Genomic DNA, 72,089 nt, shown 5'->3' with positions numbered 1-72,089 from the left:
ATATATATATATATATATATATATATATATATATATATATATATATATATATATATATATATATATATATATATATATATATATATATATATATATATTGTTATATAGTGAATGATTTCAAACTTTGTCGGGTTGTCATTGTTGGATTTGAGGACGTCTAGTTATCGACCTAAGCTATGGCGACACATGACATTAAGGTGTGAAATTAACTTATGGTCTACTTAATATCTTTAAGTATTGTCAAATATTTGCATACTCCTTAAAAGTTAAAACAGATATGTGTACTTTATCTTGTGATACATTAGGGTACCCATAACAATGTTCATACCTGAAGCAATCAGGAGAAACCTTTGGCCAGACAAATATTCAGGTAAACATATATATTCTTGCTCAGGGCTCTACATTTGCGATAATCCCCGTCACATGTCTTTTTAACATACAAGCGAAAGATACAATACTAGTTTAGGACCCTACGAAAAGATGAAAAGCCGTGTACCATGCATTGTCAATATCTGCTCGCGACGGAGTTGTTGCACGTGCAACGGCAGAAAACGTATTCCTCGTGCATCACCGCAAGGACGCCTCACGCAATATGAATATAGTCTCCAAACAGTTGTGACTTATGTTTAAGATATTTTGCGTAAAGATATTGTTTTGTCAAAGTGTAAAAGTAGGTATGTGTTTTGAGTAGGGGAATATCCTCGTAAATTTCGGCTCCATCATTGTTAAGGAAAGGATAGTTACTCAGACATTCCCCTCTACATAATCGTAAATATTAATATACACATATAATAATAATGGAAATGTCCACCCATGAATGCATGCTCCCAGTGCTACATGTCAACACATTATAAGAAAACAAATGAGTTTTAGAAGCTTGTTAATGTTATCAGATATTGAGACTGATTGGTGACCAAAGGGAGTGAACTATTGTGCAATAGTATTACCTCCCTCATTAAGAAAACTTCATTGATATCAGCATAGTGTTTGTGTGACGTACATTTGCGATGCGACGTCATCGACAACAGACAAGGTCATTGTGTATTGTTCTAAACACAACCACATGATGTCAGATTGCCTTTTGTGGGCTTACAGAAAAACAATAATTTTCCAAGGAAGGCTGATGATTGACATCGTCTTGAACTTATGACTTCAACTGATTTACGTTATCAGGGTATGATCACTGAATGAGGCAAGGGATATGAAGACATTTTCCATTTTGTTGAAACCAACGAGGATAGTTGTAATTCTGACTCACCAAGAGTCATTATCGGAGCGAGGCTAAGATTCCAACTTCATCTGTCCCAGGCAACTAGTATATTTAACTATGTTTATTAAACTCACAGTTAAACACAATAAACGCCCACCATCTAGGAACGATTTATGCATATTATTCTTATAGTCTCGAACAAAACTATCTCTTGTCTCAAAACAGTCTTAATTGTACAAAGTACGAGCAGACTAATATTTGCTCAGGCTCTGTGACTGGTTGTCATGGTAACCACATTGCGTTGATATTTCCTCATACTTTCAGTCACTCGGTCGCGACATGGTTTTGTCTCATTATCCCACATGCAACACAGACATCACCTTTCTCACTCATATGTTATCAAGATTTTTCAACGTGTGTTGTATAAGTAGCAGATGTTATCATTGGCATGCGCATGTCCTGTCAACAACACCAGTAAACATTCAAGGCTACGTTTGCTTTTGTAGGGAGCATGAAGGGAGCATAGGCCCCAGACGCCCTATATTACACTAGGCGTGTTAATGTTTTCGGTTTCTTCATTAACATTCATTTTGCTTAGGGGGACATTGTTATTTCTGTGATCTTACTTGAAGGAAAGGCTGTACTAAATGGAAAGTGTTTAAGATTCCTTTCCATCTAGTTTAATGTTGAAAAAATATGATTAAGGACATGACGTTGTAGCCGAAGGCGAGGTGTGGATCAATATTTGACCTACACATATAAATACTCTATTGTAAAGGAATCACCCGTTCAATATACAGCTGCATTACACATTGCGTAATACCACAGCGCGTGCTTATGTACTACGGGAACAAGTTTCACTAGTTCACTAAAAAATATTGAAAACTCCCAACATACCTGGGCTTATTCAACGACATTGCGTTTAGAAATGATAGATCACTGAGGGGAGTTTATGCACACTCGATGACCCCAACAACCCTGTTACTAGGCTTACGTCACATTGTTTCGCCAGTGGATCTACATCATAAGGTATTGTGACGTGTTTGTAAACTTTGTGAAGCAGGGTCTCGTTCCACAAGGCGATCATAGAGCAACGACAGACGTAAATCTATGTTAAAGTATCGGAGTTACCATTAACCTAGCACTGCGATAGCTTTGTGAAACGGTCCCCTGAATTCTAAAGTTGGGCCGTTGTATGGTATTACATTAATACGTGGCAACGTTTGACGTATTTGAAGTATTATTCTGTTTAACTCAATTGGATTATGATGTGGATCGCGTGTCTGCCCATTCAAACACGACAGTGAAATGTTTAGAAAAAATAATAAAAGGCAAGTAATAAATAGAATACTAAACTCGCGCCCGTGTTTTCGCTCCCTAAACTTATGAAATTAGTGAATAGTTCTGGTATCTGAAGAGCAAATTGGTATTACACGGAAACTCCTTAAGTATTCTCTATATAATGCTACCCGAAAACGATTTCACGTCTGTATTTCTGTTTAGTCCTTAACTGTAAACCAAAGTAATGTTCATCCATCTTTTAAATGGTAAACTTGAGTTTATATTGAGTGTATGTGTATAATGGCCAATATAGATATAACTTATTGCACCAGGAATAGTATCTATCACTGTAAAACATTGCATATTGTGTTGATTAATCTCATATCTTGTTGCAATGTTAAAAAAAACATGGTTGAAGTTTTATTACAAAAGGAAATACAAACTATTTTTGTATACATTCTTAAATCACTGGGCTGCATGTTCTAATAGACACATGTATACAAAACATCAACTTCAAAAGACAAACCGAAGATTGACATAGTTCAAGTCAAATGTACGTTCTCTGAGTATGGTCCAGAACGAAGAAGTACTGTTTATCAAAGTTACTAACAACCCAATCTATCTTGTTTTATAATGCAACTGACATTAAAAACAATGATTTAATGAAAGGATCGCATCGCGGGAACATTAACTATGTTACCCTTTGCTTATGAAAGTAATTCTTAAAGATTTTTGCTTTGAACAGTGCCATGTTTTGTAAAAATCTATTGAAATTACTGCAGACCTTGTGTCCTCCTAGGCTGAAGCAACCTTTGATATCAGGTATCGGCGAGGAGATTAAACTAAGAATAACCAAGTAATTTCACGCCTTCAGCGCGTCACGATGGCTACAAACAAGTAAAATGTCTGAACAAGCGTCGAGAAGCTTTCAAATGTTCATTATACGGCTAGGCTGCTGTTACATCAAGGCAACAAAATAAAAGATGTAAAAGAAGCACGACAAGGACAGGAGAATGTCAGGCATTGGTATTTGTGATATTTCATAGTGCACATTTTGATATCGGTATCATAAAGTTCTACGCCAGTCGGGATGTTTGATTCACACGAAGGAACGTACAGCGGCGTCACCAAGTCAATGATTGGGGGAAATATGAAAACATATAAGGGTCAACATACACTTGACTACACCTACATCTACATCATAGCTTCTTCACCTCGTGGTACGCATCACAGTAGTGAAAATTGGAAGACGTCGATCTCACACGCCAACGGGTTGAAACGAGCCTGCCCGTGTGTGTTAGTTGAGATTCAGTCCGGACGCTTACATAAAAAAGGTAAAAAGTATGGATAATGACATATAGATGTTAATAGCAAGTATTAGAATAAAGATAAGTGATGACGACAAACTTCCGTTGCTAGAACGTGTATGTCTGTAAAACCTTACACCAAAAAACATCCTTCAGTTTACACGTACCGCGCGTGGTAGTGTTATACTCGTGCGAGGGTGTCATTTTTTATTTTGACACTTTCAAGGAAAGTTGAAAAATATCTGTGGACCATTATTTCTGTCAATCCTAATGATTCATCTTATCATACAGTTGTGATTAACTTCATTTCATTCATTGTTTGTGTATGAACTAGCAATGCGGCGTCTTGCACGGCACCGAGGCTATTGGTATACTGGTGATCAGCAGACTATGAAACAGGTACCAACAAACCCAATATGTTGACGATGGACTCCGTTCGGTGCGTCTAAACGCAACGATAAGAGTACAGGATTTATTGATTCGAAACAAGTCTCTACGAAATCGAGCTCAAACGGCGAATCAAATTGCTGCAAACTTTCAAGAGGCTACTGCACTACGAGTTGCGAGACGATTAGAAATTGAAACTGAGATAATCGTCGCTGGTCACGTGTCATGTTTCAGATGAGTCCCGATGCACTTTGCACTTCCTTGATAGACGTAGTCTTGTATGGTGACGTCGAAATGAACGTCAAGCCAATGTCAACCTGAGACCAAAAGACAGATTTGGTGGTGGATCGATTTGACTGAGAAAACCCCACTTTATATTGTGAAAAGAAGGGTCACTGGACAGTACTGTCGGGATGACACACTGACACGAATTGTTGTCCCGTTGGCTAAGCGTATGGGTCGAGGTTTTGTCTTTCAGGACGACAACGTCCGTGCTAACAATGCACAAATCGTCAATGCTGACTTCAACATCCATAGAATACCATGTGCAGCAATAAGCCCAAAGCTTTCCCCCAATGAGCATGTCTGGGACATGACAGGGAGACGTGTACATCAACGTCATAGGCCGATGACCAGGCTGGCTGAACTTGACCAGGCGCTGCAAGAGGAGTGGGACTCCCTCAAATCCCCATTCGGAAGCCCATTCGCAGTATGCCTCGTCGAGTGAATGAAGGTTTGACTAATCGTGGTGATATTACGCACAAGTGATTCAAAAACGTCAATTTAGAAATTTCCAATTTTACCCCTATCGTCCCTTACGATCTTTGGCGGTCATAATATTTACTGTCATACTTCAATACCGGCTGTAATGTGTTTACAAATCCTTTATTATTATTATTATCATACAACTATTACTAGAAACAAATAGCTCTTAGAATTTTGGACATTTTAACTTATTTCAGAGTGTCCATCACTTTTTTAACAGTGTATGTTTGAACATTGTCGTTGGCATTTCAAGGCTTGTCGAATGTGAGCAAAGCAAGCGATGTAGGTCTACATTTTGACCAATTTGGTGAAACCCACGAGCACTAGTTTGCTATGTATTATGATTATGTACAAATCGCTGTGATATAAATGGAATATTGCTGAATGCACATAAATATTAATAAACATTCAATCACTTACCCATTCAGTTAAGCAGCTTTGGCTCTTTCATAATAACGAACCCAGTGCTTTCACAGAGAATGGTAACGTACAATGTAATTTTCTTGAAGCATATAAAGACTTCATTGTGATAACAAATTTTTGAATCCTTGAAATCACACACCTGTATAGCGGTTGCAGTAAATGTAGCTGAACAATTAAAACATGTTGTTGACGGGTGTGCTCATGCGACATGTTTCTGTTTGCAATATGCATCTCCAGAGAAGTTAATGTGTTTCACACTGGCAAAGCCATATATCCGTAAAAGGGAATATTATAAGAACTCGCATGATGCACATTGGACGTTTGATCGATACGCCAACATTGTACGTTGTTTCGGAAAACTCAAGTGTCTGTCCAACAATTAAATGTCTCTCACACTCTTGAAGGGATGATGTTCCCAACACATATTTCACGCAACAGTTCTATCCCGAAGAATCCAGTGGGATGATTAGAAACTTGTTCCGTGGTTAGAGTACGAGGGTTGGCTGAAAACGTTTTGAGCCCTGACAATGATGGGCTACATTGATGGATTGGCTGGATTCCACTGGTATAGACAACCTTCCCCTGGTGGTGTAAAAAGTCCTCCACAGTATCATAATTTGGATGTGTTATTTGCATAACAATTCTTTTAAAGATGTTCAATAAAGTCATGCATTGCAGCCATGGAGACAACAGACTTGTGAATAGGCACTCCACACCTTTAGTGTTTTAGCCTTTATATTCTCACGCAGTTTAACTTAACAGATTAGAGTTATATTGGCCATTAATGGTCTGACCTTTTGGGAGGTAGTCCACAAGTAGGATTCCTTTGGATGGAACAAACTTTGTCTTTCTCGGAGGAGGAAACGTTATATGTTAGATGATGGTTGTTAGTCTCTGTCCGATAGTAGTGAATCAAAAGCTCATCAATGGTTACAAATACCTCAACAAAATCACCTGGGTCTGCTTCTGGGTGTCACGAGAGGTGATGAACCTGGGGTGTTTCTGATCAGGTGTTAGAAGCCTTGGAACCTAGCCTGCTGTCACCTTTGTCATGACCAGTTAATTCCTCAGAATGTTCTCTCTCATCGGAGATGCCTACTGTACTCGCTATGTGACGTGTAGTGTGTCGTCGATCATCCATAATCATATCCTGTATATTATATCAACATTTTCCTTAGTTGGGTCAGTATCATGCCCGAGGCTGTCTCTTCCCCTCTTGAACTCTGCTGCCCAGCTCTTAACAGTGCCAAAGGAGAAAGAATTGTCCCCTAAACTTGACACCATGTCCGCATGGATGTCTGCTGGAGTCAGACACCGCGTTCGCTACTTTGGTCCATTTACATCAACAGAGAATAACTAGTCACTTTTGTGCATACAGGAACATGCTGCCTGGTTGTGTCCCAATGTAGCCTGTAATCATGGAACATATTGTAATTCGGGCTCAGGAAGGTTTGTACGCCAATGAACTCATACACATTTGCGTGTTTATTGACATCACACATGTGAGGTAAGTTGGACGCTAATTTGCAACTATGCCTTCATCATACACATTCCAATTGTAGTCAGTTGATTTGCTTACTTTACAGAAGTTTTGTTACAAGTAGATCTCCAGAGGCTTTATCGAAAGGTGACAATATGTATTATGTTCACAAATAAAAATAAAATACTATGTTTACATACTGAAAGTTTATTTACATTTATCTGGTTACACGGAGATCTTCGGTAAAATAGGTGTTATCGATTGTTTAACTTCTTAAATGGAACATGGTATTGCTACGAGATCTTGTTTCTAACAAAATGCAATGTAATGATATGAATGCCATACGGAACTCTCAATAATATGCATAACTGCGCCCACGGAATCCAAAACGAGGCTGACATGACTGGCGATCGACCAGGATGTGCAAGTTAAAATGGCACGCTCTACGACTAACTTTCGATGACGTGTAGAAATGAATGTGTAGTTTTACTTTATACATTTTACTACTACTGTTAAGGCTCTGTTACCATTTATTTTTGCGTGGTCCAAACTCACAGCGGAAACCACCTATGAAAAGGTCACACCCGCAATCCAACCAGTCCAGAAAACGTTCAGCAGAAGTCCTCACAGAAGGGTAATTACAATATGGTTCTTTACAGAAGAGAGTAGAAACGATCAGTTTTTGTTTGGTTTTAATGAGAACAAGTTGGTATTAATATATTAGTATTTATTTCCCATAAAACTCCAAACATATTCCAAACAGAAATTATTTAAAACACACGTGGGTCCCAAAGTGTTACATAAAATAAGGGGCATCACTGCGTTCAGGGGCAGACACTAGCTGTGTCTAACAGTGAACCCTGGACGATGAAAGGATCTTTTGAAAAACATACGGCGTGAAGGAACATTCATGAAGGAATGTTAAGAATCCCGTATGGCGACACGTTAATAGTTATTTATGTGTATGTATCCTCACTTGGCACATTATCTCTTATGGACAAGGACTAAATATTGAGTGGTCTGTACGTAATCAATAACAGCAGACATGGGCACTTTATGAATAAGATATTACCTCACTGGCTCTGTATTGTATTGACAGACACTTTTGTCATGTAATTCAATGTCTATATTCATTCTCTGTGTATTGGATCCAGCGACTATAACTTATTTAAACAACAAAATGTCTCATTGGAAGAAAATGCATTTTGAATGCATTGACATATCTTCTTCAGACTAAACCTAAATTGTTTCATATAGAAATACAAGTCGAATAATCATAATTGCTATTTAGTTGATGTTTTTTGCTATTGGCATTCGCCCTTTCAGTTGGAGATACTTGATGACAGCCCGGTAGGCATGACTTGTGTCCAGTTTCTTGAAAAGAGAATGCCTAGTCACTTTGATGCCTGCAGAAATATTCTATTTGGTTGCGTAGTCAGTTCTAATACAGCATGCAACCATGGAAAGTATTGTACTTAATACATCCAAACTGTTAACGGTGTACCATGCATCCTTCGTAGTTAAGACTCGGAACTTTTTAGTCACCCCTGGTAGGCGTCATCTAAAGTTAGGGTTCGGTGGTAACAATGTGACACCCGATTGCTTGTGTGCCATCGTACCACAAATATTGATCACTCATCTGATGATATAACTGTAATATTGCCGGCAGAACCGTCAAATAACATTCAAGCGCAACTAAATTATCAAGCGAATAGAGCAAGTAGAATGTGCCGATCAAAGCACTTTAAATAAACAAGCATTGCACTTCATATACAATAATAATTTTGTTTGTTCTTTAACGCAGCAGTATGCCAGCTATTTGACGGCGCCTGTAAACACTCGATTCTGAACCAGACAATCTTGCGATTAATATTGTGAGCAATGGTCCATGCAGGCACCCAAAGACTCCGACTCTGACCACCGCATTCAATTGGACGCCTCTTATGACCAGCATAAGTGTTTGGGGATCTATTGTAACCCTAAATGCCCGGGGGTTAAAATTATTTAATTTACCTTGTCTTGTCAGAATAACTGTTTCTCCTCGCGTCACACACCCCACTCCAAACCCACTACTTAATGACCTAATAATCAAAGTATTTGGACGACAGCTTTTAATGAGAGAGACTAAATATGTGTTTTTCATTTCGTTTGTAAGCATGTGTGTCCAAGATGTCTGGTTGTGAAACAAGACACAGCTGAAGATCCATCTTATTCTGATAACAGACTCACTTGAAGAATCTCGTTGTGTCGTTTGTATCCTCATGGGAATAGATTTATATGTGTGATTACATTATATTTTCCAAACGTAATGTCCTTTCTGCTCCCTGGTCTATTGCTGATTAAGTCAAGTTAGATAAAGGAGACCAGTGAGACTGCCTCATCTGTTTCATATTTAGATTTATGTATAAGATTCAGAGTGACAATACACTCTCTGTATGACAAAAGGGATGACTTCAACTTTCCAAGAGTCAACTTTACCTTCATGTCGAGCAATATTCCAGCAGCACAAGCCTTTGGTGTTTACATTTGATAACTTATGAGGTACAGTCGAGTAAGCTCATTCTACCAACATTTCAAAGAGCGTCATACGACTTTGTTGTTCTGAAGTTGTTTGGTCAAGGCCAACATTCAAGGCCTCGTTAAAGCTTCCAAAGTTTTATGGTGGACATGTGGAGAACATTTGCAATTTTGACGCATCAGTGACTAAATGATGTCTGACGCAGTTCTTTATTTTGAAATGTAACACATGTTCCCTTGTTTTTTCAGGTGAACTACTGACTTGTCTTTGCATGTATTTTTGAAGGGTACCACTGGCGGGTCAGGATACGAACACCTGCTACCATCACTATTTGAAAGTAATTCATGAACAAATGATCATGATATAGTCGGAATCGCACAATGGACTTTTAACAAAGATTTCTTATGAAATAAGAAAGGGTCTTGTCGCTATTATTGCCATAAGTAATCCTGATAATTGTCTTGCCAGTTTGCTTTTCTTCAGGGCATTATCGATATAGAGCATTGCGAACATTGTTCTGTGTACTGAAAATGAACTCAATGCGTTAAATACAGAACACAACTGTGAAAGGTGTTAGCATATACATTGCATGAAAGTTACGAAAGGACTGCAGAACCTTTTGACATTCCGGGTTGTACGGACAAACATTGGTGATATTCTATTTCACATTATACCAATGGCTGTTTGAAATAAGATGAAGTGAAGTGATTATGACTTCTGCTCTATAATACACCTCATGACAAGGTTTAAATTTGTATAATATGACCCACGGGACATGGAATGCAGTCTTTAGAAAGAAGTAAATGCTTGTTTTCAGTTTTTCATAGTAATTTGCATACACATACACGACGTTTGAGTAACTGTTTGGAATTATGGGTTTAACCTTCAGTTGTGGCACGTACTACATCAGCTGCCACGTGTGTTTGTATGAATGGATGGAAGAATGAACTGGTTAGAAGATTAGCTTTCTTCATTGAAAGCAAAAATAATTCTTGAATGACGTCATTCTCATTGTAATGCACGACCACATGTGAAGAACGATTCTAGCATAGAAGGCGTAGTTATACTTGTATCCATCTGCTAGGCCTGCTCGTATGCGTTGACCATTAAGCAAGTGTAGGGAATCTTCGATGCCTATCGAGTTATGAACTGTTTTGACCGCCGGCCCAACATTATATAAAAACGTATGTTTTCAAGGACATATATTTCTGTTCTCTGATATCACGTCGCCTGCTCGAAGAGAGGCGCCCTTTCGAAGAAACTGAAGGTTGTGTCCCTTGAATACGTCACGTAACGTAACCAACTGATCTCAATTTGATATTCAATGGAATTGGGGATTTACCAGAACAAGATAACATAAAACAATTCCAGTTATGTTCATATACATAATTATGTTATATACGTAATACACAGAGATTGGTGTAAACTATATTTTTTTCACTGTTTACTTATCATTCCTAATCTTAAAGATTAGGCCATTCCGAAGTTGTCCCGCCCTGCCTTCTTTTCTTTCCTTCTTCATGTTTAGTACAAGCTGTAAATCAGTTGTGTAAATATCTGGAAGAAGGTGTCCTAAGTTGGAGAACTTGTACCCTTCCCAATGTGAATAAAATATGTTGAAATCAACGGCGACATTGCCAACCCTTGCCAATATCTGACTGCTAGCTATGAATATATATATGTAATATCATAATTAGGGCATAATAGGAAGTTAACGCCAACATAGAAACTAATACTACAATAGCTATAAACGTTTGTGGATAAAAATCCCCACCAGGTATCATGTTGATTTCTACAAGAAAATCTGGCTGGTATTGAAAGATTGAAGCCACTGTTTGTTCTCATCATCGAGTAACTGGATTTTGTACAGTATGGAAATTACTCTCAGTATGTATCGACCACCTGTGAGAGAAAACTGTGTGTGAATATATTGTCCGACATGTGAATTCCCAAACTTACAAATTGCTGCAATTATTCCCAGCAGTGTTTTATATAGCCTACAAACTGTCTACAAATATAATACGTCGCATCGACGATTTACACAAATTCATGGCTAGACAGTTACTTTTTTACAAACCACGGAATCATGACATACACAGATGCACATGCTACCTAACTATATAACATGGTCTTAAATCGAATGATAAAAATGCATAATAATGGATTACAATGCAATTGCAAGTATTTATCGGATTGTGTGATATTAGATATTATAATTTAAATCAACCTTCTTCAGTGAAAAATTAATATAATTCTGCCGAGGTAAACATCGTGTGTAATTGATATACAGGAAAGTCTTGTGAACTCCAAGAACCACATGAGATGTATCGACTTATGCGGAGTTCGAGATTATCAAGGTCGTGGAAGTTCACATGGATATCGGCAGTGTTGAGAAGACAAGGCGAGCGAGGCATCAGGATGTGTGACGCCAGAGGTGAATAAGGATACAGCGTAAATTGATAAAACTTTCATTTAGTTTGATGCAGACCGTTGGGACCATAACACCCATCGACATCGAATAACGCATCGTATATATATCACATATATGTGCAGTCGAGGCCGTATGGTTCCCAGTGAAAGTGTTCAGAATTGACTTTTCTTGCTTAAGATATGAATTTTGGTGTGTCCCAAACATGCTCTACTCAGCATGTTTACTTCACTACTCAGCATGTTTACTTCACTACTCAGCATGTTTACTTCTCTACTCAGCATGTTTACTTCACTACTCAGCATGTTTACTTCTCTACTCAGCATGTTTACTTCACAACTCAGCATGTTTACTTCACTACTCAGTATGTTTACTTCTCTACTCAGCATGTTTACTTCACTTCTCAGCGTGTTTACTTCACTACTCAGCATGTTTACTTCTCTACTCAGCATGTTTACTTCACTACTCAGCATGTTTACTTCACTACTCAGCATGTTTACTTCTCTACTCAGCATGTTTACTTCACTACTCAGCATGTTTACTTCTCTACTCAGCATGTTTACTTCACAACTCAGCATGTTTACTTCACTACTCAGTATGTTTACTTCTCTACTCAGCATGTTTACTTCACTTCTCAGCGTGTTTACTTCACTACTCAGCATGTTTACTTCACTACTCAATGTTTACTTCACTACTCAGCATGTTTACTTCACTACTCAGCATGTGTACTTCACTACTCAGCATGTTTACTTCTCTACTCAGCATGTTTACTTCACTTCTCAGCGTGTTTACTTCACAACTCAGCATGTTTACTTCACTACTCAGCATGCTCACTTCACTACTCAGCATGTTTACTTCACTACTCAGCATGTTTACTTCACTACTCAATGTTTACTTCACGGAGCTCATTTTACTTTTGCAAATACGATAAAATGAAAGTCGAAAGAACATGTATCTGTTCCCTATGGCGTCATGACAACAGCAAAGGCATATTTCCTAAAGCACATAGTACGAAGACAATTTTCTACACTAAATAGGTTAAAATGCAACAGCAATCGAAGACGGAGTCGGTAGCTCGGTATAACGTGTGGCGAAGTAGCTGTGAAGTAATATGCATGGACAAATGAAATACAATGATATGACCAGGTATTCACGATTCAAGTATGTCACATTCACAGTTTGCATAAAAAGTAAGTATTTATTACTTGACTCACTACTCCTGTCATGCAACGGTGGCCTGCAAACAAACCAGACACTTTAGTGATCGATGAAGCAGTCCAGTGACACGTTTGGATCATATGTAGGTAAAAGCGACAAAACGCTTTCCATAATCCAAAGCAATAACTTCTAAAAGCAGAGTCTAGTGTACGATTTCGACTGTATCATGAGCGTATGAATCAGTATCAAATAGTGATGATACCAGATGTTCGCGAAAAGGTGAGGAAACCGTAAACTGGTAAAACACAAAGACGAGAATGGTGCTAGGGTGAATCGGGGGAGTCGACGATCGGTTGATCCGGACGCGGTCAAAGGACAAAATGATATCCAACGGCACCTTTATGCCAAACAGCATCTCATCCTAATGCGACGCGGTATAAAACCGGTCTAATAGTACCCCATAGGTGCATTATCAGAGGCAACCCCGTCTGTGTAATCGATATATCATCTGCTCGGAGTGCTTGTTGTTACCCTGCCTGGTACTCGGCAATAACTGACTGGTCGTCTCGTAGTCTTTCCGGGGTATCCATGTTAAACTGCAGCATGGTACAAACACACACACACACACACACACACACACACACACACACACACACACGCACGCACGCACGCACGCACGCACGCACGCACGCACGCACGCACGCACGCACGCACGCACGCACGCACGCACGCACGCACGCACGCACGCAAGCACTCACGCGCGCTGAGCATTCTTGTCCTGAATGTACTGAAGCAAGTTGTATTGTTCGTCTCATTTAACAGTAAAACACACGACCCAACGAAGATGGAAGGTATAACACATATACAATTTGTCATTTCACTCATTGTGAACATTTGTATATGTTTGTATAAGATTAGTAACAAGAATGACATTTTTGGTCAATGGCTAGCAAACTGTCATGAAGTGCTTACTCACTATTTCATAGTTTTTATTATGTACACGTACAATGAAAGTTGTACATGACCTAATCCCAGGAAGTGTGTTAACTGGGTATCCCTAAACCTTAAAAAACAGATATTTTGTCAACTTACATGTTATCAAAAAACAAATGGAAATTATCCATTAAAATTTCTTGTTATTTGCTGCCCACAATCTATTTACTGAAAACAAATCCCCATCGATAGATTGTAATCTCTACATTACACCATTTCACGTTCAATTCCCAGCCCATGGCTCTATCCAACTGTCATATCAGTGTCAATCAGACTACGAATGAACTCGGACAAAATCTGAAGTCACCAGCACAGCTAGCATGGCATGGGGCGGGACCAAAGCCAGGCTGTCCTCGCCTACAGACCAAATACCATCACCCAGTGAGCAGTGGCCGATCGGAATCCTTTGCTCAGTCAATAAACGGCCTTCGTTGGTCTGAAAATTACGTTCTCGTGGCAATCTCGCGAGAACGGTCCACGCTGGCTTATTGTCTAGCATGATGCTGTGATCTATCTCGACAATAGCACTTCATCTTCATTGTAATCTGTTGTAAGGCCAGTCTCTTGGTACCAGAAACTTATGTTCAGCTGCGATGGCGAAAGTTCCGTTAAACGAAAGATGTTTCTCCGTGGAGATTGTAGGTAAGTTGTACTTTCTGGTCTAAATACCATGAATGAAACCTGAAGTTGTAGTTGTAAAGTCGGTATATCCGTTTCGTTATGTGTAGATGAAATAGCAGTCATAGAACTCTAGGTTTCGTACATGCATCACAATGTTTTCAAAAAAGAAAATAGTGGTGCAAATAATGACAGGATATATTTATGTAACCAATATAGATCAGACTATTTTCGGAGACAAATTATGAGTTCATTATCCTGTTTACTATCAATTTTGATATTACAGTGACGCTTTAACCTTTTACCTATCCGCAGTTAGAATGTGTGATGGCTTTACGTTGAAAACAAGATATTCCACTTCCTATTGCATTTGTCATGTGCACCACATAACGCATCATATGTTGGTATTGGAGTGTGTCTATGATAGTAAATGGTTTCAACCTCAAATCTGAATGGAAAGGAAAGTGTTGTCAAGTATTTGAAGAGGCACATGTCCAACTAATAATCATCAATCTGTAATTGTCTATCAACCAAGCACCCAATCCTCATTAGAAGACTCTGACAAGCAAAGGGAACCTAATTCTGTTTGATATTTAACCTTCCAATGAAGCAGTTCGGAATTTGTATTCAAATTTGCACCTGTTACTAGTACTGACTTGCTCGATCATGACATGTCGTACGGAACCTTTAACCATTTCTAGCCTGGATTGATCACGCTAGTTGGTTTTAACTAATATATTACTAGACATGCCATCTACAGAAGGATACTGGATAATGTAGCTGTGGTTATTTCTGGAGCTGACCGAATTTTTTATACTTAAGTCGGCAGAGTAACGTAAGTGAAGTATCCGAGATGAAAATATTATGTATGTATGTATGTATGTATGTATGTATGTATGTATGTATGTATGTATGTATGTATGTATGTATGTATGTATGTATGTATGTATGTATATTGTGAACAATATATACATTTATAGACATGAAAGTGTTAAAAGAAATGAGAAAATGCTGCATGCGGAAGTTTATAACAGCATATAATATACGGAAATACCTATATTAATTACCACAAATTTTGACCTGTTTGGGCTGAATGTCAAGCTTGCCATACATGTAAAATGGATAATCATCAATGAATTATTTTTGAATAGACAAGTCTCTATATGACAAGGAAGGGTGGATTGTTGTACCATACCACCATTAGCTTGAAGCCTAGAATCTGTGTTTCTTTTGCTATGACCGCCGCGAATATTTGCAAGATCACTGTTTCGGTGTGAAGCAATAATCACTCACTCACTCCCTTTGCTACGAAATGGATGCATGAGTGATACGGTATTCTGACGTCACAATTGACGACGTAAGTGTAACACGCTAGTTTAGTCAGTTGCTACCTGGCTGTATGTGTGTCTATAATACACTAGTGGTACAGATCAATGACCTCAACACGTGTATATGTTTCATGAACCGAATGCCAGTTATTGATAAAAGATTGTATAGTTTACCGGTCTGCAACGATATGAATCTGGCATCGCTTTACTTGGCTACATCTTTTATAAAAAAACGTTTAGCACATATCACTATGTATATACAGATAGATATTGATGGATAGTGATGTGTTTTCGTGTAAAAAGGCTTTTGGCTTTATGAAGTTCTTTACAAAAAGAAATAATGAGAAATAATGTGACAAGGCTATCGTGTATCGTAAGTGTTCATTTACCCTATTTATCTGGACAACAGTCGGTGGCTGGACCACAGGATGGTGTCTTGCACGTCTATTCACTCTTTGATCTTGTATATATTGTCCATAGGCCACGGATATCATTCCAATTAGGAAGCATAAATTGTGATTCACCCACGTTGTGTTCTACATTTTCAAAAAAACATTTGTAAAATAAAGAATGAGTAAACCTAATAACGAAGACACGGAATAAATGTTCGGTGTTTTTTTCTGAGTCCGTACCCATTTTTCCAAACATGCCATCAATTTGGGCATTTGAAAGTTCGATGACAATTTATGTGAAGACTTGGAGACAGTTAAAGAGATAGCCCAATACAACATCCGGCGCATACATAACCTGTGACCATTCAAGTTATGTGCCTATCAGCACCACGTACGGAATGTATAGGTTGTAAATGGAAATCTTGCTGGTGTTTCAAAGCTCACTGGAAGTCCTTATTCATTCACCTAGACCTCGCACACAGCTAAAATGACAAGAATATTGTTCAAGTGTCAGATTTCGGTCAAAAAGACATTCGTCCAGACTACATGTTTGTGTAATTATAAGGGTGCCTTATCATAAGTTGTTTTTTTTTCTTTTGTCGATACCCATATATCTCATTCAATAACGTAGAAAAGTGGTAGTTAAATTCAGTTTGCAATTGAAATTTCTCACTTATCACACAATGACATTCTTCCCGGCCGAGAACGCAACGAATATGTTGCGCGCTGCAATAAACATCGAAATAGTACTTTTCTTTCCAAATCCTGTTCCAAGCGCCGGATTTTACCATATGTAAAAGATGTTTATTTTTTCACACTGTTGAACACATGCTTTCTTTACATACCTCTTCCTTGAGTGGCCATTGTTTAACGCCCAGTTTCCTTGTACATGCACAATAGAGAGGAACGCATAAAGCTTTTAGATTTGTTATCCAATGTCACAATCAATTGAAACTGTTTTCTTATACAAGCGTTCTCAAAGTCTGACATGTTTGATCCTCATATAGTGAATGACACATCTCAATGTGTCCAAATAGAATATCCATATGATAATATTAGATAAAGCCTTATCTTACCCTTCCATTAGATTGATCGATGAGAGGAACATGCCAGCATAGGATAAAGTGACGGGGTCAACTAGAACGTCCGACATAGAGACGTCAATTTTGTTTGAGATTTGGAAATCGATAACCCCGACGTTGCATTACTTTGGTACAGGTTATTAACTACATATATGTTTGTTGCTTAACGCCGCACGCAGCAATTTTCCAGCTATGTGGCGGCAGTCTGCAAATAATCGAGTCTGGACCAGACAATCTAGTGAACGATACCGTGGGCATCGATCTACACAGTTGGGATACGATGACATGCATCAAGTCAGCGAACCGGACCACCTCTTACAACAAGCATAGGTACCTCTAACGACAAGCATTGGCTGCTGAAGACCAATTCTTACCTGGATCTTCACGGGTCTATGCACTGCACAGTAGATATTATTAGTGCGTATGTATATGTCATGAGTAGCCTATCCATCCCAAAATTAGACCAGAAGCTGTCCGAAACTATGCACACCTAATGACCACCATGGCTTCGTTTATTTCGGTATCTTCTCATATTATACTCAACAACAAAAGTTCCTGTGACACCAATATTTTAGTGTATTTTTAAAACAAGTAAAGTTTGGTTTTAAATATTATAGTACTCAACTGCTGCAAAAAAAGCATGCACTCCATGCAAAAGTTGACTTTTATGCGAACCCCATGCATTTCACTACCAAAGAATGTATATAAAAAACATGTGCGTTAACGGGATTCAATATACATTGTTAAGTATCATTGCTGACAACAACCACTCAGAAAAACAACACAATTACGCAATTATTCAACATTACGAAATGTCACGCCTGTCCGAAAATGATCGTCGGTATGCTTGAAGCAGGATCGAGTCAGCGTGATGTTGCAAGACAATTTAACGTCCACAGAAACACCGTTTGGTGTTTATGGCAACGTTGGCATCAGACGAATGCATTCAGAGACTATCCTCGGAGTGGCAGGCCACGCGTAACCAATAATCGACAAGACAACTGGATTCGAACAACACACCTACTGAATCGATTCCAGCCAGCAACAGTGACTGCAAGAAGCAACCCTGGCCCTCGACGAATATCTTCACAAACCGTACGTCGTCGCCTCAGATGTGCAGGGATTGTCGCCAGAAGACCCGCCAGACGTCCCATTTTGACAGGAAACCACCGTCAAGCACGCCTACAGTGGTGCAGATCGGCGAGATGATCGGCGCCTTCGCCGTCAACCACGTGTTCCACAGACACTCCTTGGCCCACTTGCACAAAGCGATCTTAGCGTTAAGACTATTGTAAGCCTATGTTAAAGTATGGGAGTTATGATCAACTTAGCGCTAAGATCGCTTTGTGCAAGTGGGTCCAGGAACTTCGAAACATGCTGCAGCAGGTATGGACAGATATCCCACAGGACTTTGTGCGACGTCTGGTCCATTCCTTGAGACGAAGATGTGTTGCCTGCATCGCAACCAGAGGTGGACACACACGCTATTGATTTGTAAATTGACATTTTGGTATGTTCATGTTTCTTTTATGAAATCACGCATTTTCTGGAGTCAGTATGGCAAATTAAACCATTTGAACACTTACAGGAGTCTTTTATCTGTTGCAAACCGAAATTGTTTCAGATTTGGTCAAATACATAACTTTGCATTAAATCTTATTCAATGTCACAGGAACTTTTGTTGTTCAGTATAGATTCTGAGCATATGAAACAGGCAAAAATGAGCGTCAACATTACGGGTGAGTTACGGAAATTCCTTCACAGAAGGATCCGATTGTCGTGGACCTGATTTTAAGATTCTTTTCAGTACCATACCAGTGCTTTATATAATGTGCCTCAACTTGTTAGGCTTACTCTGGCATGTATATAATTTAGCTGAATTGCCGTGACACAACTGGAAGATATTCCACAAGTCGATTTGGCTCGTCGGTTTTACCAATTTAATGTTTTCTTTCAATCGATTATGATTTTAGTTGTTCATTATTGCTTTAGTTTCGCTGTTACACTCATATTGGGCGCAGCAACATAAACATGAAACACTATAAACAAAGTGACGGAGTTGCCGGTGTCGTGATTGTCCATATTCATGCCAGTAAGACACGTGGTGCTAGGCAACATGTCCTATTCCTCATGTAGACATTTCCTTGTGAAATATTTTGAGGGACGTATGAGAATTACAGTTCTCAAACCAGCTGCATCGAACTTTGATATTCATAACTTTGAGTGACGTGCTTTTGTACACGGTAGTTGTGCTTATGGAGTTTATTCTCCATAATCTGCATGCTACGTTTAGGTCAACACAGATCGAATCAATTAAGATCAGGCATGTCCATTTAGCTTCTGTCTGAGAGTATTGACATCAGTTTAAACAAACCCGCCATTTTTAACTGCATTGACGCAACCACAGCGATTAGATTAGATGACCTCGGGTTCTTATAAAAACACATGATGCTTTCATTGAAATCAAGTCATTTGGGGGTTTCATGTTCATATGCATTTTAAACAATACCGAATTAAGAAAATATGATCAGGTGAGTACAAAACTGTGAAACATGACATTTGTATTGTACGATCGAAGACACAGCTAGGATCCGTAGGATTAAGCCAGTGTTCAAAATAATGCCGATAAAAGATGTTTGTTTATGCCTGACTCGCAATGTATAATGTACCAGTATTTAGGACTAACTATATGCTCTGAAACTAAGGAACAAATACGCTGGCTATCAGTTTTTGGAAAAGAAATTCAGTGCAGCTCATTAGGGGGCTTGTTGATGGAACGTTGTGACAGTGAGTTTTTCTCTCACGCTTTTGAGGGCAACCTCTGTTGCGAAGTCAGTGTCGCTTATTTCCCGTACATGGAATTTGAGAAGAAAAACGAACGGGAGCTTGAATTAAGTATGATTTGACTGGGTAATTACAGGAATAACGTTGTACTGCTGTCGTTGGTTAAAATCATAACAGGGAACATGAGATGTTGTTGGCTTTTAAAGGTTAGTTCCTTACGAACGATGATGTATTTCCATCGAAGTCAGTTAAGGTTTCTTTTCTTTCATTTACTCAGCATTCATGCTAATTTACAAATCATGCTGATCTTATTCATGACAACGATAAAGAAACAAAAATAGAACTGCTATATTTATGTTACCCAAATCGTTCTTTAAGCCATTTTATAGATCATCCAAAACTTGTTTCCACAGGAAATATGCATTTGGCAAATCAAAACGTGGGACAAAGGCCTTCCAACCAGTGGGGTTGCAATGAGACCTGGGTGAAGTAGGCCTAAATAGAACGACACCGAGACAAGATCGTTCATCACATTAATTACACTACGCAATAGATTCAAATCTGCTCATGTTATCTATAGGGAAGACAGTAAATAGCAGGAAGGCGAATTACCGTTGAAACTCTACTAAAAGCGAACATCCTGTGAATGGTGTGACCCTAAAAGATAATCATAAAATTGTGGTGAGCTAGGCAACACCCAGGACGGGCTGTGTACGTTACTGACGAAATAAGGATTTGCCCCCTATTCACAGATGGCAGGAAAGGTTGTTGGCGACGTAGCGGCGACAAGTATGCTAGGGAAACAATTCTTGACCATGACCGGTATGGGGGCGGCAGTGTCATGGTGAGTGGCGGTATTACAAATGACAGGCGGATTAATTGGGTTATTGTGAATGGACAGTTGACTGACGAAAGATATGTTGACGTTATATCCTGTTGTTGTTCAATTCGCTAGAATTATCGGCAGAAATATTTTACGGCAACATGACAATGCCAGATCACATCGGTCCAAAGTCATCTTCGAGTATCTCCGACGAGAAGGCATACGGGCATAGGACTGGCCCCCTAAGTCTCCTGACATGTCCCCAATAGAGCACCTGTGGGAATGATTCTCGGGTGTAGAGTGCACGACAGAAACCCCGCAACCACTAACGTAGCCCAACTTGGGGTAGATTCTTCAGGCGGAATGGTGGGCAGTAGCAAGGGCAACCATATGTAAGTTAATCAACAGTAAGCCCTCAAGGTGTAGTGCATGTATCGCCCAACATGGTACAAACACCAGATATTGATTTAAATGCCCCAAATCCAGACAATTTGTATCGTCATCATACCTTCAATATCACTTCATCAGTTCCCTTATTTGTTGCCTGTAGTATAATCAACACTCGCAGGCCTCGGAGTTTCAAACTATTATCGACTCGTGTTAATATATTTCGTGTCAAAAGACACTCGGATAAGATCCTCTATTTATATCCTATTCTCATGGCAGTCTATATATCTACATCAAAAGCATTGCAGTTACTTAACACTTTTGACACGTAAGTGCAAGGAAACGTCAGGATGATTGTCAAATAACACAGTACTCACAATCACAACTGTTTGGTTGCCATGGTGACTTATGAGTCAGTATTACATGTATGCCATTTCTCTTGTTCGATCATTATCCTCCTGTTGACGTAGATACATTAAACGTGTAACGTCAAACATTTATTTTTCAATCATCAAACTAGTGCATTAAAAAATCCAACTGGTTGCACCAAATCTCTCATGTACCTTTGTGGGGGGCACGGATGGCGTCATCTAAGGCGCCGCGATTCGCTGTGAAGAGTTGCGTCCCTTGGGCAAGGGGTGATTGTGTGTTCGAATCCCGGTTCGCACCGATTATGTTATTTTGGTTTGTCAGCACCATACCCGTGCTCGTGGGTTGCACCGAATTAGTAAACGTCTGAGACCTGCATCACTTGGGGCTGACACGCCGTGACATAACTGATATATATTGACAGATAAAGAGCATAATGACAGTTCAAAGACGACTAAGACAAGCCTGTGACATGTCATGGCCATAGAAATTGGAGTGTCCGTCAATGTCGTTATGTTATCTGACACATAATCTTGAAATCATTAAGTTCTTATGGTGTTAATGGCTCACTGTAGAAATTTGGCGAGGCTCATGTGAGAAAACATCCGCTCGGTTGTTGAAAAACGGTTCGTTAAGGCAATTAGTGACACTGGCATAATAAGACTGATGTGTGTTTCCGTGGTCATTGATAACACATCAACGAAAATCGAATATGCGTTATCAAAAACTCACTGGGAAGTCATAGCCAGTGCAGAAAACATTCATGTAACTTAAGCATCATATATTGATTGAAAATTAATATTCCCCCAACATATCGTTGCTTGTATCGAACCACATGCCCTTAAGCATTCTTGGAACCACGCCTAAAATAACTTGAATAACTGCAAGTTTTTTACCTGCACTCTGCACAGAACCTCAGACTACTTACTATGAGCACCAAAGTAAATTGCAGATCTGTGCTATCATTTGGGAGCAACCGACATCTTGGCACATGACAAGCGGATGTGGTTGTATACAGCAACATATATAAACGCACTCACACGAAAGTAAACGAGCTCACACACATATATACACACATATTCGCAACCATACACACAACACACACACACACTCACACACGCATAAGTAAACGAGCTCACACACATATAGAAACATATTCGCAAACATACACACACAACACGCACATGCAGGACATAAACACGCAAGAGTGAACGACCTAACACACACACACACACACACACACACACACACACACACACACACACACACACACACACACACACACACACACACACACACACACACACACACACACACACACACACAGGTGTATATATATGTACTCGCAAACATACACACACAACACAACACACACACTCACACACACACGCAGGACATATACACAAAAGTAAACAAGCTCACACACAGATATCCACATATATTCGCAAGCATACACACACCACACACACACTCACACACGCAGGGCATAAACACAAAAGTAAACAAGCTCACACACATATATACACACATATTCGCAAACATACACACACAACACGCACTCACTCATACACGCAGGACATAAACACACATAAGTAAACGAGAACACCGGGCATGGAAACATACACGTATGGGTTATGTACTCAATGTCCATCATTTAGTGTCAAAGCTATTTCTTTCTCCTGGTAAACTGTAAAGCTTTTGTGCACCAATGGTACCGACTCAAGCAGTGGCTTTGTACTGAGCGAAATACATCGTGAAAGGAGATACTCCTCGTGTACTCCCTTAGAGGAAGTGTTAATGATACTTGAATAAAAGGTCGTACAACTTCTGTAATATACAATCCATTCCAACAACTCGCAGCACAAGCATCGACTGCTAGAAATAATCTGTTATCTTCTACATCGACCTGTACCTACCTGTAGCTGATAAATTTAGTCACCGTTGGTTGAGATACTATCAATTTACTTTCATTACGTTGTACTGCTATAAATCTTTTGTATTTTCTACTATTTTCGAACATATATGATGCGTTTCAAAACAACAGTCATAACTCTGTTGTTTTTTTAAATGAGTATTGTAACAGTTATTTTGTGAAAAAAGGCATTTAACGTTTAAATAGATTTCTATAATTATGCAAATGCGCATTAGTGTTTTAGTAAACGAACTACTTAAAAAGTCATTTTTGGAAAATATCAAAATTTTATTCCTCGGTGAGACGACCCGCGCGCAGTATTCAATTCTTGTAAATGCTATAAAAAATGAACATGACTTTAAATGTCATGTCCCTGGGTATACACATGTTTCGCATAGAAGAGAAAGCCTTTCAGTCCGGGGAGTAGGAGATCAAAGTAAACTACTTCCGTCTTTGATTACACGGACCTGGAAAGTTACATAAAAATTGGACGTTGACAGAAGATTGCTGTCAGGGAATTTATGCTTTATGCTTAGATTCAACCGCATGGCACATGCATGTCCAGCTAACGAGCAAAGAGTTCTAATGTAAAAATCAATAGTAATGGTGTAGAACCTTTCAACGAACGTTAATAGTACATGTTCCCTTTTGCTTGTAATGCTAGAAAGTAATGCAGTAGGACACTTGCTGGCAAGTGACTTTGACACAGCTGTATGAGGTATGTATATAGAAAGTTAAAGCAATGTTAGGGATATGTTTTTCATGTTTAACGTGTGAATCCCTTTTGCTAAGTTTTTGACCGCGAGTGGGCCACTGGTGAAGTATTCGTCCCTTATACGTGGCCCACTGGTTAGTGGTTCGAATGTCATTTTGTTACGATTGTACGCTATGCCCTGCTTGTGGTCAACACGTATCGAGGTGTCATAATGTAAGGTGTCAAATAGTATATGTCTGTACTAAGAACAAACTGCATATTGCACCGAAGGGTTATGTTTGCCAATGATCACAGAAACACCACAAAGTGTCCACATGATCACGACGTATCCAAAATATTGATGTTAAGTCACCTTTGATGACAGAGGTATTGTCTGTCAATTATACAGTGACTGAATAGCGACTGAGATTTGAAAGGTGTTATATGAAACAATGCTTGTCTACTATTCTCGTTAATGCGGCAGATATGATCCTTTCAACGGAAGCTATGGATCTCGACAGGAAGAGGATTTTTGTTTAAGTCCTGCAGGAGAAGCTTAAAGGGTATACGTTTAATGATGTAGTGTTCTGCTCATGTCTAGAATTGGTCCTCAACATATTACTGAGACACATTAAAAAGACAGCTGTTGTCTTAATAGTAATCTACAAAATTATGATAAAGCTAATGCTGACATTTGACTCGTTGGCCTCAAGCCGTACACATCCAATATGTCATTGTCATATATAAATCTTCATTGATTCATCGGCGATCTCTTGATCAGTCCAAATCATTTTCGCCGTAGGAGCAAGATTGAAATATTAAAATGGATCATCTGTAATACTGCTATGGGAAAAGGGTGACTCTTAAGAGCTGTAAGTATATTCTTCTAACACGATACCGCCAAGGAAAACAAATGGCCAATCAACAGTGTGGGACAGATATCAGTACTGGTAATCCCCTTGGTAGAGAGATCTCGACACGGACGCCATCGTGTGAGGAGTCTCAACGGAGTTGTTATGTACAAACCTCGAGCCAGGTCGTTAATGCCTTAAACGTATAAATGTCAGAGACTGATCGCTTGGATGATCCGAGACACGGCCGCATCTGACTCTATTGTATCTGAGAAGCAAATAGATATTGGGATGATGTGTACAAGGGCGTGTAGTTTTCTCACTAAGAGATCGCGAGCCCCTTCAGTATATTCTCATCAACACGGCCATATGAGTAACCTTTCGCATCTAACATTGCAAACTGTATAACGAAGAGCGCCGTAAGCCTATAACAAATATGTGTTCTTGAGTTTTGGTTGGAGATGTGTCATCCCGATTGAGATAAAAGGGACGACAGGGACAGTAGGGAAACAGCAATGAATATAACGCATGGGCGTCCTCTCGTACGGAATGGTCACTGAATAGACATCCTGGCTCATATAATTGATATTCGTGTCATGTTTGATGATGTGACTTGAAAGACAATTTCCAATTAGGCGGCCTACATTCTTTGTCTTCTACTCACTGTTTAAATTCAGTGACAACGTCGCCTCGTCATATCCAACTGATTTTCACAGTTGTATATATTAAATCATTGTTATGTTAATCGCTCTACCATCATGAATATAGTTAGGGTGTCTATATTTATCATGGTGTATAGCTACAAGAAAGGGACTAGAGCAATGCCCTGCTTAAAGACACGAAATTTGCGGAACAGAGTTACACCCTTTAATTGTGACTGAAACCTCTTGTCGTGGATTCGACCTGATGTCAACGCCATACCTTTACTCGCGGAATTTACCAAAGTGGAAAACATCTTTGCAAAAACCACTTCGGGCTTTCCTTTTGCACTGAGCTTACATGAGGTGATAACTGAAATACTGTCAAACTCAACTCACCCAAATCAAACACTCACTACTTGGAGGTCATATACAAAACACGTAAATACAAAAGATAAATGTCAAATTATGGATGACACTACAGTTATGCGATGTTTTGAACGCCTGTCATTGAATTTCTTTTATTTCGAAATCCCTTTTTAAAACGCAGATTCCAGTCAAATACGCCAGACAGACTAAATCGGACATTATGTGAATAAACTTATATCTCAGCCAACCCTACAAGGGAAAGCGATGCATCGACTAGGAATAGGTTATAGAAGTTGACAAATACAGACCATCCTGAATACACAGCGACCACATGGAGGACTTCGGGAGAAGAGGCCAGCTATGATGTATTTATTCAGCATTAAAGGTCTGCTGTCGTGTAAAAGAGGAGACATAGAATGGGAAATAATTTCTGGTTCGTAGACATATTCAAGTACTGAACTGAACACGAAACCATTGTGAAAGAGTACAGTTAATATTAAGATAAAAACAGATAATAGGCGATGGTGCTCAGGCATAAATCATTGAAGACAACGAAAGGAAGTGGTGTTTGTAATTAGAGAGGTAACTAACCAAGATGAACATAACTAACCGTTAAGGACAGACAATCCTGTAGACATTTCAGGTTAGTTGATAGAAGGAATATGTGGTTCAACTAATCAGTAAGGGATCAATACATGCATGATAGAACCCAGATAGGAGGATAAGTTAGACAGACAGGCACGCAAACAAGTGAACAATGATATGGCGAAGGCAATTACAAGACAGTCCAGAGGGGATGCTGTCTGCTGTTGACGACATTGAGCAGGCAAACGTAGATATGTGGAGTAAAGAGTGAGAAGGCACACACCCAGTTGAGGCCAAAACCGGAGAGATACATCCGAAGCACAAATGCCTACTACGACACACGAGGACTCAAAAGCGGATGTTATATTTCACACGATTCTCAGAAAACTGATGGTGGTGAGGTGTGAAAGCCATACCGTATTCGACCTATTAAGCTTAACGTGCTTATAATTGTAAGATCCTATAAGACTATCTATTTCACCTCGTATTAATTAAGAGTGGTTATGTAGCCTTGTGGTATAAGAGTTCCGAAGGCCCTCGTTCGATACCCCACGCTGTACAGGGCCCATTCATGTGTCAGTCGCCGTAAAATCCAACTCACTCACTCGTTTAAACTAATGAAACTTGAATATTGTACATATTACATTATACATATGATACAAACTAAACGCGGAAAGGACGCCTCTTCTTGCTATCCTAACAATGACTGTTGTTAGTTATTTCCAAATCGTGTATGAGGTGTGTATTAAATCAGGGCGTTTTATACATCAAATACGGTAAGTCGGGGCTGAGTGTGCGTGTATTCTTTGGATATGAGGACTGACAGAGCTTACTTAATCCACCCAAAGACAGTTCATGATTTTCGACACTTGTTCTTCGTGCCATTGGGATTATTGGAGGAATCCGATCTGAATTGCTGCATTGTATAATACTTTTTTGTGAAAAAAGTATTGTGCAGAAAAAGAACGAATAGAATAAAAAGGGTGCTTCTCATTAAGTTTGGGCTGATCTTACGATGGAGCAATTAGAGACAGACGTGAATATAAAAGTGACATATTAAAGCAGAATTGGAAAATAATCTTAACAGTAAACAGTTTGTCGAACATGTATACCATAAATTGTTAGTGAATTACACTCTTATGTAGAAACAACAACATTCATTAAAAACGTATTTGTAAATACCTATAAATGAGAGACAGACGTCCCAGTGATGATACTGAAATGTCCCATTAATTGCCCATGCAGTATTAGACACACAGAAACCATTTACATTTGTACATGCAAAGGAGCATGGCTTATCTGTATAATAGTGTAAGATAATGTTGATAATACACATACGTATGAGGATGAGTTGAATAACAAAAAACTCAAAACGACGATCGCATTTTATACAATGTGATAACGTCACGCTATTGTTGTTGCAGTTAAAACTGACAAAACTACAGGTTGTTGTGCAAAATTATAGAGAAATTACATATCAAGCGTGACATGGCTAAAGTCGATGATTTATCCCGGAAGTAGAATCAACGACCCTATTCTATTCTGTCCATGTGTGAGTTGTTGGATAATTGTCTGACTTTCACTTGACTGTAAATATATCTGTCATATTAGAACAACATTTCTTTAAAATCGTATTCGTAAATAGCTGGACGCTTAACACAATATTATAAATTAGGTATAATTAAAAACATTAACGTAGCGCTGGGCTGAGATGCTTAAATACTGTAACACGTTTTGTAACCAACAGCACCAATAAATTTTTAATAATCTCGTTTAAATCGAATCACGACCGTTACACAAAGATCTGAGGACATCCCAGAACAGGTCGCGTCACAACTGCGTTTAATCCGACCTACCAGAGCGTCCCCTTACGAGATCGAAAGTGAATGTCCGATGTTTTCTAATCATGCAACCTCTAAAAAGGTTAATATGGGGCATTCCGAACGACAGTTACCGGCTGTAATGGAATAAACATTTGAAACGGAAAAGACTTTCCACATCCCGTGTGAAGTACCGCCATATAATCTCGGTCATCTATCAGACATTTCAAGGTTTTCTTTTGTTTATTTTTCAGATTTTGAATTGAGAACTTTGGCAAACTATTTTGCAAAGCGTGGTCTGGAATGAAAGTCGCCGTTTGAAACTAGTGTTGTATAGCTTAGGAATGCTGCTTTCTGATTGGCTAATTTCAAGTTCCTGTTAGTCATTTCATTGGACTGTGAAAGTTCGAGAAAGGTCGTGCTGACATTACCTGTAAAGGGATGTCCTCAGATCCTTGTGTTATCTATATAACTCACCTGCACATGGTGACAAAAATTCCACCGCTTGTTCAAAAGGGTTACAACCCAGATTAACCCTTCCAGCTGTTCAATACAGAAAGAAGCCGAATTTATGAAAATTGAGAAAAAAAGTTGACAGAAAATGATATTAGAAATCTGAAAAACTTGTAACGATGTATTGTCCATCTGTCTAAGGTAATTAGTAACTATGTGTAATTAAGTACACTTACCTAACATTCTGGCGAATTGGTTATTTCAATATGTTGTACATTGTATTCCGCTCTTGTACTACCATTGGTGGTCTTTGATAAATAATGGAAGTGAAGTGAACTGGCAGAGAGCACCAAGATCTGATTAAAATGAGATTGACAATTCTTCCCACTTCCTTCCCTTCCTATGTTGATTTAAATGAATAAATGTAAAGTATCAGTCGCGTTTCACGAAGGGCGTGTCCTCCTATACAAACGACTTCTTTTGACGTCTGTCGTGTTACAAGAACTCATTCATATGTCTTTGCAATTTCCTTGTCAGTGATTAAAGAGACGTTTCTTTCAGTATTTCTTTGACTAATTTCCGTACACGACTCAAGAAGATGGTAATGAGGTTGCAATGTCCGGGGTGGTTTAAATCAATGAACTGAAACTGCATTTTCTTTGTAGTATATTGGCAAAATAACGTTATGCCTATGTGAGGGTTAATGCCGCAGAAACGACATTTTGCAGTCCATTCGGTTTCATAAGATATAATGATTTTCAAAGAAAAGTGACTAGATTAAACATCTTTCATGTATCCAGTTTCATAATAGGTATGCAAAGAAAACGATCCAAACTTGACATGTAGGAATATTTTGGGGAATAAACAACATAGCAGGTGTCTGAAAAGGTAAATTAGTTTCCCCTATAAACGGTGGATCTGAGGAGAAGGGCAAAAAAGCGTAAAGGATTTTTAGTAGTGGTTGTAAAAGGACTATTACTGATAATTGAAACACGAGAAGCTATGGTTAGAATTCATCTGGGAAGAATCGTAAAGCTAGGATTCTTTTTCATACTTTGGATACTTGGTGTGAAATGACATTGGAGGATGTGAACGGCTGTAAATTGGAGTCATTTGACTAAGGTCACATGAACTTGCGCCGTAATAACCACACGTTCTGAAATTATTTTCAGTCAAACTAGGTTTAATATTATTACAGGCAGACATGAACATGTTCATCTCAATATCATATAGTTATGCACGAGAATAGAGGGACAGGAATATTGAAGCGTAAGCGATGTATTAAGGAATTACTGTCAGATACGGTATCCAAATGAACAAGGAACTCGTATCCTGTCGATTTAAAATACGGTTTTACATCAAAGAGTTTTTTGACAACAATGGAAACAATAACCTTCTGAATAGAGACACCGCAAAGAAAAGAGGCAGGCAATTTGGTAATAGTAGCTAAATAATGCAAACATACATTTTTTAAAGACAAGGAAACATTACATGTAATGAAATAATTATGACAAAAAATTGACCATTAAAACCTAAAAAGGGATTTAATTGAATATCAATGATATGCTGTTCTTTGAATGACTACGATTGCATCCTCGTTTCTCAGATGCAGGTTATACATGCACGTCTATAGCAGTGAAGTTTATCAAGTGTATTACGTCTCCTTTCCAACATGATAAATACGCTAATAAAACAGGTGACGATAAGATTCAAAGTCTGGAACAACAGATGCTGGTTCAAACATAGTAGCATGGAACCCTTCCTCGATATCTGATAGCCCCTTTCTACTGTCCGTCCCGCTCATCGCCAATATCGCATATAATTTCTCTCGCTAAGGAGAGATTTGACGGCTACTTGTAGCGTTATGCTATTTGCATGGGGCTCAAAGCGAAGCTATTGTGCTAAATGGGTCCAGGTTATTGGCACAATATCACGGATATCATACATAGGATAATCAATGACGGTTCAGATGCTGCTACAAGGTGCATGAACCTGCCTCTGCAGACCCAGACTATGAGTCATATCATCCCATGTGTCGTGACCGGTTCAAAACAATACAATACAATGACAATCATTAGTATGTTATTTGTTTGTGTGTTGTTCAATTTCACAATGTTTTCTGATTCAATTATGTTTAATTTACCATTTTGAAACACCAGATGCATCATGGCCATGATGTGACATTCAAAATAGAAACCTTTGTCCATGATGGGTTTCTCACTTTTGCACTGCAGTGGCTACATTCATGAGAACGTTTGATGTTTAAATGAAATCAGAGACTATCTGGTGTAAAGTGTGTTAGTTCGACCTTTTCTGAAAAAAGTGATCTTATTCCGCCATGAACACTGCACATCCCTGACAGAGTGCTTTCACATGCAGCCGAAATGTAAAGTGTAATTAGATTACATTCATCTGCTATCGATGAACAGGTTCATGATTGGCCTTGTTATTTTAACACCTTAATTCCACGAAGGCTTTCGCATTCAGTCGTAGGTGGTTCTTTAAACAAATGTGGTTTCAATTTCTTCTAATGAGTGGTTTTGCATTTAGACTGAAATCTGATTAGTCAAAACAAGGAAGCAAATGACATTGACTAATGTTTTCAAATCATTGAGCAAGGCGGCAATTCCAACTAACGTTGCCAACATTCCACTCGATGTGATAATGCTTCCGAACACCTCAAGATGAAAAGTAGAGTAAATCGCACAATATTAACATGTTCACAAACAACGTTTTATCCTCTATACTTTTGTAAAAAACAAATTAGTAAGTGTTACGTATTAAGTATGGACCGCTCGCTTCAACACTGGACAGTAAAATTTAACTTCCAAAACGTTCCGATCCATCCAAACAATATATTTAACGGACTAAGATACCGTACTACCAATTGTACTGTAATTCGATTAAAATACCGACTTTATATGTACTATACAATTCAAAACAATCGGAAACAATTGTGATGAATCCAATACAATATACACTTGAGTTGACTCTTGGCACTTTTTGAAAGAACAGTTTCTTCACACATCAGCATGTCGAATGAGCGTTCATCTAATGTTGATTTCAAGTTGATTTCAGTTCATGTTCTTTCATATTCGATCCACGTTCTTGCTTGTGGGGAGTCTGCTTCTACGCGTAGTGCAAGTCATGATCGCCGACATTCTGTTATACATGGGTAAGACACAAATCAAGGTTAGACAAGCCACTGTCACATAACCACTGTCTTATGTCTGAGACCGTGAACATTGTCTTTTTTCAGACTCCTAACCTTTAGCTCATCATGTTAGTATTGACAAGCATTGAAAATACGTAAAATACAGTAAACTGAATATCGAAATATCAAAGGTTCATCTTGGTTAAAGACTTCACGGAGTCTGTTTTCAGAAGTAATTTGGTGGTCCGACATGTAATCAGAACAGTTATGTGAACCAAGCACCACCTCAGTACTTAAAGCTATAGTTCACGAGTGCAATCAACAACGTATAAACGAAGTATGTTAAATACATTTTTTTGTCCCAAAGAAAATAGACATATGTGACATATAACGTGGTAACCTAGATCCGTGGTACATGAGGGTGGATCCGCTGATAATCTATTTGAATCCAAGATTCGCCTCGATAATGACCCTTGGTCTTTCCTGTGCTGGTGGCACACGTTAATAGCGGTACACGTTTACGATTGCGTAGCGTTTGGTTGTCCTCCAACATCAAGCTGACATGCTGTAATATAACTGAAACACGGCTCAAAGAGATACTAAAACCGACTCATAAAGTTAACCTATGTGTTTCTAGACGATAGTGGAATGACTAAGAAATGAATTTAAAACCGAATCAAAACCAGGTACTTCTGGGTATCTAGCACAATGCACTGACGTGAGTGAACATAATTTAGTTTGGGCAATAACCCGGCTTTCGACGACATTCTAATCAAATAATATAATGAATCACGCAGATTTCACCGCTGAGAGTGTAGTATAACTGACATTAACTACACAAAGTAGGGCTTCAGACTCTGTGTGACCAACGAAGAAATGGATTACATTCCATACATGGTATAAATGCGATGTGCAGTCAATATAGTCTATGGTATATAAGGTTCTTCACTGTGCAAAGTTGGGCACCTCAACATGGGACTCTACGAAGTTGTTCCACAATATATATATTTTGACTTCGCATTGTATTCCAGATACATGTTTTATTGAGTGACTCTTTGAGGAGTGACTGAATAAGTTGGTAGTTAACGCCGCATTTACCTGTTTTGTGTTTTGAAGGAAGTTTAAAGAGATAAAGCGTTTATCACGACACACCTTTAACATGGTAGAATGCCGACAAACGAGTAATCATAATTTGATCGAAACTAGGATTCAAACAACAATCAACGGAACCTATATCAGACAAGGGATACAGGCTGGACAAAAAGTTCTCAGACTACACAGCCACCGACAAGTGTGAAACACTCGTAACATGCAATGTCCTGCTTCATTCTTTCTTGGTACGTATCTGTCAAAAGAAATAGAACTTCACTTTTAATTTTTTGGCTTGTATTTTCTTATTTTTACATTTAATTTAATTTTTATTTTCACCGTGTTAGTCCGTTCATGTAAGAAGTGGTAAAAACTATTTCTGCTTCATAGTAACGTTTTAATACATCTATTGTTTGACATATGCAATGGATTTTCTGGAATGTAACTGATTCTGTTTAATCGGTAAAGGGTTGTGCTAATTACGTTGTATTATCTTGAATATTCATTTTGTAATAATTTATCTGATAGACGGAAGAAATATCTATGAAATGTATTAGTTTTTATATTCAAAAGGGGCCCTGGGGTAACCTATTAGTTTAAGCTTTCGCTCGTCACGCCGATGACCCGGGTTCGATTCCCCACATGGGTCGAATGTGTGAAACCCATTTCTGGTGTCCCCCGTCGTGATATTGCTGGAATAGTGCTAAACTAAACCCATACACACTGCCTAACTGTAATATTCAAAATACTCAGTTTGCATTCTTCAGTTTCATAATGTAGGTAACTCGGCGTGAATATATGTTCCAGACAATGAGTATGTGGCGAAAATGTACAATGTCTTACAATAGTACACTCGCGAGTCAGTGTTTTTGCAACTACTGTACTTTACGGATGTAAGCTGGAAATAACCAAAAAAATGATATTCGTTACAAATGTGGAACGTTCAACTTCAGACACATATCAACCTCAGTAAATGTGTCGGGGGCGTCTGTGAATAGTGAGTGGATGAGAGAGATTTCGCTAAACACCATTTTGAGCAGCTTTGTATTGATATCCGGGCGTTGCAGCATCATTTTGGAGGAAGCCCGAAGTGATGCAACATGGGTGCGGTGCTGATACACCTGGAGAATCGAACCAACATAGGATTCTGGCATGTCTAAGGGACGCAACTCTACAAAACAACTTAGACAACCTGGTTACCCTGGCCCTTGCCCCGTCCGATAATTGGCTGATGGACATGATTGTCACCGGGTCGAAAAACCAGTCCAGTCCCGGTTTAGTGACAGCACCTCTACCTCGCTATAATTGTTGGGCTTCCGTCACTATTCAGCAAGGTCCGACAGTCATTGCCCAGTGTTTTTGCATTCCTTGATAGAGAATCAGAGACTCATCTACGACGTTCGCGCACACGTTTTAAACCCTTGTCAGAATCATGTGTCTTGTCCTCTAGGCATTGTTAGACCGTTTACAGGTCGTCTTGTCATTCGAAACTTGTAAGTGATTACGGGGCAGTTGTGATCTATTCCTGACTTTCCCTGGTTATAATGAGCCAAACGTATAAGCTAGGGTTTTTGATACTCCGCTTTTCTTGTGATCCGTGGATAACATGACTTTAGGTTTTAATTGGTGGCAGCCGACTAAATTGGCTGTCTAGGAATCTTGTCAAAGCGTTGTTTCAGCTACTCTCATTTTCTTACTGTAATGCAGCTGCTTGCTAACCCACTTGTGTAGTTGCCCTGATTTAATCAGTGATCATTGTCACTGTAAATTGGGTTTTTGACCCCATATGTTGCCTGTACAATTAGCATGATACAATTAGCTGCTAGTCATAAACCTGTGAACCTATTACCACGTTTTCATTATTACTTTCTTCTTGTTGAATGAAAGCCTGGAAAGTGTTAGAATAGATCCCAGCAATGTATGCGATATAATAATAGATAGATTCGTTACTATTGGTGACTCGACTGATTGCGCGTTATCGTAGCCCGAATGCGTGGATCGTTGCTCAGATCTGGTCCAGGCTCAATTATTTACAGTCATGTAGCTTGAATAAAACTGACTGTGACGTTTAAGAACAAACAAACCAAAACACCCAACATTGACTGCGTCATGTTCTCTTTGTATCTTTGCGTTTCCATTTTGATAGTTGAAATGTTTAAATGATGATGTGGGTTTTGTATAATAATCAAGTATTCGAACAATGTGTATTTTACATTACTTGTAATTCGTCATAATTCAATAACTTATGCAACTGCGTAGGTTTCGATATATAGCAAAATGTCCGTCAACGTACCTTAGTTTCATTGTATATAGTATGATTAATTTAATAGAGAAACACATAATATTAAATGCATAATTCTCTTTGTCGTGCTGCTAACTTCGGTTGTAAATTTGCACGGTAGGATGTAGCTACCATATATCAAATTTCATTGTGTTGTTCATAGTAACATACAAGTACTGTATACAGAGCCCATACAGCCTGTCATCCTATGCAAATAAATTATCAATCACCAAAAAATGTTAAGGCACGGATGATGTGGTCAGAAGTAAAACGATGTCAGAGCATATATGGTCAGATACCTCCATGGGTTTTCATTCAATGACTTTTTCTTCTCACCGGAACCCACCAATAAAAAAAAGATCGATTGCTTTTCTGCAACCTCGACACAGATTATGTAATAAAATCGCTCGATCGCGGTGAAAACACATTAAAGGGAGTCCCGCGGAGACTAATTCCCTTCGAGGAATTTTATCAGGCGATTGGTGCTGTCACTTGCAACGACGAGCCCACTCCAGGCGTTTTGTTTGCAGACTATCGTGTTTTGTTGATGATAGTGAGTAATCCATCTGTCAACATGAAGGCAAAGGGAAGCAGTTGTCATACAGGGCAGTGATCCTTGTTGACCGTAAACCTTGACAGATGCTTCAGGTGATTCTGCATTGGGCATATCCTGTAATGTGTGCTTGTCAATTGCTTGTAGGGACGAATTGTTTCTAAGTACAGGTTTTGCTCTGAACCAACAAACTCCACCAATAGTACGGCTCTGTATATATACATGGGTCATATCCTGTGATGTGTGCTTGGCAATTGCAGGTAGAGACAAATTGTTTCTAAGTACAGGTTTTGCTCTGAAACAACACACGCAAGCAATAGTACGGCTGTATATACACATATATACATAGACAAATAGTTTAAATCGATGAGTTATGCAGACCATGCATCACGTTTCAAGATAAACTCAGCATAGATGCGGAGTAATACAAGCAGTCACAAACACACACACATGCGCACGAATGAAACACTGTAGAACGCGACGTTAACCCCATTTCACATCATTATGTAACACTAGGATTTTCATGTGTAATCTGAATATGTTGGACATATGATATCAAGTTCGTGGCAGTTGCCCTATTTAGATCTTCATCTGGAGATAATCACGTTATTTAATCATTGATACGTATTCTGTGAAGTTATGCTTTGCCAATGCTCATTTATCCCCTTTACCTACTTAGAATAAAAAAACAACAAATATTAATAAAATAGAATGCTTATGATAGTTGCTGATAGAACGCAAAGTTGTTCACAATTTGCTCCTGCCAGGTTAACAGCTGATCATGTTAAGAAAATATTCACATACTTGCTTAAGCATATATCTCTGACACTGGAGGTATCTATCACAACTTTGACCTATATAGGACTATGGTTTTACACAATATTATATTCACACAGAGGATCATTAGCCCTTGCTGCATCAACTATGTCATGACTTGCCTCGTCCCGATCCATCCCTATTCCAGTGTGTATGTATGTATTTGCCCCGGGCATCGGTGCATTATTAGTTTATGACCTTATGGCGACCAGTTCATGTCATTCAGATACGTTGACAACCGACATTTGGCATTTTATTTCCCCCTGACAGTCATACTGCGTTATTATCTGACCTATGTGTGTATACATGGCGGTCACACGTTGACCTACGGCATCCTCTAAGGTGTAAGGTACTTGGTTTGTAATTTACCAGATAGGCTGACCATTTCGGAAGGTAACTGCAAGGCACGAACCTTCATGTACATACAATGTATGGAACTATTTTTGTACTCAGTACATGATACGTACATTTCATATAACTGCTTTTCTGTTTGTCTGAAGGAAATCAGGGCATTGCTGAAAGGTTTTTGGAAAGATATGTCAATGTCATTTAGTTTAAAACAAATACTTACAGTTCGTATATAATGAAGGCAAACAAATCGAAACAGACTATAATTAGCTCAATTTGGTTCCCCTGAGATGCAGTGAATGGGGAATTTAGGAAAAACGAACTAAATGTAAAAAAAACCCTGGCGGATATATGTGTACACATATAGATGGTAAGCAGTCAGGATCCTTTCCTCATTGCACAGAGTTGCATTTCTGTGTCGTGGAAGGAACAGATGATCCAGGATTCAAAAGCCATATTCGCCCTGATATTGATTATATGTGTGTATGACCGCCTCCGTGGTCTAGTGGTAAAACCTGGTCCAGTGGTAGAGGAAGGCCGGGGTTCGATCCCTGGCCGCGTCAGACCATAAGACGTTAAAAGATGGAACTTGCTGTTACCCTATCCGGCGCACGGAATTAAGGGACTAAACAAGGACTGGTTGGCTCGGAATAAATATACGCACGCACGCACGCACGCACGCACGCACGCACGCACGCACACACACACACACACACATACACACATCACCATCATATACACACGTGCTTGCACGTCGCTATAAGCTTGAACGAGACGTTAAACCCCATTTCATCTCACCTCATCTTTTGATGCTTATGAACACAACACTCATGTCCGTTGTTTTCATGAAAGTGATAAACGTCTAAGATTTTGTATAACCTTGGACGCATCGAAATTTTGTTCAATTTATTTGTCGTTAATCCAAATTCACTTCTCTGATGCCTTATTTTGATATCCCTAGCTTTTGAATAACAACCAATCATTTGTTTGCTGTTATTTATCTGTGGTCAACGACTGGTTTTCCTACAGAGAAGTATTTTGAACGAGAACACATATTTGTCCTCAGAGGAAAACGCACACATTCCATGACAATAAACTGACACAGGTCGAATTGCCACAAGTAGTTTATGCGTATTGTAGGGATTTCTAATTGGAGTGTTGTGTGTGTGTGATATCAACTATTTAGCTCTGTGGTCGGGAGACATTTCATCCCTGAACGATTGGATTTGTATTCACACAATACCCAAGTGTTTCACAGATGGCACTTTGTAACGGGAAGGGAATGGTCGCTCAGTTCTATATAGAAACAAGGATATGGAAATGCTTAATTATATTGTTCACCACACGATCATTTGGAGTACACTGGTTTGATTATATATGCCAAGATGTTTTTCCCAATCATTGCATCAATCATGGAAGAACGTGTTCATGTATTTGATCATCGACCTAATTAACATGGGAGTTGTTTGGTTTACAGTGAAGCTTTTGTTCAGCGAAATCACTGTGACAAATCGCATGCTTTGCGTTTCCATCGTCAATGCAACTTTTCATTGCAGACTGGGCAAATACTTTTACATTAGAAGAAAGGGGCGACGTATCCCCTGTGATGTTATCTGAATGCAGTTGGTGCTATTAGGCAAGTGATTACCAAACATCTTCACAAAATATCTCTTACATGTGTTTGGCGCCCCGAAGACGGAAGGATGTTATAAACCTCAGTAGCTTGTCTTTCTGGAATGTGAATGATGGTGCCATGTAAACCTAGAGCGTTCGGAACATTAATGACAACTTTACACCGAAAGCTACAACAAACCCTGCAGTTAAATCTGTGATCACAAACATGTCAAATGTCAGTTTAGTTCTTTTACCTTACTGAGATAATAGTGTTTTTTTATATATAGTAGCTATCAGAAAAAATGAAAGTTCACTGTTCGACGTACGTGACAACTGTCATACTGTAAAACAAATAACGAAGCCCCATATGAGAACAATGTGCGAAGCGTCTTTCTGGTCTGTCCTGCGTTACTATTGCAGGAATATGGCTATTGCTAAAAGCGGAGTAAAACCACACTCACTCCGTTACTCGAAAATGTTTTCGGAATCAAGAGGTATAATCGCTATATATTGTGTAACTCGGCGTGAAACCAAACTAACTCAATTACTGGAAAGTGTTTTCGGAATCAGGTGGTACAATCATTTAAGATGGCCGAGTTCGTTGCGGGGGGTTGCGTCCCTTATGTCTTGCCAGAATCCGATGATTGTTGAATCACCCTGATAATTATTCATAGTTTGGCATGAGACCATTGACCAAGATCCTAATAATACAAAACTCAATATTTTACGATTTTGTTACAGGTTTTCGATGAATAACTGGCCTTGATATCACAGTCGGTTCTCAACCCTGGTATCATATCTCAGCTAGTGATAATGGAGACAGAAGCACCACCTGCAACCTACGGCGCCATGGAGGCTGACAATGGCACAGTTACATATTCTCTTTCGGAAACTCATAATTCATCGACCAGTAACACAACAAGATTGGGCGGGAGGAGCGAAGAATTGGCGAAAGTTGAAATTGCCGTCCAGTCAATTATCCTTTATTTTGCTATTTTTGGTAATTTGTTTGTGCTGATCGTTTTGCGCCTGCGTAAACAGAAGCTTACCCGGATGCAGTGTTTTATTGTCCATCTTAGTCTGGCTGATATTTTTGTGGGCATTTTCAACGTTCTTCCACAACTGGTATGGGATATCACTTATCGTTTCTCTGGCAACGATTTTCTTTGTCGATCAATGAAATATTTCCAACTCGTGGCAATGTACGCATCGTCATATGTGCTCGTAATGACGGCAATAGACAGATATGTCTCCATTTGTCACCCCCTAACCAGCCAAACAATGAATCCAAAGAGAGTTCATCTTATGACTTTGCTGGCTTGGGGATTAGCCCTTATTTTTTCTATTCCTCAAATCATAATATTTTCAAGAAAGGAGGTGTATAAAGGTATATATGATTGCTGGGCAACGTTTGACCCGCCTTGGACAGACTATCTGAACACGGTGTGGTCATTTGTATCCATATACGCCCTGCCAACCCTGCTTCTGGCGTTCTGTTATGGGCGAATCTGTCACGTGGTATGGATCAGTGTAGGTTCGAAGGAGGATAACAGACTGAACAGGAAAAGAAAGAACAAGAGCATCATGTGGAGAATAACGTTTAGAAAAAGTCAGAACCAGCAGAACACCGAGGATGAAACTGACCCAAAATTGTTCAAAAGTAATTCCATGAATCCAAGAGGACATGTGAGGTCAATGTCAAAGTCAAAGGTCAAGACCATTAAGATGACCTTGGCAGTAGTCCTGTGTTATGTCATTTGCTGGACCCCCTTCTACACGGCACTCATGTGGTCGACCTTTGATGAAAATGCACACCTTACCAGTAAGTATATACATGTACATATGTATTTAGAGATTTACAGGGTACAACGAGTTGTATAGAATTTGTTGCATGCAACCAATTGCATCGTGTGAACACTCAAGTCGGACCGACTTTTGACGTATGCAACTTGTTGGATGTGAGTTGTATGAAATAGGGCATGCTCTATTTTCAAGCGACAAGTCGTACGCATACAACTAATGAACACGCGTATCAAAGTCAAGTGATATTTACACGTCACATTGTCAAAAAAAATGGCGGCTCAGATAACGTCGGTAACTTCTGCTTTTCGGTATTCCAAGTGTCAGGGTCAGTGGGGTAGCCTAGTGGTTAAAGCGTTCGCTAGTCATGCCGAAGGCCCGGGTTCGATTCCGCACATGGTTACAAGGTTTTAAGCCCTTTTATGCTGTCCCCCGCTGTGATATTGCTAGAATATTGCTAAAAACGGCGTAAAACCATCACTACAGGTACGTATGTATTACTGTGTGATAGTTTCTGAAATGCAACAGATGTTTTTAATTAAACTTTCGATAATCTGCTGGCTGTTGTTTTGAACATAGAAATTGACATTTATATAGTGTCGGGTAACGTATATTCTTTCTATAATGTTAATGTAACACACTGCAGTACACACACATTTTCTTTGGAGAATGTGATATATTCATTATGGCAAATTTATATAAATACTTAAAAAAAAATGGCACTTCATTTTTAAAAAAAGTAATGTAAATGTCTACTTAAAGGTCACTACTCTATATTCTTATACACATATACACATTTGGTTATTGACGGGACATGTATGCCTTAAGGTTGAACCAGGTACGCGTTTGTGGGGGTTGGGCCCCTATTTCTTTGTACACGTGTAGACCTCTCCCTCGTATTTGAGGGGGGCGGTCGGGTAGCCTTGTTGTTAAAGCGTTCGCTCGTCACGCCGAAGACCCGGGTTCGCTTCCCGACATGGGTACAATGTGTGAAGCCCATTTCTGGTGTCCCCCGCCGTGATATTGTTGGAATATTGCTAAAAGCGGCGTAAAACCACACTCACTCACTCACTGGTATTTGAGGACGTAATGGAAATTTTATTTTCGCGACATAAAACAAGTAAGTGTCCGTATGAAATGTGTCATGTTATACAAAACCGTACAATTCTGATATATATAGTGAGTGAGTATGGTTTTACGCCGCTTTTAGCAATATTCCACCAATATCACGGCGGGGGACAGCAGAAATGGGCTTCACACATTGTACCCATAATACATTATTATGTCGTTCGTTTTTTCGTCAACAAAATATAACAGTGGACAACATATAAAACTGCTTTTCAAAACAGTCTTTACACCATAGGGTAGAACAATTGAATTCTATACCATTCCGTTTTACTGCAAAGTCATAGGTCGGCCCTCCCACGAGGCCGCAATTCTTGCATAAGGTCCAGTTTTCAAAACTGCGCGTCTGAAACTTCAGTCGGCAAGCAGGATTCCAGGGGTGAATGTACACAAGCTTTTGGTCAGAGATTTCGCCAGATCCGAGTTGTATGCAACGCGCCGCCCTGTGAATGCCCAGTTGTATACAACTTTAGTACGTAAAACTAATTTCATACAAGTTGTACCAACTACTTTTCGCGTGTGAATGCCCCTTAACCTGAAACAGCATAGATTGTATCCCATCTGATTAATCGATGTTTTGAAATAATAATCCCCGTCTGCATATCAAGAAACAGTCCTTTGAAGGATCTAAAGCTGGTATGCCAAATAATGTAGCCAAAGGGTGGAAAAATATCACTGATCACATCTGTGTACCGAACATTGAGATAGCGCATAGAGGCTTGAGCGGATTTAGATGTTATCCTCCTTGAACCACACTATCGGAGCTGTCGTTCTTATGAACCTGGAATATGACTTCAAATCCCACACTGGCAGGGTATTAGGCCCGATCGACCGAGTTACTGGGTTAATTACTTTCAGAATCAATAGCCAGTCAGGTGATGTTCTATTGAATTAATAGAGGGAACCAAAACCTATCAAGCGGCTAAACAAACTAATATAACCCTAATGTGCCTCTTTGACGAACCCCACCATTTAAACTACCGGGCAATTTGGTATAAATCTCAATACACGATCTGTTACGGATGACATTTTGACCCATAATCGTTTCACTACAAGTTTACGAACTTTTTTTGACTAATCAGTGATAGAAATGTGTTATTTTGTTGGGAGAATATTACCGACTTCTCCTGCTGTAAAAGAACATATACATCACCTCATAACAGAAAACCAATACAAATATTGGGGTAAAGAGAGTTGAAAATTCTTTCAGGATTCGCGCGGTTCAGAATTGTAGGGACATGCGTTACAAGAAGTGACTTGTCTCATTGAGTGACATGCGTTTACAGACTTTTCGAGGTTTTTGGGACCAGCAGATTATGTACACATTGTACATTTACTTGCCAATATATCATTATCCAATGAGCAAGGTATCTAGTTTACCCTTTTGAGTCTAATACTTGGAGAATGATTCGAATTATATTAAATATTTGTTTTGTATAAATGTTACCTGGATTCGTTTCATCTTTTATGTAGTTTTACTTCAATCAGTCCACAGTTGTACCATCCCTCTTCATTGTCATTAACTTATGTACTTTCCGATGTAGCAGGCAACTTATAAAAGGAAAAATAACTATAGGATGACTGTGCATTTACTGCTGGACGTTAACACAGCTACTCTACACACATGTAAACACCGAAACGCCACGTGTCCCAATCAGAATTTCCTGACGATTCTTCTCGACATTAACATTCGAAAATAACATGAATTTTGAAATTGTTCTCAGCTATTGATATAATATTTTCACTTTGCATATACTCCAAAAAATCAACTGTGCTGTGCTTTCCATTATATTTCAAACAGATTTGACGATGTCTCATTCTGGAGTGTTTGGTTCATAGAGCTTGTTATCCATGTGACACCCACTAATTCCATTATATATTTAGATGTCGTTTCTTTAGTTTCTAAGTTAAAATTTATATGCATGGGGAATACATCAAGTGGCCAAATGTGTTTAAATAAAAACATTTTATATTTTCCAGAGAGACAAGAGAAGTGAAAATCTACCCAAATTTATTTACATAATTCTTGCTGTTTTATCACTATTATGTATATAAATATACACATTTTATCTCTAAAACAATGGTTGTACCACCATATAGTGCTTAAACGAGAACACAGAAGTTGATAAACCTAATAAAGACAGCCAGCGGAGTTGTCTAAGATATTCCTCATGACTGATACCTCTGTGTCTGACTATGTATAGACCCTTTTTGTATCTGTAGTTCGTTGAAATCGTAAATATCTGACTGAGTGTTGCCGACATCTATACAAAATAAATATACAAAATGAATTGATCATTTCTGCATGGGTTAGGATTGATTTTTTTGGAAAGAATAGTGTACTGAAGAAGTTTGCTGAAAAGACAAAACACAACCGCGTGAAAGCCAGGCGCCGAAACACACCAACATGACATGCACGTACAATATCACTTGTTTGGGTGCAAAAATTTTGGGTTTTCATTTGCATGCCATTACAATCTGAACAGTAGTGATGGACGTCAGCGTTTTTTTATCGACGTCGGATGGAACGTTACGCTAAAGCGGGTGTTGTTCAACATTCTGTATCATCTGAATCATCCCTGACCATCCTCGTTTCTGCATTCGGTTATTCCAGGAGTTTCCACGTGGAGTCCTTTGCTACTGGTAGATGCAACTCTTGATGGGCATTTCTGACATCGTCTTCACCTTTGGTTGATAAAATGAGTATTGATATTTCCAATAACAGTGAGATCAGCACCTGTCCCAGTGATTCTTGGGATGGGCCTCTGATGTTTGGTTCCCGTTGTGTTCACGTGGAAAGTGTTGTGATCATCTTGTTTTCTAATTTTGTTGTAACTTTTAATGCGTTTGCCTGTAGACTCATCTTCTTCGAATAAATATCCTGCGTTTGTGATGAAAGCCTGTAGAATAGATGAAACTGTATTTCTGAACGTGACATTTGGTTTTCCATTTATTTCTGTGACTTCATATATACAGTACTTTATGTATCGTTTCTACTGTAATGAATAATCGTTTTAACAATATCGTTTACTGGTATTTGTTCATTATTCTTTGAAAAATATTTGATAATCTTGAGAGATGGTGTACTCTGATCAGAATTTACATGTCTCCTACAGAATTGTTATTGGCTTTCTCATGAACCTGGTGTTGCCGTGAGGCATCATTTTACGCTCTGGTGTTGACGCTATAAGGCCGGAGATAAATTATTTTTTTTAAACTTTATTTCTGTTGCATTTTTACACATGGGCTATACAATGTAATACATTAGGCAGTAAACAAAAGTTGAGGACAAAAATTTTATGTGGGAAACAAAAGATGACAAGATGACCAATATTTGTAGAATTTATCGATACTATTACTTATGAGAGCTGTGTATTTTGTAAGCATGTAATATTTGTAAATCTCTTTTTTAAGAAACTGGAAGTTTGGTACCTTTTTTGAATATCTATATTTAAAAATTACGAATTTGCAAAGTAAGATAATTACATTTATAGGATCGTTGTGTCGCTGATCAGATCCAAGCAGAATGTTTTTTCTTGTTAATTTGAGTTTCACCTGAATCTCATCTGATAGCCACTCTTCCAGTTTTTGCCATATGGGTTTCACTTTACTACAGTCTGCCAGTACATGGGAAACAGATTCTATATATATAGAACAAATACTACATGTCTCCGAATCAACCAGTCGCATTTTAAAAAGTCTTTTGTTTGTTGGTAGTATATGATGTAATACTTTATATTCTCGGACCCCATGGTACCGCGGCATTCATCGTATCGCGGCATTTGTGATTTTCGGTAGTTCACGCGGGACACGCCTCTTAGCGGCTGTCTATTAATGCAAATCGGTAACCAGGAAGTGCTCACTTCGTAAACAATTTCAATTTCCTCGGAGTGTTCCGTCTGCTGTAAGTAAGGAGTTATTAATCCGTTGATACATATTTCTGGCATCTGTTGTAATATTGCCTTACCCCCATCTATCAATGGCCAACGATATAACCCGCAGTTCCCCAAGTAAACTTTCTCTATGGACCTGAACTAGATCATCTGCATATCCATGGCGACTAATGAGGTAACGGAAGTTACGTAGTCCGCACATTTTTTCCCGCTCTGTGCCCAGAATCTAATGGGAGATCATAAGGGCCATAATGCCATACTTAGAAATACGTTCTTCACTAGTAATCAAAAGATAAATACCTACTTTGGGCAGACTAGGGGTGCTTTTTATATATTTATTGTTGACTTTTAACATTTTTACATTTTCTGACAAATTATTGTCATCCAATTTTTTTTAGACAATCTTAAAATATCCTTTCTGATATTTTGTTGTTGACTTATAAACATATTTTTCTCTTACTTTTCGGTAAAAATGCATTGAATACCTATTGCTGATAACACATTTAGAATTTTACTTGTGCTGTCTTTGCACTTGTCTGGACAAATCACTGATGTCTGGCATGATCATACCAAGCGGTTGGTAGAACTATTTCCTCTTTTTGTCCAATTCGGACCTCCATACACAACTTTTCTCTGTACCGCGATACGATGGAGTTCTCTCCCTTGTCAAACAGAGCGCGAGGCCCGGCTTTTACTCGGAGCTACTAATGTAAATAATGAACTTTTATCAGTAAAATATGCATTGTTTGATAAAATGAATGATATCTGATACAGAGAACACGAATAATCATAAAGGTTAGTGAGTGCATTTTGTTCCGTTTAGCGTACATGACAAGTACCGCGATACCCCGAGGTTGCAGGCTACTGGAACCATTGTAGTTCAGTATCTTTTGTGCATCGGAATGGTATATGGTTATAAGTATGCCACACGCTTAACTCAAGATCGTTTTCTGAAATATGGTTCCATTTTGCACAATGTTGGTTATTGACATTAGATTTTTTCATCAAGGTTCTGTAGTATGACTGGCTATTGCCATTCAGTAGTTCAGACAGATATGTTGGCTTTTGAAAGGTCTGTATGTCCTTAAAGTCGACAAAGTGTATTGAGCAATACTGTTCTAGTGCGCCTATTATTCCTCTATATCTTATAAAGTTGGTGTTAACATTGTATTTGTCTTTAAACTGTTCATATGTTAGAAAGTTTCCGTTTTTGCACAAAACGTCATTGACATAGTGTACACCCCTTTCGCTCCAATTTGGATAGTGAACTACTTTATTATCTATTAGAATGTTTTTATTGTTCCAAATGATTTCTGAGGCTATAGTATTAGTAACTAACCTGGATGTGTTGACAATGGATGTAAAATCCCACCAGGCTGAGAGAAGATCGCTGTAAAACGTATTACGAATTAACGGACTGAGAGTATCTTTAAGATTCGAACAATTATATTCAAATATTTCTGCAGAACCTAGTTTCGGTAAATTGGCTTTGAATAATTTGCCCCATTTAGATGTCTGTTTATAATATCGTTTAATTACTGTTTTTTGAGACTGTATAATTTCTTTAAGTTTAGCAGCGTTTAATCCTCCATCTTTCACACCGCAGGTGAGTTGAGTTCTTTTTATTTTATCTGGTTTATTTCCCCATATAAATCTAAAGCATGTTTTTTTCAAATTTTTCATTTACACTTTCTGGGGGGTTAGGTATAGAAGCAAAAAGATGGTTTAGTTTTGGAATGATAAGACATTTTAATACAGTGATCCTTCCAAGAGGTGATAGGTTTCGGACAGACCAGATATGCATTTGTGTCTCACAGTGTCTCAACTTCTCTTTGTAATTAGAATCTATCATGTTTTCCAAGTCTATGTCGAATTTTATCCCAAGGAGTTCAAAGTTACCTTGATCCCAGTTTAGTTTCCAATTATGGCATATTTTCATTCTACTGTGTTTTTTGGAACCCAACCAAATAATTCTTGTTTTATCGACATTGACTTTAAGTCCGGAGAATCTTGCAAAAAAATGTTAGTACTTGTAGCACTGATTCTAGACTGCGTTCTGAACAATCTAAGACGCATGATGTGTCATCAGCAAACTGATTCAATAGGTATTCAATATGATCTAGCTTAATTCCTTTTATATTTGCTTTGTTTCTTATCATAATTGCTAATATTTCCGCACAAAGGATAAACAAATAAGGGGATAAAGGGTCCCCACTGACGACAACCTCTAGACATGTTAAAGGTAGATGAGCCAAAGCCATTTACGAGAACACTAGATTTAATATCGCTATAAAATACCTTTACCCATTTTTGTATAGATTGTCCAAAGGTAAAAAACGTTAAAACCTTATGTAAGAAGGGCCATTCAACCGTATCGAAAGCTTTCTCAAAGTCTACCAACAAAAGAAGTCCAGGAATTTGGTTGGTATCAGTATATTCTATTAAGTCATTTATTTGTCTTGTAATATCTCCTATGTATCTACCCGACATAAATCCTTTCTGGTCTTCATTTATTAATAGGTCGAGAACCGATTTAATACGACGTGATATTGCTAAAGAAGCTATTTTGTAAAATACAGATGGTAACGAAATTTGGCGCCAATTCTTTAAATACTGTTTTGGCTTATTTCCCTCAGGAATACAGGTAATAAGTCCTAACTTTTGAGAAATAGAAGGTTCGCCTTTTTCTAAACCACAGTTAAGTGATCCTACAAGAATTTTTCCAATGTCTTTCCAAAAGAATTTTATAAATTCCGACGTAAATCCGTCAGGGCCAGGACTCTTTTCATTCTTAAGATATTTTAGAGCAGTAAGTACTTCAGTTTCTGTTAATTTGCCTTCGAGACAGTTGGAAGTACTTTCGTCTAGTTTTGGAAAGTCATCCACTAAGAATCTGGCCAAGATTAACTTCAGAGACGTCATGTTTACAGTATGATTTTTTATAGAAAAGTTTGACTTCGTTTTGAATATCAGTAGGATTATCGAGCAAACGCCCATTTGAATTTTCTATTTCAGTGAATGATTTATTCAGAAAATTTCGCGACTCTAGACTAAAAAAACAGGAGGTTGGTTTTTCACCCTTTTCTATCCATGTTGCTTTTGCTCTTATCATTTGCCCTTGAGTTTTTACCCTTATAATATTCTAGTTGCAATTTCTTGATTTCGTTCAATAAAGTCTGTTTCATATCTTCTTTTTCACATTCGTCCAATTTTATTTCTTTACATTGTAATGTTTCCAATAGTTCCTGTTCTTTGTTATTTCTCTCTTTTTTCTTGTAAGAAGAGTACTTTATGGTTTCTCCTCTTATCATTAATAAAAGAGTTTCAAAGAAAAGTTGGTCATCGATCGAAAATTCATTTGCAGAATCACTATTATCATTTTTGTATTGTCGTATAGTTTCAGATATGACATTTCTTATTTTTTGCACATAATCTGGATCTCTCAAAAGCGAATTGTTGAATTTCCAATACCCTCTTCCCCTTTGCATATCTGACAAAGTGAATGTTAACGATACAGGGGAGTGATCTGACTTGAAACTGGGTTCAATAGATGTATTAGTTATAGATGATAACATATTGTGGGGAACTAAGAAATAGTCGAGTCGAGCCTGTTTTAGCGGAGTAGGTTGTCGCCAGGTGTACCTTCTGTCTGCATGGTGACTGTATCGCCAAGGGTCAATTAGGTCGAGTTCATCTTTGAACTGCTCAATACGCTCATGGGCATTTTTATTATTCATCTGCTTGTAATTATATGTATCCATAAAGAAATCTTGGACTACATTCCAATCGCCACAAATTACAATGTGATCGCTGCTTAAAGATTTTGTCAACAGGTTCAGTTCTTCATAAAACTTCGGATCATCAGTATTTGGTCCATACAAATTTATCAATCCAAGTTTATATTTATCTATCGTGATTTCAATTGTAATCATATTGCCCTTATCATCACAAAAGATAGAGTCAAGATTAAAAGCAAGATTATTTGAAAAGAGTATGGCGACACCACGAGCGTTACTTTTATATGAGCTAAAGAAGCAATGTTTGTTACCCCATTCTTGGCATATTGTCTGTTTCATATCTTCAGTAAAATGTACATCTTGCAAACAGTATATTGAGGACCTTTTACGCTTAAGAAAATTAAATGTCTGTTGTCTTTTAACCCTGTCATGAATACCCCTACAGTTCATTGATGTTATCTTGATCTTTTCAGTCATTGCAGATTTTAATAGATTCATGAAACATGGCAGACTGCAGCAAAGTTATATAATGATATACCGTAATGGTGGCCATTAATCCTTGTAGTAGCAATAAAGTGATGGAAAATATAACTATACTTTTTTCTTGGTTCATGTACATTTGAATGAAGTAGTGCAACAAAATGAAAGAAATAAAACAAAGTAAAAACAAACATTTCATAGGTATCTGGTAGCCGGAGATAAATGGCATCGACAGCATCGCGATCTTTGTAAAACTCAACCCGGCCTCGAAATGTATTTTCGCTGGTTGATACATAAGCTGCCCTTTGTTTCTTGACGGACATTGTGGCATTTGAGGCTGACATGCGAAAACAGATTGAATACAATTTGAGCCTCGTTAATAAATCTGCATCATTATCGGTGATTTCTTTACTTTGCTTTGTTGTCAAGGTCAGCATGAAAAAAGGTATTTCCCTTTTGTCCTATGGTGTCCCTCACGCGACATTAATTTCCAAAATGTCCAAGCAAAATCAGGAGATTTTATTTTGGTTTTATAACTGTTTCTATGCTCTCGACATTTCCTAATTGTTTATAGATCATTTTGGCAATACTCCTAGGCATGTGTACCAAAAGATTATTTCTTTTGCAATTTGTTGAGGTAAATTTATAGATTGACTGGGCTATAAGTCATAGCCGGAGAACGTTTTGACATGAAACGTGATTGGATACCATATCAAACTAATCTTTCCATGTTTAATCATACACAAACCTTTCATTTTGTAATGAAGGCGAATCTATCTTGCTCCAAATTTTCTCTTTTGTTCGTTTATGATGTCTGGCATAAACTCTCTGTAATCGTTATGTGTAGACTTGGATCATGCGATTATATCCATTGATTAGACATTTATGCAGAAATGAATCGTATTAGATGTCTGTAAATAAATGGTTACATCGGACGAAGAGGATCACCAAACAACTATTCACGACTTACATGATTTAATAGAAAACCTATCTTGCGTACATATTGTTACGTGGTGATTTCCAAATTGAAATGCAAAGGTTAACCCAAAACTAAATTGTAAAATCAGCAAATAACCACACAAGATCAATTAGTAGTTAACAAATTAAATTGAAACTCAGAGTTTTAAATTTACAATCACAAAAGGCAATACAATGGGTCAAATGAATGGCAGTAGCAATAAATAAAGACATGCACAATTTATGATAAAATAGTTGTGTAAAATATTTGTACAAAGAGTATATTTTAATGTTCTGGAAAAAGTAATTATCTAATTCACTGAAAGAAAAATATTTGATACCAACTGATTAAATATTGTCTGTTGTCTGTTCTTTACATTCATTGAAAACAGATTACTGCTAAGATTAACGGCATAGATTTATTCCAGTAAACATAGCAATATATTTAAATGTTGACACCTGAATTTAAGGACAGATCGTATGCGCAAATGAAAATAATTAGAATTCTCTTGTAATTTCGCGAATGGGGATTTAAAAATAAATCAATGGGTTCCCATACTCGTTTTGGTTTAAAATGTCGTAAAGTTTTGAACATTATCCAAAAATCACAGTCCAAAGTTTATTTGGCTAAAAACATTAATGAAATGAAATGATCACTATAGAATAGACAGATATTTTCAATACGTTAATCTTTAAAATTGGCTGTATATGGACCCATTATAAATTAATGATTATGTTGGTCTTTTGAGAGTACATTTAATCGTTTTATATTAAAAAAGTATAGTTACTTGAGACCATTCAGACAATAAAACCATTGTAAAGTATTTGATAAGCCAAATAATTGACCCTTTGGAGTGCTCTTAGACAAGCCATAGGAATAAATCTGACATATTTACAATGTAGTTATGACGCTCCTCATACATATCTAAATCAGTTAAAAAGCTCTACTTAATTCAAAATGATAGAAAAGGACAGCATTATCTGACTGTATGTTCACATTAACTGGTGGTGTTCGTGACATGAGACAACAGAACTTGACAATTCCTAGATTATCTCCCTATGTGAACGAAAATTAGTGTCAGTTTCAATTTTTTTGAGCGCGAGTTTGGTTTTACGCCGCTTTTAGCAATATCACGGCGGGGAACACCAGAAATGGGCTTCACACATTGTACCCATGTCGGGAATCGAACCCGGGTCTTCGGCGTGACGAGCGAACGCTTTAACCACTAGGCTACCCGACCGCCCCTCAATTTTTTTTGAAATTAATTATGATAATTATAAATAATAATTAAAAATCATCTAAATACAAATAGCTTGATATCGTATTGATGTCTGTTATTCATGAAATATATATAACAAAAGAAACTTAACAAGCTTGACATTATGACACGCTCGTGGGTGTGCTGTTTCCAGAACAATTTTGCTTTGTGTGTTTCCAGGTTTAATGTAAGTGTTTTCATGATTTAATTGACTTTTGACATGAACACAAAATAACAAGCAGTACTGTCAAACTGCCCCAGTTAGGCCAGTATACATTAGACTTGAACACGTATCTTAAATGTCTGCTGTTCGTCAATGTCATTTAGAATAACGTCCCTTACTTTCGTACGCGGTTCTGTGCGCTCGCGAGGACCATTTGAAGAGAAACTAGTGTGAAGTGTCTCGTGGCACATTTTTTCAATTATAATAGCTATAATGTGGTAACACTATACTTCTTTAATAGAACATTTCTTGAGATTGGAAAAAATGTCTTTGCATGGCACAGGTGTTCGGAAAGTCATGGCATCATACGATCAAAACGTCTACATGTAGGATGGTGCGGACAATCACTCAAATAGATGCGTGTTAAACAATGTGACCCGACAATGTGATCTTGAATTCCGTGTTTCTTTCCCATAATTCCATGGTTATTGTCAGAACCTGGAATCCCTGTGACGTCATTGACAGGTGTCGTAGCTCTGTACGATCTGCATCAGGTTTACGATGGTTTAAAAAAAATGTACCCTATCTTAAACTTACAGTATCTTATCTTTTTACGTATGTTGTTAAAGAGTAATCGTAGCTTAGACTCGTAGTTTGTTAATTCAGACCCAGGTCGCAGAAGACCTCAAATCTCCAACTTCTGGCTCTCATATAGGCACAGCCAGACAGTCAGTCAGCCAGTCATATCACGAAATTCCGCAAACAATGTAATCTGTCCCTTTCAGCCAACAAGCAACCAAGGGGGGTAACTCTTATTTACTAAACCACTTCCGGTGCGGGTAGACAACTAGATATTGTTTGCGTGCTTCATACATTTGCTTTCACTAATAATCATCCGCACCTTCAACAGTACTGTCACAGAACAATATCAATTTCCGCGCGTGCTGTTCGAAATCGAGTATATGAGATAGTAATAGTATGGAATAAAGGTCACATGGGTCATCTGTTAGCATGGTATCCTCCCAAAGCTTCTACGGACGAAAACAACATATTACGTGGCCGAGTGCACATACAGCTGCATGCCTGATACCTTCCACTCTGAATGCTATAACCCAATAATTCATGACACAGTTGCTGAATATATATTCAGTTTTAATATATATGAAGTTCATATAGGTATACATGTATAGATATTTAACCGCAACAATAATTATAACAACATCTCATGGATATTTACTTTGAGACAAATATATTGAACTAGGAAATGTCACTCTTCCATGGGGACACAATAGCGTTCGACAGCATCCCAAAAAGTAATGGGGGTCTTCCGACCCTGTTCTACCAGGTGCCTGAGCCTTTTCCCTGACTCTGTTGAGTCGTTTTCTGCTTGGTAACACCGCACCAACGTCTGTCTGGACCATCCCTTTCAGCTGTCTCGATCTCCCTAATGGCCTCCACAAACGGAAGATGTTGGATTTGCAATGTGCAATGAGTCCTGCTGAGGCGGTTGTTGATCAGGTAGCGATTCCATTGATGTGTGATGAAGCGTGCATCATCGTTGATGACGACGCAGTGATGACTTACATCGGTTGCTCTGCCGATTCCACGGGTTGACTCCGTGACCACATCATCAGCTCTTACCATCTGTCAAATACTTGACATCGGCATCTGGGAAATCCTGTTGTGTTGGTGCTGAAGAAACGTTTTTACTGTCTGTTGGGGGATGTGAAGGAGTACATCTACGTTTCAGTGGACTCATGTCTGTCTGGCAACGTTTTTGTCGTACAGGTGGTCATCAATACCCCACCTTCACCCAGCCATTGCGATGGCCAACCCTGAAGTTGATGTACGTTATATACCAGGTTGTTATCAAATTTATGACTACTGTTTGATCATCCACTGTTCAATTGAGAAGTTGTCATAAACCAACTGAAAACAGCTGATGGAACGGATATCATATTTCTTTAGCCTAAGAAAACACAACACCGCTGTGTGATGTCCATGAAATGTCTTCGGAATCCTCTTGAAAAGCACTGTAACAACTTTTGGTTTTAACGTTCGATGTCCTATGCGAAAACATACCGATATGTCAATAGATAGAGACATATTTATGAAATTATCGCAATGGGGTTCACTGAATTGACTTCGGGCTTTCCTCCAACATCAAGGTGTCCCGCCGTGATAAAACTGAACTGACCTGGCGTTATACCAAACTCACTCCTCACTCAGCTATTTTATCGCATTGATTTGTTTCTATTGTCTTTGTTTTATGCTGTCTTTGGTATGTTTGCTTGTTTTGTAATGCTGATGAGGTGTTGTGCCAGAATTATGTACCTTCATTTGTTACTTGCCTAATACTGACCTGATTCAAATAGTCGTTGTTACAATAGTAATAGCGCCTTCAAGATCAAGATTAGACGATTAATCATAATGAATCAATATCCTACAAGTGTCGCTTACTGTATTATATGTCGATGTACAAAGCGTCCTACTCCGCTGGAAACAAACCAAAAATAGGATACAAACATTATTAACTGCAACCATGAGCATGACACAGACACTTTAACATAACACCTTAAGGCCATTGTCGTATGTATGTCTTTCTAAAATCGATTTCCACACGACGTTAATGACTTTCCACTGATATTTGTTGCAACTTGATTAAAACATTATGAAGAAAAAGGTTTGGATTGACACTTGATAGGCATTTGCAACTTTATTTGGCATTAATTTAAGTCTATGTTAACATAAACTGGACGCATACTTATCATGTAAATTATATTTTAAGACAGGAGACATTACATTAACAGCAAGTTGTAACTGTCGGTGGGCCTCTTCCTGTTATTTCATCCTGCACCAGATTGTTACTTGGAAGATGATACCATGTTGTCTCTTATTCTTTAACTACATTATAATACACGTATTAATGAATACACGAAATGGACCTGTAAACGAAAAGTCTTGAGGATGTTCCATACTACAGGAGTACCATGACCAAACATGTGTTGCTTGCAAAGCCTTTACACTGTAGTTTCTGAGTTCAATGTAACTAAACGCATTACAATAAACTCTTAAAGGTGATTGTTCGAATAATGGTTAAAATGATGAAGCATTAAGTATCAATCAAATTTTATCAAACGGAGCAGCAGTCCAGCACCTGCAATTTGCTTTCAAGGGAGATTTCTCATAGAAATATATGTATGGATGAACACATTTGATTAACTGAGATGTAGTTAATACAATATCTATAGTACTTGAGGTTTTAGTGAAACTCAGATATCACGAATAATTACTCTAAAATTGCATATTGAATTTTCATTAATCATTCTAATATTTATCTGTTAATGTCTTTCGTAGTTATAAAGTTGAATTGGTTTGAAAGTATTAACTTGAACTGTAAAAGAATACTCTTTAATCTTTTTACAAGAAATTGCTCCGCTATCGATTAAGAATAACATCCATCGCACACATTCCTTTCCGCCCCTCGTCCCTCGTAGCACATCTTCCTACCGTTATTACACACTGCTCTCAACGTCAGACACCATCATACCCTCGTCAGACACCCTCCTGCCCTCGTCAGACACCCTCCTGCCCTCGTCACACATCCTTCCTTCCCTCGTCACACTACCTCCTTCCTTCGTTACACACCTTCCTTCCCTCGTCACACTACCTCCTTCCTTCGTTACACACCTTCCTTCCCTCGTCACACTACCTCCTTCCTTCGTTACACACCTTCCTTCCCTCGTCACACTACCTCCTTCCTTCGTTACACACCTTCCTTCCCTCGTCACACTACCTCCTTCCTTCGTTACACACCTTCCTTCCCTCGTCACACTACCTCTTTCCTTCGTTACACACCTTCCTTCCCTCGTCACACTACCTCCTTCCTTCGTTACACACCTTCCTTCCCTCGTCACACATTCTATGCAACACTTATGCGTTGACATGACGTAACGTTGCCATGGCCCACTTCTCAAACAATGAAGACGAGAAATAAATTGACAACCAGCATGAAGGCAATATTAAATTTATGCTTTCTGAGTATTTACTGAAAATAATTCCCAAATACCCCTGCTCCATGGAGCAATGTTGTAGGCAAGGTCACCCGCTACTGTCAACTTAATGTTTTACACTGTTATATATGTTTCTTATGACCACACAAAATATGAAAGTAAAGCCTACTTAATTCGGATTTGTCTGGCAAACCAAATTTAATGTATGATCTATATCAAAGTACCTGCATGTAATCAAAGTGAATCATATTATGTTTTACGAGGTATCTCAGACGAAAACTGTGATATAAATTACACGCAATGACACACAACAAACTAATACATTACGATTACATGCGCTACTCAAACAGACCGGGCATCGTGACACAGTTGTTCGTTAATTTTATAACCATTGGTGCACGATAAAACACATTATCGGCTGCGCAAATGATACGACCTCCATCGATGTTACTCGCTGTTTGCATTGCTCCTCTGTAGAACGTCCAAATCTGTACTGATGATCGTTACAATCTAAAGCATATTTACTTAAGCTCCATCTAACAAACACATCATACTTTATCAATAGAAACTATCACGTGAAGCAAACTTCAGCAATATCTTAAACCTGTTCTTCCACGGATGATAATTACAAAGAAATAACTGATCGAACTCGATACATATGCATAACATTGATGACTGTTATCATTATCTACTATAGATTGTTTGACATTAAATTGTAGACAGAAATACACTGTTCAACACCAGTGAAATTGTTCGGACTAACGAATTTTCGAAGTAACGAATCACGGATATGTAGTGTTGCACTTTTGTATATATACTCTTCAAACAGAGTAGGGGATGCACGGACATAACTTAAAGTGTTTAGTTTAGATATTAGTTTCAAGTAATAGTTGTATGATAATAATGAACGAATCAAGAAGACTTTACAAGCGGTAGCAAAGTACAACAAGAGATGTTATGGCCGCCAACGATTTTAAAGAAAGATAGAGGTAAGATGGGGAGTTTCAAAGTTGACAATTTGGATCAGTAGTTGGTAATATCGCCACGTTTTGTCAAACATTCATTCAATCGACGAGGCATACTGCCCCACTCCCCCGGCGGTTATTGACGTCGACGCTCACGTCTCTCTATCATGTCCCAGACGTGTTTAACGGGGAAAAGGTCTGGATTCATTGGTCATTACATTGTATGGAAGTTGTGCTGCTGGAGGTGAGCATTGACGATTTGTGCACGGTGAACTCTGGCGTTATGGTCCTGAAAGGTTGTCAGTATCTTGTGCGGATAGTACTGTCCAGTGACCCGTCCTTGCACAATACAGGGATTTTCTCAGTCATAGTGATGCCACACCACACCATAACCGCCAAATCTGTCACGACGTCTCAGGCTGACATTGGCTAGACGTTCATTTCGACGTCGCGAGACATGACCACGTCTATCAACGAAGTACAAAGTGAATCGGCTCTCATTAGAAACATGAGGGGCGGCACATGGCCGTCGATCATGGGGATGAGCTGGACTTAGATTTCGAATCGTGTCACTCGTAATTCGTACTCTAGTAGCCTGATGAAAGTTTGCAGCAATTTGATTCGCCATTTGAGTTCGATTTCTTAGAGCCTGGTTTCGGATCAATCGATACCGTACTATTGTCGTTGTTCTGGGACACCTTGAACGGGGTCGATCGTCAAAGGTTTGGTTTTGTTGCTACGAAAAACGACCTTTCTTGAAAGAGTCAAAATCAGGAATGACACCCTTCGCACCAGTGTGGCGCTACTGCGTGAGGCATTGCAAACTATTGGATGTTCTGGTGTCAGGTTTCACAGACATAAACGTTCTTGCACAGGATGTCGTCAACACTTGTCTTCGTTGTTATACTTGCTATTAACATTTATATTTCATGATCCTCTACTTGTTTTAAGGAGTATATGTAAACATCCCCACAGCCAAGGTGAGGTTTACGTACTACAGTGGGTGGTGCGCAAATGACGCGACCTTCCTAGATGTTACTCGCTGTTTGTTTTGCTTCAGAGGACCTTATTTAACTGTCAATCAGCACGATGATATCGAGCACACGAATCACTTGTCAGCTTATGCGACCGTTGTGAAGACCAAATTGGTTTCCTAGCACTAAAATTACTCAGTACATTTAACACTGATGTGACACATCTCACCCTAACCATGTCTTCATTTGTTCCTTGATCAAGACAATTCTTCTGAAAATGAAGATTTCGAAATAATGGGGCGTAATTATCGCATTACATGTGAACTGCCAAATGCACGTGATTGCAAAACATAATGGTGTGTTGTAGTAATCACAACTGGGCTGGGGACACCAGTTTTTACAAAATGTATTCAGGGAAAGCACCAAGTCTAATTATCAGGGCTGTCGATAGGACACTTAGCTTCTAGACGCATGGGGCGAAGAAGTCAGAACCACAGAAACATACCCGTGAAGATCCGGGTTAGGACAGAGGCGACTTCCGGGATCGTGTGGTCAGACTCGCTGACTTGGTATTACATGTCATCGTATCCAAATTACGAAGATCGATGCCCATGATGTCAGTCAGACTCGATTATTTACAGACCGCCGTCATATAGCTGGAATATTGCTGAGTGTGGCGTTAAACAACCAACAAACAAACATAGGTCAATATCAGTAGTACATATTCAAATTTCCATAACTGCAACTAATTTAGAAAAGACACAACGTTTAGGCTGATAATGGTGACTACCCCTCTCCATACCTTACATCGCGCCACTGTTATATGAGTGAAATCGTGATTTTGTTGTTGTTGTTGCTGTTGCTGTTATACAACTTTTGTATGTTTGGATCCATAAGTCTAATTATATGCATATACAAAAGCGTAGATCATATGCCAGAAACAAATAACTGAGGACATTATGAGCTTCTATCGGGTCAATGATCACTCATTTCAGGGACAAATGATTCCGTTGATAATATAGAGAATTATCCCTTTTGACGATTTTCTTTTTAATGGGCGCCTTTTTATTTATATTCTGATTGCTCTTGGCAACTTGAGATCTCATGCACTGGACCCGGTAGTTGCAAGAACATGGCGCCATCTTCTATTCATGACATGGGAAATATTCAAAGTTTCGTTGTAGACCTGGGTCCTGTCATGTTTTACATTTAACAGATTGTTATAAAGTTTGTTGCATATGGTTTGTTGCAAACATCCATACGAGGAACAGACCAGTCTGTGACAATTGAAGCTAGGAAGTTACACTCAAGCACAATGAAGTTACTGTGTGTTCCCTTCATGCATTCACATCTGTCGATACTGACAAAACTAAAGCCTCTGCTAATACACCTCCTGGGAGGCAATATCGTTATAAAGCGACCTATGTCTTTTATTAAACCAGATATAACCCAAAGTTACCTTTACGCGTTGGAAGATCTGTAGTAATTATTTTGCAATAGTTGGCATGTGAATTATATCGATTCTCCATTATGATTAATCTGTTGAACCTAAATGCAAATTGTGCAATCTCACAGAGTTAGTTTCAGTAGATGTAGATGACGTATTGGGCATTTGGACTATCTGGAAGTTGGAGTAGAAAGCGCTGGGGATTCTCTGTCACTAATACTATGCAAAGGATACTTCAAGTAGCAGAGGGAGGGGACAAGGATGGCCCAGTCTTCCGAGGCGCAACAATTTGCTGAGCAGAATTGCCTCCCTAGGGTAGGCCAGAAATCTGTGATTGTGGGTTCGAATCCCAATACGCCTAGATTTTGTTTCCAGGTTTCTCATCACCAAACCCATACTCATGGGTTTCACCAAACTTGTAGGCGTCTGAGACCTGCACCACTTCTGGCTTACCTCCCACATTTCGCTGGCATGTCGTTACAAAACTGAAATACTTTCCAAAGCGACCTTCAACCCAACTCTCCCACTCAAGTACCAGGAGATGTTAACACACTTAGTATTGTGTAAGGACATTCTAACTGTCACTACATGTCGTGTAGTTCATTCACAAAGTGTAGCTAATGAGGAACTCTGAACGTCATTTCTGCAACCCTTAATGTGTTACTGCCAGTTTCCTGATACAGGGCCCATGTATAACAAAACAGACATATTATATCATTACATTGTATTCATATTACCTTAGAATGTTATTGATAATAACATGATGGGATGTGATTGACGGAACACTGTTAAGACTGTTTAAATGTTGTTGTAAGGATTTGCTCCTTTCCCCTTCTTTCCCTTTTGGTTTTTCAGGTGAAACATCTGGTGTCGACAGGAATGTTTCTTGAAATCAAAGAGATAACAAGTGAATATGTTTACTCATGACATTGTTAAATAAAAATATAATAAGGAGATAAACAATGATACCTGTAGCTACCCGCGCTATATTGGATTTAGAACTGAATGCGGAGCTCTCTGTACATGTCCCCCAATAAGCTTTAAAATACGCTCTCGTAGACGATTTCGGTCGTGTTTCCTACCCAAAACTTGTAATAACTGCAACTGTGCATTTTAAACGAATAATTCAACATATCATGATTGCAAAATACAATGACCTAAAAAAGGTCGTCAAAACATATTTCAATAACATGAATTGAAACAACATACCGATTGGCATCGCGCATTTCCAATTTCATGCAAGAATATGATAGTAGAACTCTCAGACAAATCCCAAGTGTGATTATATATCAATTACAAAGGAGTACACTATTTGTAATCTTATATTTCCTGGCAATGCTGCTCAAGATTTTCCAAAGATATTTAATTTAGATGTAATTAATAAATGATAAACATCCTTTTCATCGCCAAGATACGTGCACCAAAAGCAAGACAGCTTATTACCCCGGTTTACGGATCAGTGTGCATTTACATTCTATTATCAGACCTCTAGGGACTATACACTCCAATATGCCTGTCAGATTCTAATAGGTTATCAAATACATAATTTAACATTTCACGCTACCGAGTACCCTTCCCTGGCTGATGAACAGGCGCTTTTCGAAGGAACCTGAAGTTATTATTGCCTTCCATTAGAACGCCATGCTGATGTTATCCGTAGACATTGCATGCTTTATAACTTCCGTAATATAGGGTACACATATACGTCTGACAAGCTATATTTACTCAACAGACTCACCCGTAAAGATCAGAGTCCAAATATGTCTTCAGCAACCTATGCTTGCCGTAAAGGCGACTATTCTTGTAAGAGGCGACTAACGGAGCCGGGTGGTAGGGCTCCCTGACTTGGTTGATGCATTTCATCGTATCCCAATTGCGTGGATCGATGCTCATGATGTCAATCCCTGGTATTTACAGACCGTCGTCATATAGCTGGAATACTGCTGAGTGTAGTGTTAAACAATAAACAAACTTATCAACATCCTTTCAAGATACAATCCTGATGGATAGTTAGATGTAAAATACGCCTATCTTAACACATGACAACCAGTTTATAAGCAACCTGCACCTTAGAAAAGGAATAGTACACCAATTCTGGTGCGTTTCACTAATGCAGTAAATATCTACCATCTACGTCACTGTGGGCTTTCCTCCTCCATTTAAATGATACTCAGTGATATAACTGAAATATTGTTCAAAGCCGCGATAAATTTGATCCATTCACTAAATCTGATATGCCGATGCTCTGATGATTTGTATGTATAAAATCTTAATGTATATATAATATGTGTGTATCACACTATTAAAGAGTACATGCGTGTTATGAACCTTTTGTACTCATGAAAATAACCTATATGTCTCATGGTAATTGTTCATAAGAAAATAACCAGATCGTTGATCGATTGTATAATGAAAAGGCTCATTTACCGCCAGATATGCATTATTTTTATTATCATCGCGGAAGGATTGTAAATTAAGATCTTTCCAAATACCTCGACAGATAGGTTAATATAGAAACCTACTTCTCGGATGTTTGGGAAAATAATATGTGACAGGATATCCAGGACAGCTTTTTATTATTAAGATATCTGGAGATAAATGCCATTATAATAACGACATGATAGACATTAACAGACTCCCATCTTACGATCTCAGTCAATATTGCTGATTGCAAACGTTGATTAATGTCTTGCTTTCACAAAACCACCAGTTCGGTTTCATTAAGACGTATTTTACAAGATGTGAAATGAAATACATCTCAGGAGGGAATATTAAGTATTAGGTTTTAATGTTTCAGAAACCATATTATTCAATTCTTGCCATTCTTAAAAACACTTTTCGAACTAGTTAAAATACGTTCCCTTCAAGGCGTATGATTTCAATAATGACGGGTTCCATGGGGAATTCATTACCTTCAGCAAACGCGAGCGTGTTCATAATGTTCCTTCACGTCGACTTGATAACGTATGTTATATCCTTAAGCACTTTTGCTCGTACCTCGAGCAAAATAATTTATATTTCGATTTCAGCAACGACCGCAAATGACTTCAATGTTTTTTTTGTGCTCTATTTACAATTCAGTTGTCAATCTAATTTCTCTAATAGTGTGTTCTCTGCACATATCAAACCGAGGCACTTATTTCACAGCCTGATGTAACCCAGGGAACTGTTCTGTCTGCAGTTGCTCTAATGTATCAATCTCATCCCTGTTTTTATCGGATACGTCTTGAACAGCTGGTCAAAGTAAGGAAAGTTTGGACATTAACTCTGAAATGACATATATTTTCTCCGACTAAGCTGTAAACCAAGATGTTTCTACAAGATCATGTAGCACGTACCAAATAACTTTAGGGTCTCTTGTTTCTCATCTGTCTTGTACACAAAGATGTAGAATTCTATCAGCCTCTCATCAATATTCATGGCAGTTCACATTCACAGGTTTCAAACTGTGCAGCTTAGAATTCCATGCACAAAAGGACATTTGTTATAACAGAGGGTGATATCGCAACCATATAATCCAACATCTGAATCTCATTTTTTATGAAGTAATATCATATATAATTCATATTTATCACAATATAAAATATTGTTTCCTGATGATCTTTTGACCATATCCAATGCTGAGTTGAATAAAAAAATCACCATAGCCGTTTACATGTCAATATTTCAACGCTAGAGAAAAACTTGTCTCGATTATCCACCATTTTCCATTGAATTATTTAATAGGCATAACTTAGAAGTTGGCGGATGACAAAGTAGACACAATGTATGGATAACAACTTCTTAAATACTGTAAAGGCGACATTTCGGTATAGATCCTTATACCGTTGTCATGCAAGCCTGCTTGACACCGGTTTTAGGATCTATACCGAAACGTCGCCTTTACAGTATTAAAGAAGTTGTTATCCATAAATTGTGTCTACTTTGTCATTTTCCATTGGATGAAAAAAGGCAATACAATTAGAATAGAGTACTGAAAATCAGTGATGACACCAAGTGTTCCCTAAATCGAGCTGATATCGATGGCCTAATAAAAATGCATTGACAAACCATATAAATGCGGATCTCTATGCTGATTCTACGTCATATCTTTGCTAGGTATGTGATAATGGTTTTTACTTGTCCTTTAGCCCCAAGATATACATTATGCTATTTAACATTGATGCAGATTTTGAAAGACGTCCTTTGAAGTCGTGTTGGTCGTCCAGATTATATCATTTACGGGCCGCCGCCATTGCTAAGTGCCGTGCAAATAAACAAACGAACAAACAACATCCTCTTGTTGTGTCGACTGTCAAAGGCTGAATGCAAGCTTAGAAATAATGAAAATAACAGTTTTGTGACTGATATATTTCTATGTAAATTGTGGAAGACGATCGAAATATGTCAATATGTTATCAGGTTTGATGGCTTTATTATGGCATGGCAAGTTCTAATTCACTAAAACATGCAAAACGTCCCCCTCTTATACTCGTCAATCTTGCCATGGATACCGTAGGGCCAACTATCACACACACATTGAACACTTTTAAAAGGTTCTATCTAATATTACTTATAACGTTATTTTTCATTCGTAGAAAGTTAAGAACGGAGACAGAAGCTGTATAATCAGGAAATTACGTTGCAAATACCAGGCTTTACTACACAAAACAGTCGGAACGCTGAGACTATCGGAAGTCAATACACTTGAATAAGGCTACAACTACAAGAAAACGCTGGCCCGTTGCACCATCATGTCTCCTTTCAATATTGGGCTTTCCCTGATCTTGTCTTGAGTGAGCTGCGGTATCATTTGCATCGCCCAACACAAATACCAACAACATTTTAGGCAGAAGTACATGGTGTAACAGATGGTCATTCATCTGAGGCAATACATGCACATGCGTAAATGAGTGTGCCTGGATATAACTTATCATTTCCCAATTGACACAGTGAACGTTGATCATAATGGTTACATGGTAGTTTTGAGTTTTCCTGACAATTGTAGTTCACATTTGAGTTAATGTGCTTAAATATTCTTGGTGTTTTGAAAATTGTGACCGAATGTTCATTCGTCAATATATAATTAATTAACCTTAATTATATCTTAGGTTTTCAGAATCTATCAGATGTAGTTTGTGAATGCCTATTCTAAAAAGAAACTTTTGGACTCGAACTCATCAACCAGAATCTTAAAACCGCCCAGTATCTTAAAACCGATAAATGCGATAATGCATGGACGGAGCGCAGAATCCGAGGCAAGCTCACAACAGTTAAACACATTTGCTGTCTTTGGCGACAACGGTATCAATAACAAACTTGACGTTAACAATCAGTTCTTTGTTACTCTCATAACCGAACAAGGCTATGTATTTACAGACAATTGCAATATATCTGCTTATTTTTGTAGGTACGTCGATGACAATCATTCTCCTTTTGGCAAGTCTCAACAGCTGCACTAATCCGTGGATATACCTGTGCTTCAGCGGAAGAATATGTGGAAAAGTAGAGCGTCGAATGTCTCGCTCATGGACACAAACCACGCAAGTTACCCACACAAATGACTCAGAAAGTAGATCCAGACATTCAAACTACGATATATCACCCCACACATCACGTGACATCAGTCCCTGGGCAAGGACATCCATGACTAGCTCGTGCTAGTGGATAACATCTACACGTGTTATCTAAACACGACGAAGCCTTGTTTATCGAGGATGCTTGGGGTAATCAAATATGTTTCGAGCTATCAGTTTTTCGGGCAAGGGGTGAACTGACATTTTGATATGACAAAGATATGCATACGACAGTAATTGTATTCATCTATTACTTGTCTCAACAACCCAATTCAGTCTACACAGGTTTACCAAGAGTGAGTATGGATATTCTAAAATAAAATACGATATTGTTATGTTGGGGACTCTGAAAACATCAATATTAACCCATAATTCTGACTTCGTGATATTCAGGTTTAAATAAGGCCAGGTAAAGAAACGTTGCCGGAACTGTGTCTCAGCGCCTTAGCAATATATCAACGTACTAAAGTACTAGAGAATGAGGTTTCGCTCAATGACCAATGATAGGTATTTGGAAATATCCATGTTAACTGTTGGAAGAGACTTGCACGTTTAAACTGAAAAGTAACTTTCTTCATTTCTTAACTTGTTATGTAATTGATAACATACTCTACCAATGTGTTCTTGTGCAAGGACGATGATACTTTTTTATTTTGTTTCTTCTTATTTTTACGCGTTTTGTGGATGAAGTAGGTCAGTAGATCTGCAGTCTGTTAACACGGGGACTAAATCCAACCTGTAGTTTTCAGTTTATATTTAGTGACTATATATTATTATTTGTATTTTCTTTGTTGACAACTGCATAATGTATTTTCAACGATTTACATAAATATCGTATTATACAGTATACGCGAACCTAGGCCACGTTGGTCATTTTAACAAAACTATTATGTTTACCTCAGTGTCATAAATCTACTCATATCCATATGTGGGTCACAATGAATATGTTATGTAAATATGGACACAAGTGATTAGTCTATAATGTTTTATGTGTTTTAAAATAACCCTTTTCCGTTGTAAATGGTCGATATGTATACGGACGACCCTAGTTACCCGCACAGTAACACTGTCGTTGCACTGAGAATAGGGTTACATTGACATAAGGTGTTTTGTGTCTGCCTGTGATGCTATGTTCAGTCAGTGGAAATAGTAATATCAGTGATTGATTGTGGTAGGAATAAAAATGATCATGTTTAATCAATCGTCTGAAATAATTGCACAAACCAATATGTCTTATCGAAGAACGGATGCTGCTTCAATCAACACTTGAAGAAACACGAAGTGCTTAAGGTTTAGTAATGTACAAAATCTACAATATTTACTCATGCTCAGATCCAATTTACAAACTTTAGTGAGATCATTGAATGACCATCACCCCATGAATACAACTTGACAAAGCAGAAGAAAATCAGATAAAAAAGTGTTGGTTGTTCTTTAATACATTAGAAAAATCAACTTCTTTCTCGGAAAGGCGTATGTTAAACACGTTTCTACCAGGATTCTTAGTTTGTAATCCCCACCTACACGTCTGTAAGTATGCTGCCTTCCTTACACAGCCAATTGCGTCTTCTCCATGTACATCCGTTTGTAAAGTATGTCTACCAAAATACTTTTAATATACATTCTATGAATACAAATACAATTTCTACCCACACATAATTTCTTATTCAAAGTATTAATTTACTTCAATAAAGCAATTACAGTTGCTTAAGTTGTGAATCAACTCATTGCTCGATCACATCACGAATATTTGGGTATCACCTTAAAATATTAGTACATAAAATACATTTTTCACTTTATAGCCTACACAGTACACAGCTAATGGTAAATAATCACCCACATGTGTATGGAGGGACCTTACGTAATTACTCCCAACATTCACCTGTACGCTCACATGTATTTTCATGTTTACTGCAACTGGCATACTCTGATCAAATGTTTAATGTCTACTCCTGGAAAAATGTCATCTATACAAATGTTTCAAGCTTCAAGCATCTTCTCCTGTTAACCGATGTATTGCATTGAGTCTTAACCTTGGCCTTTATTTGTATATATGTTGTTTGGTTGCCCGGTTAAAGCCACCATACTAATTTCATAGCCCTGGTCTTATATTTACATTTCTACACGCTAAAAAGGATTTTGATCCAAGGTACAGATTTCGAGAACATATGTGAAATAAATGAGTTGATGATTTCAGTAATATTGTAGAATATTGTGAACTGTGAGATTACTGCCATGACAATGGTGTTTTGATGCTCAAAGTAAACTGTATTAGTGTTGAATTTATCTGTATATAACTGTCTGTTACTTCTCTGTGAACTCGTCTATGTTTTGTTTTATTCGTTGATGAATAAATGTTTATTAACCTAAATTAGCTTTGTTTATTTACATACATGTTTGGATTCCGAGTTAGATTTGGTCCTTGGCAACTCATGTCTGTCGAAAGAGGTGGATCAGGTCGACAGGATCGGATTGTTGCTCAAAATATCACTTGATTGTCTGGTCCAGACTTGCTGCCGTCATATGGCTGGGATACTTGACAAAGACACATAGACGCACGCACGCTAGCACGCACACACACGGACATACTTACGCACACCTCAGTGTTGATGACCGGTAGTGCTGCATTTTGTGAATCTCAGCATGGTTTTAAGCTTTTCTTTAGTCGATAGAATAAAGAAAGTGTCGGAATATATATACGAAATGCAATCGACATGCTTTCAGAATAAGAGCTTTTAATTCGAGAAAAACACGAAACATCAATAAAATTATTAATGATAGTGTGTTTTTCATTGACAGGAAAAAGAAAAGACACACATAAGCGAATTTGCCACGGCTCTAATCACATTGTCATGATAAGGGATGAATGGAGAAAACACAACACTTTGTAAAACAAGTTCATGTGCTGAGTGATAAATCAACCAACCGATTACTCATACGCTTGGAGGGATTTGATTAATGTGCGTAGCGGAAAATGAGAAGCAGGATTTAAAGCATTGAGGATCTTAACCAAAATAATCAATTTAGAAATATTTTTGCCGATGCTTTTTCCCCCGACTGTTTAGTAAAGAGACCCAGAGATTACAGGGAAGTAGTGAATTCCAACTCGGTCAGGGCTGTACTGAGAATGGATGGTGATATCATATTAATTTTGTTTTGTTTTGCGACAAACATGTTGACTGTTGTACGTGTTCGTTTAGTTACATTAGCCGTAGAAATACGAAGTAGATAAGGGGAAGATAACCACATGGCGTCTTCTTATTCCTTAGGTACATCCTGCCATTCACTCAACCCCTGGCATAACTCCTTGACATATGACCAAGAGGAAGATGTGAAGATGTAATTTATAGGTCAAAGTACAATAAGGGCAGTTTTTGTCCACTAGATTAACATGATAGAAGAAAAACATTTGAAATTCTGAAATACTTGAATTGAATGTGGTGGACTTCAAATATCAATGCATAAAAACCCGCGGATTTAAAAAAGCGTTCAGAAAGCGTTTTGGAACCAAGCTGAACTCTTTGATGTTGGAAAGTACAAACAAACTGTAAAACACTTCTCTTGGGTGACGGTCCAGCTCATATTGTACGCTTTCGTTTATGTTGATGTCATAAGTCGAAAACATGTCAGGAATACAAAGAAAAAATGCTAGTTGTCAGTTAAACGAGGATAACCGATAACTAGCAGTAACTATGTTGAATTCATTTTAAAAGTTTGCCATATTCAATGGGCAAATATGACCTCATCACACCTAGTTAGTTTCATTAGCCTTTTAAAATAACGCACCAACATCCCATGATTGAAGTCCAACGTGTGACTAGCGTCATATAGAATATTTGGTAATTCTGATTTACGTTGTGTTCTCAGAAAGGTCGAAGCAATTTATTGCATTATACAAGCACATTGCACTTTGGGGATGAAAAATAGATATCGATGTGATCTTCGCATCCTGGTTTCAGCTACACCAGACTTCTCGTCTCCTTAAGAAAGAGAAAAGACTTCATAAGACTTTTCACCCACGTAAATATGTCAGTACGTACGCTGGCTGATTGAAAATATGGTATATGTATATTTGGTGTGCACAAATGTTGACATAACATAAGTCCAGTTGTAGAATGCGAAACGAAATAAACTATTATGAACTATACTTAATAGTCTATCATTTAATATACTATATGATATAACACTGTCATTAAATTCTTTCGCCTTCAATCACAAGTCTCTGCATACATGTGTATATATAACATCACCGTAAAGTGTGAAAAAGCTGTCAAATTAACACCTCTTTCTAATATTCTATTTTACGACGACGAAGGCGTCAGTGCGTTTTGCGGGTGATAGTTTTGACATGTAGCATGACATAGATAGGTCCATTAGTTTGTAGTAGAAACCAGTGCCAGGACACCAGGTTCCTGAGAATCACTTTTCATCGTTAATGACCCAGAATGAAACGAACACAGTGGAACAAATGCCCATCAAACAAACGTCCTATTACTATATACACGTAGTGTGAACATTTTGACACTATAATACAGAACTACCATCAGTTGTCTCAAGAGTGATATCAATTATTGCAGGATTCTTGTCAGATCGCATGTTTATGATTAACTGCATAAGCAATGTATGATTAGTATGAAGATGGATTCAAGCATGATCATAACACAGTTACGTCCCTCCTGTGACTGTTTGAGGATTACTTTACACATGGAACAGTGTGGCCAGGTATTTACACTTTGTATTTCTGTTAAGTTATCGCCTTAGTCAGAATGTCATAAAACTATCGATGTCTCGACTCACTCAAATTTGCTATACTAGAATAATGACGGATGATTTGATACAGGGTATCAAACTGAAAGTGAAGCATTTTACGTACATGCAAATACAACGATGAATGTGTAGTTCTAAGTTGACCTGATGGACATGGATGAAAGCGCCTCACCCAATCATATTGACTGGACTATAAACCCATTAACATTTGCACGCTCGGTATAGCACAGTCGCTCCATGTTGTCTTGTTTGTCTGTTGTTGAAAGCCACACTCCAGCTGTATGACGACGGCCTGGATATAATCGTGTCTGAACCAGATAAACCATTGATTGATCTTCTGAGCACAGATCGACGCCGCAGATGTACGATGACACGAACAAAATTCACGGAGCCTGACCACCCGACCCCAAAAAGCATCCGCTCACGACAAGCAGGTTACTGGGGACCAACGCTAACCCGGACTCCCCACGTCATGGTAGCAGGTTCATACGTAGGGAAAATGCTTCGAACACAATTATCTCACATCGACATGAAGCGGAGTAACTGATAACTTTCAAGGATTGCAGTGGTTGTTGCTCGACTACGTCGTGACACATCAAAGTCGTCACTGACTTAATTCAAGGATGTTTGTCAGTGCGTCAGTCAGTGCGTGATGTTGTCATTGGTAGAATGCACAAACTGAAAAAGAGGAAACAGAATTTGTACCCGTTCTGTCCCAGCCAGCTGCCATCCAACGTCTGGCTGACTTACATTAAAATTGGAGTTGTTCCCACTGACAAGGCCTCAAATAACATAGCCATTATATTTAAACGTCGCCACCTTAATTGTTTGACCTTGATCTAAGTGGCATCTCAAATAATGTTTTGTTTGTTTAACGCTGCACTCAGCAATATTCCAGCTATATGACGGTGGTCTGTGAGTAATCGAGTCTGGACCAGAAAATCCATTGATTGATACCATGAGCATCGATCCACGCAAATCGCGAACCTGACCACTCGATCCCGTTAGTCGCCTCTCACGACAAGCATAGTCGCCTTTTATGGCAAGCATGGGTTGTTGAAGACCTACACCAACGTGGATCTTCACTAGTGAGATATGAATATGGTATGGTTTTTTTCGCTGTTGTTTATATAGCATTACCATTTCAATACTTATGCATATGCAATGTTTTTGTCGCTTTTCTTTATATAGCATTGCCATTTCAATAATTACGGAACAGACTTTCAGAAAGATTTCAGCCTGGCGAGTAAAATACATCAAGAAATTTCGTTTACTAAACATGAACACATTATGCATATTTCAGAACGACAGTTTTGTATGTTTGACACCAATGCGTTACATAATTGTGTAGCTCAAAACAAATACTTCACTGTAGGTATATCAGAACAACTAAACCGGAACTATTTCATTGGGCATGCTAGATATGCGTCTCACATGAATATACACTGTATCAAAAGGGTCCCAACATCATGAACGAACGTCTTGGTTAGACCCGTGAAGATCCGTGGTAGAATAGGTCTTCAGCAACCCATGCTTGTCGTAGAAAGCGACTATGCTTTTCGTGAGAGGAGACTAACGATTGATGCATGTCATCGTATCCCAATTGCGTGGATCGATGCTCAGGATGTCAGTCAAGGGGTTTTCTGATCCAGACTCGATTATTTACAGACCGCCGTCACATAGCTGGAATATTGCTGAGTGCGGCGTTAAACAACAACAAAAGCAAAAGACCGTCTAGGTCAACCGCGCGCGTGCGTGCTAGCGCGGGTGTGTGTGTGTGTGTGTGTGTGTGTGTGTGTGTGTGTGTGTGTATAAATCCAAAAGCCTGGGAAAATATTATTGTAAATGTACAATATTTTGCTGGAGTTAATCTGATTTAACAAACAAATGAAGGGAATGTCTCTGCTGAGTATATTAGATGCCATTCACTTGCTCATAAAGCAAAATAGTGATTAAATGGGCTGCATGGTCTTAGACTGGGTGTCTCAAACTGTCTATGTCATGCAATTAAAATAGAGATACTATCTGCCGAACCATTGAGCGT

General features: G+C 38.4%; 1 protein-coding gene across 1 annotated transcript; it reads left to right on the top strand.

Annotated features, from left to right (window-relative positions):
- The first annotated feature begins 39,683 nt into the window (after positions 1 to 39,683).
- LOC139473469 (cephalotocin receptor 1-like) lies at positions 39,684 to 66,068 on the top strand. The gene is made up of 2 exons (XM_071256062.1): positions 39,684 to 40,732; positions 65,113 to 66,068. The coding sequence occupies exons 1-2, from the start codon at positions 39,724 to 39,726 to the stop codon at positions 65,364 to 65,366; spliced, it is 1,263 nt and encodes a 420-aa protein (XP_071112163.1). The 5' UTR covers positions 39,684 to 39,723; the 3' UTR covers positions 65,367 to 66,068.
- The last annotated feature ends 6,021 nt before the right edge of the window (positions 66,069 to 72,089 follow it).

The sequence above is a fragment of the Haliotis cracherodii genome, unplaced genomic scaffold (genome assembly GCF_022045235.1).
Source record: "Haliotis cracherodii isolate W230 unplaced genomic scaffold, xgHalCrac1.p SCAF_29, whole genome shotgun sequence".
Taxonomy (NCBI): Eukaryota; Metazoa; Mollusca; class Gastropoda; order Lepetellida; family Haliotidae; genus Haliotis; species Haliotis cracherodii.
The sequence above is the reverse complement of the archived record's forward strand: the minus strand, read 5'-3'. Positions and strand labels throughout refer to the sequence as shown.

What these genes read in the sequence shown, in the direction of transcription:
- LOC139473469 (XM_071256062.1), top strand. Translation starts at nt 39,724, where the DNA reads ATGGAGACAGAAGCACCACCTGCAACCTACGGCGCCATGGAGGCTGAC. An exon ending in TGAAAATGCACACCTTACCA is followed by an intron (nt 40,733 to 65,112) that starts GTAAGTATATAC and finishes TTATTTTTGTAG; the next exon opens with GTACGTCGATGACAATCATT.